The sequence below is a fragment of the Lissotriton vulgaris genome, chromosome 12, assembly GCF_964263255.1.
Source record: "Lissotriton vulgaris chromosome 12, aLisVul1.2, whole genome shotgun sequence".
In the NCBI taxonomy this organism is placed as follows: domain Eukaryota; kingdom Metazoa; phylum Chordata; class Amphibia; order Caudata; family Salamandridae; genus Lissotriton; species Lissotriton vulgaris.
The window spans coordinates 331,426,296-331,498,384 of NC_141700.1; positions in this window are offsets into that span (position 1 = coordinate 331,426,296).

Genomic DNA, 72,089 nt, shown 5'->3' on the forward strand with positions numbered 1-72,089 from the left:
TTGGGTTTTTGGGTAAAGGGGTATTTTTAGGGTTCAGGGTCAGTTTTGGGTTTTTGGGTAAAGGGGTATTTTTAGGGTTCAGGGTCAACAAATAAGATTTTAAAAAATTATTTTTATTATTTTCATTTATTATTTAATTATTATAATTTAATTTAAGTCGTTTTAAGTATATTTTAGTAATTAAAATGTAATATTAATTTAATTTAACACTGTTTTTAATAAAGTCGATTTTTTTTACATCTATATTTTTGTTAACGATATTTTGTACTCGATATTTTTGTACTTACCTGTTTGTAGATACAAACTCGATATTTTGACTGTCGATATTTTGTCCACGATATTTTGGCAAGTCGATATTTTGTCCCTCGATATTATTTCAGTGATCCGAAATAACAAGGCTTTGGACAGTAGTGCAACTCTCAAGCACAGAAAGTGACATCACCAATAAAAATAAAATAAACAACTGCACCTTGTGCCCTATATTATTCAATGGGTTTAACCTCAAAGTAAACTAGCTGCTCTGTTCTTCCAACAATGAGATTTACTACCTAGAGCTGACAGCTTTTATCATTTGTAAGCTTTTGTACTACGTTCTAATACAATTGTGTGGCTAGGTTATTGCACTGTGTTTTTGAAAAGTCTATTGGTCATTTGCAAAAGGTGTAAAATGCCACACCTATTAAATTGATGGGCACCAGACAGAATGAGATCATCTTTTGTAGTCTGCATTCATGTCCACAGTCAAATTCAGTTTACAACACTGTGCAGTATGCCTGGCATTTTTCAGAAGGGTCTCATTTCTTCTATGAAAAATATGACAAAAAAAAAACACTTTTATACAAGTTCAAGAAATTGGTGGCTGCACTTCCTGTCCGATGGGTCAAAGTAGACGTTTGCTCTTTCCGTGTGTAGGCTATCACTCTTTGAAACTCCTTAACTCTGTAGGAGGACATGTACCCTAACGACCAGAACTGCAGGTCTTGGAAGTGGGAGGCCAGAATCGAGTCCTGGCCTCTTATACTGTGATAAGTGCAGGTCACTTAATCTCCCTGTGCCTAAAGAATATCAGTGATAACATCTGGTTCTCATGTAAAGCACTCTAATGCCCTTGGACCATGTCTGTTGTATATACACAACTACAAAAAGTTGAGTAAAATAAAAATACACATCTCTAGAGACTAATCAACTCAAGGTGCGAAGTGAACCTGATTATCAAAATTACTATCGCTCCCTAGGATGCATTTTTCATTAGTAGTTAAACTATACAACAATGTTAGTGTTGATAATAGGTTGCAGTCCCGACCCACACCTTATCCAGCCTTGCAATGCCTTGTTGTTTAATAGCTTTTGTTATTTTTTGTGGAAAACTCTGACGACACTCCTTAAGGGGTTGGGCCAACACCTCCTCTTATATGGATTCTCGCAGTGTTGAGTCTCTAATTGTACTTTATTATTGTATAGACGACAGTCGCTACCAACAATTGTAAGATGTTCTTAAAGAAAATAAATTTATTATTATAGATAACAGTGTCGTGTTTTGAGACTTTTCCTATTTGTAACGTTATAATATATTCGTCACAAGATGTAACACATCTTGTGAAGCATAGTACTCAAAAGGATAAACAAAAAGTTGGAAGAATATGAAACACAGGCACTCTCTAGTGACACATTAGTCTGTTACCTTTTTTCAATCTAAGGTTGCAAATATCAGGTTCTTAATTATGTCCATAAAAATGTGACTGTACAAGGCAGCAACCCGCAGCGTAGTCACTGAAGTCACAAAACACTAATGCTGTCCTTTATAGTTGTACATTGAATGGTTTAAGAGAACTGTAATGTCATGGTAACGTGTAAGGCCATGAAAGCCGCGTAGCTATTGGACAACACCAGGGCACTTCTCAAACAAGAGTGCCATGCGACTCAGAAAAGACATAAAGCAGCATTGAAGGTGTTAATTCAGGACATTGCTACTTGCATAGTTTCATTCAACGCTGGAGGTCGCAAAGCCGTATAGCTATCTGGCAAGAGTTGTGCACTTCTCGGGAAAGAGTGCCGTGTGACTCTAAAAATGGCATAACATAACAGTTGAACAGATGAAATTATCGGTTGAAAACATTGTTACTCGAGTTGATTCATTCAACGCTGTGGGTTGTGAAGCATATATTTTGTCAGTATGGAAGGAATTGCAAAACATGTCACAATTGGGGTTGCGATTACACATCTAATAATAAAAATCAAAGTAACTCCATATCGTATACATTTGTTCTAATGCGCTCTCGGGTTAAGTGTCATAGCCCTACCTTATGAAGCAAAGGGACTGCGGTCATGCTCATATTCTTTTTCTTGATGCCGAGTTTGGCGTTCGTTATGGCCACCATTTTTACGTGGTCCTTGTAGGAGAGTAGGATCTGCTTACTATGATTACCCCCACTTTTTGCTGGTGTTTCACTGCTTTTCGACTCTAGGCTGGCTGGGGCCCTTCTATCCAGGACCCCAGCCTAGCTGCTTCCTCTCTAAAATGATTGCATGTACTTTAGGTACACTCCAGTTTGGTTACTGGGGTACCCTTGTGAGTCCCAAGTATATGGTACCTTAGGTACCAAGGGCTGCTGGTACCCCAGATGTCTACCAGGGTCTGCAGAATGTATTATGCCACCCCTGGGAAGCCTTCCAAAATGACACCACTGGACTGCTACTGCAGCATGGGTAAGGTGGTGCATGCACCCCTTACTAAGATATACGTTACCTATATCTACCTTTAATCACTGACACATATAAACCTATCAGTCACTCCTATGGCAGGCCTTTTCAATCCTGAAGGCAGAGTGCTTGGTTTTGTGTGAGAGGGTGCCCATGCATGAGCAGGACCCCTCTGCAGCGTTTGGAACTTATCCTCTGAGGCTGTTCTGTGATGCAGCCAGACCATTTACTCTTAAGTGCATTATAACCTTGCAGTAAATGTTAACTTTGGAATGGCTACAAGGAAACATGTTGTGTTTGGTGTCAAACACTTTGGAATCCTACCCCCCAGCCCCGCCAATCCTGGCAGCGGATGTAGAATTCCAGAGAGACATGTACACACTAGTCTTCCTGGTAATAGTTTAAAAGAGCCCTGTCATCACAAAATGGATGCTGCAGCCACTGACAGCCTCCTGCTGCTGACCGAAACTCCGGCAGTGGAGGCATGGACAATAAGTCCATGAGTAATTTTATTTGTACATGATTAATTAAAATCTTTACAAAACAATAAAAGCATTGCTAAAAATTGTTAAAAGTTCATTGTGCGCGGTTCCTCAGTATTACAAATGTGATTAATATCAATGTCTTAGTTGTCCATAAAATATTTAACAGCCTTCAAGTGCTCTTGTGTCTTGTTTCGACTAATTCAATAAACGTTACAATCTGACAATTTAATTTTGTATTAGCGGGGTTAAAACACAATTTGACAGCCTGCTTGCATGTTCGGACGCAGTGTGATTGGAAGAAGGGTCGTCATAAGTTGTGCCTCAAGTCTTTTAATTTAGGACAAATACACATCACATGGACGATGTTTTCCTTGTCAGCTTCACACAGACCGCACTGCTGCGAGAAGTTTTGAATTACCCACGGTGGCAAAAGTGGGAATTTAAAAAACTTTTCTTTTGTTTTTAGATTCATTCCAATGTTTAAATATGCTTGCGGTTGCATTCTTCCATGGTCACCGAGCATGATCCAACCAAGCCCTCTTTTTGCTAATGAGTCCTTATCCTCAATGGGGGAGATGATGCGTGCTGATTTTTTTGCAGCTTTTTTAAAAGACAAGAGGTCAGTTTGGGTGCCCCAAAGGTCAGAGAGACCCACAACTTGAAGTGAGTCAAGTAGATAATCTCTAGCTGAGGATTTACGATGTCGGAGCAGCTCTTCCCATACGTTGGAGATTAGAGAATCAAGCTCAGTGCTGCGAATCTTGTGCCAGCTGGTAACATACGCACTCCTCCTTCCACGGGTTTGTTTTAGAATCCCAAATTCTAACCGAATTTGTGCAGGCTAGACATATATTTTGGCAGGTTGAAGATAGCCCTGTATGAATTAGCTATTACTGTATCCAATACTGCGGCGTCTTTCCCTTGGAGGGATTCACTCCCATATGTGAGAGCTGGCTGTAGCTTTGAGCGCAAAACCTGGAGAAGAGGGTTAAGCGTTAGGTCGGGGAGTTTGGCCATTAGAGATTTTATGGCCAGGTAAGTCATGGTTCCCTTTCCTCGTAAAGAGTCCAACGAGTTCTTGGAGTCCAAAACTACCCCTAAATATTTTTAGGTGGTCACTAGGTCCAACCCTTCTCCGTTTATGTGGCAATTGATGTTCCTTTTTTTTGTAGTTCATTGCCATGACCTTTGAATTGTTAAAGTTTATTTGCAGGGCATTCTTTTCTGAAAAGGAGTAGGCTACAATTAGAAGGTGCTGGAGGCCTATCGGTGTCCAGCTTATCAGCAACAAGTCATCCGCATACAGCAGATTTGACAGTGGGATTTTCCCTAGTTTCGGAGTGTGGCAGAGGCATTTATCAAGTTCCCCTGGCAGGTTGGCAAGAAAGAAGTTGAATAAAATTTGTGCTAGCACGCAACCCTGTTTTAACCCTTTTGTTGTTGGAATGGGTTTAGAGAGGTGTGTGCCCGCTCCTAGTTTAACTTTAATCCAGGTGCTTGAGTGGAGTAAGATCAGCAAGTCTAGGAAATGTTTGGGTATTCCCCAGTTGTCCAATTTCTGCCAGAGTTTGTTGCGATCCCCATGGTCGAATGAAGCAGTGTAATCAATGAAGGAGAGAAAAAGGCGCTTTTTAATCTCTTTTGCTGCTTCCATTTGCAGGGTCTATGCCATGATGTTGGTTGTGGTCCCTAGGCCCCTGCAGAACCCTGTTTGGTTGACCGGAATTATGGAGTTTTCAGATGCCCATAACGTCAGATCCTCCAGTATGGTTCCTGCAAAATACTTAGGCTCCACATCTATGAGGGCAATAAGCCAATAATTATTTGGATTTTTCTTGTTGCCATGTTTGAAGATTGGGCTGATTATTGACCGGTGCCAGGATTCGGGCAGATTATGGGTGTTATTTCTGTTGTTGAATATCGGTGTTAGCGCTATGCTCCAGAATTCAGCGTCCTAATTGTACAGCATCGGTGGAATGCCGTTTGACCCAGGGGCTCCTGTCGGTCTTCCCCTGGCTATTTGCCTTTTGACATCGGCTGGCGTGGTGGCCAAATGTACAGACCCTATTTGGTGAGAAGAACTAGGGTCAGGCACTGTTTTTTCCATTCGAGGTGGTAGCGTGACTCCATTTGTGTGGATTTCTTGGGTCGTGGCCGTTATGCATTGATTGTCTGTTATTTCCCTCTGAGCTTCTTTGCAGAGCTTTTTTGTCATCGCTTCTTCAGGGCTGTCCTCAAGGTTGAAGTGCTTAAGTAGGTATTTTGTCCATACTTCCTCTGTTATGTTTGAGTTTAGGCCGAGTTGGCCTGGATTCTTTATTCTTTCAATCATTTGTCAGAACCTTGAGCTGTTTTTCCGTTTTGCTTCATAAAGAAGTTTCGGCCATAGCTCGTCATTTTTTAGTTTTTAGTTTTTCCATTTCATCAGTTTTAACAGTTTTTTCGCTCTCTGTAGGATTGTTTGCAAGTCGTGGTTCGCTGTATCCTTTCATATCTGTCTCAGTGTTTGGTTGTCGAAAGCTGGAGAAGATCTGGCTCCGTGAACGAACACCGGACAGCCACGCTGCTCACAAGAATGCCACCCGCAGACACCATCACCTCATCAGGTCCGCCAAAAGGACCTCCTTCAAAGACCGCCTAGACAACAATACGCACAACAGCAAAGAGCTGTTCAACATCGTGAAGGAACTCTCCAACTCCAGCTCCAACACCAACGACGTCCCACCCTCGCAAGACCTGTGCGACTCGCTGGCCACCTTCTTCCACCGCAAGATCACAGACATCCACGACAGTTTCAACACCACGACCGCCCGACAACCACTGAGACCTCCGCCCCCACGACCACCATCCGCACCAACCGCCTGCTCTACTGGACCAACATCAACAACGATGACACCATCAAAATCATGAACACCATCCACTCTGGATCTCTGTCAGATCCATGCCCACACCACATCTTCAACAAAGCCAGCACATCCATCGCACCCCATCTCAGGAAAGTCATCAACACCTCCTTTGAGACAGCAACCTTCCCGGAGAGCTGAAGGCACGCCGAGATCAACACCTTACTCAAGAAACACAAGGCGGACCCCAAGGACCTCAAGAACTTCTGGCTCATCTCCCTGCTCACGTTCCCAGGCAAAGGTCATTGAGAAGACCGTCAACGAACAACTGACCTGCTACCTCGAGGAGAACAACATCCTGGACCCTTCCCAGTCTGGGTTCCGCAGCAACCACAGCACCGAGACTGCCTTCATCGCCGCCACCGATGACATCAAGTCCCTGCTGGACAACGGAGAAACGGTGGCCCTCATCCTCCTGGACCTGTCAGCCGCCTTCGACACGGTCTGTCACCACACACTACGAACACGCCTCCACCACGCAGGGATCCAAGAGAAGGCCCTGGACTGGACCACCTCCTACCTCTCCAGCAGAACACAGAGCGTCTGCCTTCCACCCTTCCGCTCCGAAGCCACCGAGATCATCTGCGGCGTACCCCAGGGCTCATCCCTCAGCCCAACTCTGTTTAACATCTACATGGCACCGCTCGTCCACGTCGCCCATCGGCACAACCTCAAAATCCTCTCCTGCGCTGATGACACCCAGCTGATACTCTCCCTCACCAAGGACCCCCACACTGCCAAAACCAACCTTCACGAAGGAATGAAGGCCGTTGCTGAATGGATGAGGAACAGCCGACTGAAACTGAACTCGGACAAGATGGAGGTCCTCATCCTTGGATCCAACCCTTCCGCCTGGGCCGACTCCTGGTGGCTGACCGCACTGGGAACTGCTCCAACACCCACCGACCACGCACGCAAGCTAGGGGTCATCCTCGACTCCACCCTCTCCATGACTAAACAGTTAAATGCCATCTCCTCCTCCTGCTTCAACACCCTCCGCATGCTCCGTAGGATCTACAAGTGGATCCCCACTGAAATGAGAAGAACCATCATCAATGCCCTTGTCAGGAGCCTCGGCCAAACTCATGAGATGGCTCCAACGCATCCAGAACGCCTCTGCACTCCTGATCCTCGACATCCCTCGCCACAGCCACATCACACCCCACCTGAGAGACCTGCACTGGCTCCCGGTCAACTAGAGGATAACCTTCAAGCTCCTTACCCACGCACACAAGGCACTCCACAACACCGGACCAACGTACCTCAACAGACGACTCAGCTTCTACATCCCCACCCGCCAGCTCCGCTCCGCCAACCTCGCCCTAGCTACAGTCCCCCTCTTCGGAAGAGCGACCTCAGGTGGCTGATTGTTCTCCCACCTCACCGCAAACACCTGAAACACCCTCCCCATCCACCTACAGCAGACCCAAGACCTGCTGACCTTCAGAAAACTCCTCAAGACCTGGCTTTTCGGGCAGTAGCAGCATTCCCCACCCCAACGCCTTGAGACCCTCACGGGTGAGTAGTGCGCTTTACAAATGATTTGATTGATTTGTTTATTAACTGTTTTTGCATTTTCATTTTTGGGGTAAATTGTAATTTGGTTGATGTTTCCTGTCCTTGGCGTGACCTGTTTGGTGGGCCTTTGAGCAATTTCACACTGATGTCTAGAATAAAGTTTTGCCATACTTCTGTCAACTTTGTGGAACTTGCCGTCTGAGAAAAAAGAGTTTTCGCTGCAAGGCTTATGGAGTCGATGTTAGAGGGATTGCACCAAAGCCGCCTTAGATTTGAAGTCACTTCAATATCAATGCCTGTGTGGTTCAGTCTCCAGAAGTGAATTGACTTTTATTGTGGCTTCTTAGGGCAGGTGGTCACTAAGGTCGCTCGTCCCTATTTTGAACGCAGTTACCCCGACAAGCATATTTAGAGATGTGAATGTGTAGTCCAGATGTGAGGCTTGCTTATTGGAATGAAAGGTTGCGACCGGTGGATCGTCTTAATGTAGCGCCCATTCAAGGCTCTTAAGTTAAGATGTTCTAGTTGGCGAAGTAGATTTTTTGAGCAATTTGTAGATTTGTTGATTTTTGCTGAACCCTGTCTTAGGACTCCCCATGCAGCACTGAGTTCTTGGTTAAGGTCGTCCTCTGAATCCGAGCTAATAAGGAACATGTTAAAGTCCCCTGCCAGGATGAATAAATCGTAGTCCTCTTCGTCCATTATTAGTTCCAAGGCTTTTATCAGTTCGTTGCCAGCTTGTCATTTCTGTTTGGGGTGGATGTAAGTGTTGATTATTATTACATCTTGAGGCTGGTTATTTTACTGAAGTGAGATCTTTGTCACCTGTATTGCGCTTGGCAGGGGTATTTGAGATTCTATTGTCCTGGTCTCACCTATTGTTGCAATTGAGGCAAATATCATTAGGCCCCCTGATCTGCAGCCAAAGGTGGAACTTTTGCTTGCTGGAAGACAACAAGATGTGAACCCTTGTAACTCAATTTCTTTTTCCTCCCAAGTTTCTTGGAATAGTAGCAGGTCAAATGAGTTTAAATATTGTAAGAACTCAGGGTTGTTGATTTTCTAGCTAGGCCATTGATGTTCCAAGTGCATACACTAATTTGCCTGGTCTTTTCTAAGGGATAAACAGAGTTATTACCCCTTTGTCAATTTTTATGGTTGACTGTGTTGATAGTGCGTTGGATCGACTTCCAGTTCGGAGGGATGGTCGGCAAGGCGCAACCACTGTGCCTTGGTTCTTGTCCGAAGAAGAATGTTTTTGTGTCTTGGGGTGCCCTCTTGGAGAGGTGCTCCTTGCTCCTTTTAATGTTGAGTTGGTGTTTTTCCGTGCTGGGGGGGTAAGAAAGGTGTCAGATAGGGAGGTTGCTTTTCGAATCTCAGATTAATCCCCCATTGTTTGAACTTTGCTTCTTCCTTCAAAATGTTCCTGGCTGTCTCGGTGGAGTTCCAAGTTGCTTTAGTTGTTTCTAAGCATTGTGGATCATTGCTTGTCAGAAACTCTATTTGAAAGAGATCAGGGGAGCTTATGTTTCCTAGGCTTGTAATCGAGTGTAAAAGTCTTAATATGTTTCCCCTGTTAATTATGTCTTCCCTGCCTTGGGACGTGTATTTTGGAGTGAAGAGAATGATGGTCGGACTGTCCTGGTGGTGCTCTGTTGTTGGTTTTGTTGGTGGACCCTCGTGGTCAAGATCACAGGGCTGGGGGGAACGGCTTGGGCTGCCAGTGACTGGGCAGGTTAGTTGCGCCCTTTGATCGCTATCTCTCCCGAGATCTCTAGTATTGTTAGTTGAACCTCGTGTTGGTTGCTAGGGTGGCTCCGGGCTACTAATCTTGACATTGTCCTGGGTTTCTAGTGGTAGGATGTGTTCAGACATTATTGGGTCAGTGCTATGTGCAGGTTGGGTAGGTTTTGCTTCAGGAAGTCTCTGCTTGCTTTTACTAGGTCGAGGTTTCTGGGGGACGTCGCCGGGTGGTTTTATCAAATCTGCTAGGGGGGTGATGTTGAGGGATGCTGGAGGACTCTCTAGACCCACTTGGGAAGGTAGGAGTCGAGGTTGTTCCCTGTCTGTGTCTTTTTGACAGTGGGTGGTGGGTGATGGAGATGGATTTAGTTGCAATTCTATACGAGATCTTGCGTCAGTTAGAAGTCTGTTTCTTCCTTTTCTTTTTTTCTTTCTGCAGGTCTTGCAGGAGACCTGGGCACTAACTAATGCCGAATCAACTGCATTTGCATTGTGGTTCGTGAGTTCAGCTTCCTTGTCCTCTGACGGTGATGGTAGAGCTTCGCTACCCTCTGGGAGTGGATTGCTGGTTGCAATCTGTTCGACTGCAGGTTGAGTCTCTAACGTTGCTGGTGTTGCAGGCAATTCTATCTTGAGGTCTAAAATTTGTGGAGCTGCTGATTTTAGGTCGCATATGAGGTCTCCTAACATGAATGGTAAGGTTGATAATTTGTCTAAGATTGATTTGCAGGAGCATGATGGTGGTATTGTTTGGACCAGGTATGCTGCTTCTTGGCCCCTCCTAATGAGGCCATTTAGTTCTGATATCTTCCAGTCAATTCCTGAAATTAAGTCAGCCATTGTCTGTAGGGCTGAAAGCTGCAAGTCCATTTTGTGTGATTGGAATTCTAGGGCTGTGGCTGAGTCTTGCAAGGTATTTAGGATTGTTGTCCATACAGATTCCGGGAATTAATTCCTGCTTGAGTTACTTTTCTCCAATCTTGTGAAATTATTTGCTTCGCTGGGTAAATTTACATGAGCTGGTTTAAGGTTGTAGGAAGCAACTAGCTCTTCCCATTCCTGTGTGGCTATAAAGGTCATGTCATTGTTCATAGAGTGGGAATCATTGTATGGAAGTAAAGTACGACGCACAGAGGACATGTGTGCTGCCGATCTGCTATGTGATGGTATTTGTTCCCAGGCATCTACTTGAGTTGTTTGGAGTGTCTTACTTTGAGTAGGAAAGCTGGTAGTTGGCTGGGAGAATTCATTTTGCGTTTTTTCTTTCCAGCATTCCTGTTCATTAGTCATTGCGGGTTCTGTCTGTATAACTCGGATTGTTTTTGTTGAAATAGGGGAACTGATATACAATTGGGGGAAAATTGAATCTTGCCCATTTCCACTATTATGGATCTGAAACTTGGTTTTGGCTGATAAATCCAGGCTTTCTAGGTGTGGTATGCTAACTTTGCTTGGATGTGTCTCGACTCGACCGGCTAAGTTCGAGTGGATCGTTTTGTCGTGGACTTAACCGCCTTTGTTGGAGTCCGTTAATTGTCGTTGGTGAACCCTTTTCTGGAGTGTGGCAGGTCCAGATTGTCCCTGCTTTGGCTGTTGGCTCCTTTACCTGCTAAGTACGTGGGTTCTGCCACTTCTCTAGCTCCAGTTGATGTTAGTGCTACAGATGTTGTCTCATCAACGGGGTAGTTGTGAACCCCGGCAGGCCATATTGGGTCGGATGGATTGCTGTTGGTACGGCTGCAATGGGTTTTAATTGATAGAAGTGGTGTTTGCAGTCCTTTTATGTTCCCAGTCTTGGAATAAATGTGTGTTGTGAAAATTTGGATTTACTTCCTGAAGATTGGCTAAATGCAATGACATTGTTAGCTCAAGTTTCCTTTTCCTCGAGTTAGACTTAAAATTGGATTTTGGTTTAGGTAGGGGTTGCCTAGCTCTGCCTGATCGCATAGCTCCTGTGATTTGTTTTTATGGACAGGTGTTTTTTTCTCCAAATTAATTAATTTAAGTGTGTTTAATTTGGTATTTGAGGCTTAAGGAACCTCCCCTCTGTAAGACCCCTCTTGACAGGGTCTAGCTCAGGGTTTCTCCCTTGACAGGAACTAGCTCAGGGCTTCTTGCTTAGCCCGACAGGAACCCAGATTTTTGGTCCCTTGATATTGGATCTTGAGTATTAATAATGTGGTTGGCATTGATAGTGTGATTGCTGTCGGAACCCCAGTGCTTCATTAAAGTTTTGACGAGGCCTTGATCTCGTCCTGATCTGCTCTCTTGAGGAGGCCACTCTTGCCTCTAGTTTCCCGCCTCATCGTGTGCTGATCTCCAATGCTGACTCCAGTGCTGGCTCCAATGCTGCTTCTATACTGGCTCCAATGCTGGCTCCAGTGCTCTCTGCAGTTGTAGGGAAAACCCCCTCCACCTGTGCACTCTCTCCTTTCTTCAGCTACCTGCTACAATAAAGCTGTAGTGAAGCTTTGGTGTAAGCTTTTGGAGGTAGCTTTTGGGGGTAGCTCTTGCTCTCTTGCGCCCTTGTCTTTTTTGTCTCCTATCTTTAGTGTGGGTCTGCTCTCTGCCCTCTGCCTCTGCTCTCTGCCTTCTGCCTTTGCCTCTGCCTTCTGCCGCGTTCTCCTGATAGTGTCTTTTTCCATCTATTTTCCGTTTATTCTCTACGGTACTTGCAGACAGGCGAGCAGACAGACAAGCTAGTGGGCAGGAAAGCAGGCAGCTGGCCCACGGGCTCCTGTCGCGGCTGGGCCGAATGTAGGAAGTCCTCAGGTGATCAGGTGAAGTGGGGCTATGTACAGGATGAGCTGAAATGGAGGGGCCAGCCGTTTTTCCTGCAAGCCGCGACCTCCGACTCCCTAACCTTGAACAACTTGATGACAGCCGCGTCGGTGGTGTCCGCGGTGTTCTCCGTGCTCAGTCTCACCCCTGCTACGAACCCACTTCCTGCTCTCTGCTCTCGCCCTCTGGCCGCTAGAGCGGGACCGAGGCAGGAGAATGCTGGCTGGAGCGCGCTGGCGGGAGCGGGGGCGCAGGACAGTGACAGTGAGGAAAGCTGGGTGATTTCTTCAGGCTGCCGCCACCTGTGTGAGGATCTACTCACCACTACTAGGTGCTGGGTGCTGGAGAATGGACGCACCGGTGGTGGCGGTGGTGGAGGGTGGTGATGGAGCTGTGGCTCCCCCTCGCGGCCCACACGGACCTCGCAGCCTTTCTGCACCGCAGCCACCGCCACCACCGCTTTTCTCCACGTGGCGGCAGGGCAGGAAAGGGAAGGGAGACCGCACCTCACTAGGCTGCTTCTGTTCCACTCTTCACAGCGTCACCCCCGCTGCCACCACCACTGCTCCTCGTTGCCACAAGGCAAGGCAAGGCAGGCTAGCAGGCAAGGCAGGGGAAGGGAGACCGCACCACAGCTTCTGTCTCAGTGTCTCTGCTCTCACTCTTGCTTTGAAGATGCCACGAAAACATGGCTCTGTCACAGGAAGCCTCCCAATCAGACTTTAGTGTATTGGGGCTGGGTGGGTGCACTCTGAGAGTGCCTTGATGTCTGCACTGGGGGCATATTTGGTGTCCCTGTGCATAGTCCAGTTCAAATCAGTTGTAGGGGTGCTCACCCCCTGCTCTGGTGTGAAACTGGACAAAGGAAATGGGTGTAGCCACCCCTCTTTCCAAACTCTCCCATAGGTGTGTCCCTAGAGTAAGTCCAACCCCTTTCTTTAGTATAAGTAAGGAACCCCTGGCAATGGGACTTTAGATTACACCTGGACAAAATTCTGAAACTGAATCCTGGATCTTCGACGCTCTACTAAAGACTAGAAGACGGAAGAATCTCTCTTTGGGTTAAAGGGTGACTTCCCTGCTCAAGCAGGCACCAACAAAGCATTTGTCAGTCTGCATCTCCAAAGCTCCTGCCAGACTTCGAAGTATTTGCAGCCCAGGAAGAGGATTTCCAGACTTCTCGAATGCTGACCCAAGTCCCCAGCAAAGCTGAGACCCGCAGCCTTCATGAGTGACGTGGAATTGTAACACCTGGACACCATGCACATTTGCAAGAGCATTAACTTTGGGAGCTTTCCTGAAGTTGTGCTTTGGGTAACTTGTAGCTGAAGCCTCAAGCACCATCTGCACCAAAGATTGTGGGCCTACACTTCATGAGTGTTCTGTGAGCCTGCTTCTTTCATTTCCGCTCAAGGCTCCTTTGCGATACCTGGTCAGTTGACTGGTGGGTCCCCACGAAGGCCTTTCTGATTTTCCTTGGGCTTCCCTGGTTGCTACAGATGTGCCCTGACTCCCTACCAAGTGGTGAGTTGCTGGTCTGCACCGTAGCCTATCTCTGCTTTCTGCGTGGGTTGGTGTTTCCAAGGCTTTTTTGGGTCAAATACAGAAACCGACACAGCAGTACTCAGCATCCTTTGTGGGACAGCTTGATTCCAGATCCTGGTCTTCATGGCTGAAGAGTCAAGCTTTACCTTCTTCACCTGAAATCACCCGACATCTGTGGGCATTCATCTATCATGCCCCCGATCACTGGCTAGTGACCCAGACTCTGTCCCCTCTGCTTTCAGGTTTTTCCCATCTCCAAACCTTGCTTGGATCACACCGGACACTTTCCTCTATGACAGCAGCAGCACTTTGCAGCAGATCGCCTTTGAAAACGAAGCCCAAACCTGACACCAAAAGACACCTATGCACCCGGCTTCCCTGGTTGAGGTAACTCGAGTACTCCGGTGCTCCCGTGGGTGTTGGCCCCAAAACCCCTTAAGTCTAAAGGGGTTTGCTCAAAGTCCTCCTCTTTGTGTCCTTTATCTTTAAAATTCCAACCGCGACTTTCCCCTTAGAATTTAATGGTGATTTGCGGCTGTGTTCACACACTGCACGCGTCCCTGTGGGTCCCCTGTGTCACTACCTTGGGTAGTTCCTGGTGGCCCCAGCGGTTCTGAAAGCTCTAGGCCTTATGTCTATGTCAGTCGTGGTTCTTATACCACTTTAATAATACCTGGTTTGGAACACCCCTAGGGCTCAATGTATAGTGTGTTAATTTACTGTGTGATATTAAGTTTACTGAATGTACTTTTGCCTCTAGCCTCATAAAGAGACTTGAGGGATGTGTTTAGAATGAATACATATATTTTATATATATACCTGGTGTGGTTCTCCTTTCATTTGCTATTTGAAATGGTATGGGATGCACTCGCATTTCAACATATTTAAACCAAGAGTTTTTCTTTAGATGCGTGCTAGCTTGGTGAGGGTGTCTTGCCCAAATAACACCCTGGTAAACACAAATAGAGGGAATGAGGCGCATGTCGCCCCAATCAAACGCACTGCAAAATCTGCCGCGTTGGCAATCATTGTTGTATAATTAATCCGATTTTTGTTGTAATATTTTCGTGCAGTATCCATAATTTTAATCATTTCTTTTCAAGTGTAAGTCCCCATCAGGAAGTAAACGCCAATTTTCAAAATCTTCTATTGTTCAAACTGTGCTGCAATGGCCTCTTGTAGGAACAGGACAAAAGCGTAGTTCATCAGTGGCAGTGTTTATTCCAATAAAATGCAATGCATTTCAGGCATCACAGTGCCCTTCATCAGGGGTCACTATAAATAATCAAATAAAAGTAATTTTAAAATTCATACATTGTATATAACTCTGGTTCATAATAATCCATTAATTGATAGTATGCTGACGTACCCTTCATTTACTAACCCTCTGTATTACTACTCTAAGCATTGCCCAGTTAACCAAACAGTTAAAACCCCTACGTTGTCCTAATACAACCTGCTGTGTGATCACTCGTATTTAGGTAGTATTCTGTTCCTCACTTTCATCAAATTCGTCAAATTAAGCTTTATCTGAAGCGTTCTAAACTATTAAATCTTTCATTCCGGTGCTCCTACCTGCCACAAGTCTTTAGCAACCTTTCCTTCGTCTCACCGTTACAGGAAATCGAAGTGCGTTGCACGTTTGTTTGAGCTTTTAAATCTTTCACAGCTGGTACATTAATGAACCTCGCCCACCCTTACATTAACTTTCAAATGCTATGCATCAGAGTCAGTGCACTACAATTCACATAATGCTCAGTCTCGGCAGTCAACAAAAGTGGTGTTATTGCAAACCCTTAAACGTGTAACAAGCATATACAACAGTATTTCTCAGATGTTTTCTCCTAAATCAAGTAAAATAAACACAGACTTTTCAAATGAACATGAATGTTTGTTGCAACCTGGTGGGAAATCGTTATAATCTTTAACAAGGTAAATGCATGTTATAGGTGGGTGCTTTCCAATGGGCTGGGCAACGGTAAAGTATACTATTTGAAATGGTATGGGATGCACTCGCATTTCAACATATTTAAACCAAGAGTTTTTCTTTAGATGCGTGCTAGCTTGGTGAGGGTGCTTGCCCAAATAACACCCTGGTAAACACGAATAGAGGGAATGAAGCGCATGTCACCCCAAACAAACGCACTGCCAAATCTGCAGCGTTGGCAATCATTAACGTATAATTAATCTGATTTTTTTGTTATATTTTCGTGCAGTATCCAAAATTTTAATAATTTCTTTTCAAGTGTAAGTCCCCATCAGGAAGTAAACGCCAATTTTCAAAATCTTCTATTGTTCAAACTGTGCCGCAATGGCCTCTTGTAGGAACAGGACAAAAGCGTAGTTCATCAGTGGCAGTGTTTATTCCAATAAAACCCAATGCATTTCAGGCATCACAGTGCCCTTCGTCAGGGGTCACTACAAATAATCAAATAAAAGTAATTTTAAAATTCATACATTGTATATAACTCTGGTTCATAATAATCCATTAATTGATAGTATGCTGACGTACCCTTCATTTACTAACCCTCCGTATTACTACTCTAAGCATTGCCCAATTAACCAAACAGTTAAAACCCCTACGTTGTCCTAATACAACCCGCTGTGTGATCACTCGTATTTAGGTAGTATTCCGTTCCTCACTTTCATCAAATTCGTCAAATTAAGCTTTATCTGAAGCGTTCTAAACTATTAAATCTTTCATTCTGGTGCTCCTACCTGCCACAAGTCTTTAGAAACCTTTCCTTCGTCTCACCGTTACAGGAACTCGAAGTGCGTTGCACGTTTTTTGAGCTTTTAAATCTTTCACAGCTGGTACATTAATTAACCTCGCCCACCCTTACGTTAACTTTCAAATGCTATGCGTCAGAGTCAGTGCACTACAATTCACATAGTGCTCAGTCTCGGCAGTCAACAAAAGTGGTATTATTGCAAACCCTTAAACGTGTAACAAGCATATACAACAGTCATTCACAAGATTCACAAGATTATAGACTGATAAAACAAGCTGCTTTACATTCCTCCAAGACTTAGCCTAAAGGCTACTCTCCACAGATACCACTAGGATAGCTTTCTATAAAGGTTGTCTTTACCCTACAATCAATAAGGGTCGGTTGGACTGGTACATGGTACCCACTAGAATAGAGGACAGCATATGCCAGGTCAACTTCTCACAGTATGGGTATCATCCAATTTTAGTTTTCTAACAGTGTGTGTAGAAGGTTTTTAATGCTCTGTCACTGCTCCATTTTAAAAAATGCTGAGATAAAAATGACGCATGACTAAACTTTAATAATATTTTTGTGTTCAAGCGTACGTCTTGCTGATTCATAAAAAGTTAAGAATATAAGTTTGGGAAAACTAACAAACTCATATTAAGTTCCAGTTTGTCTTGGTCAGTATTATGTCAATAGTATTATATGCATTCATTGGGGGATACATTTCACCAAGCAAAAGTAATAATTATCGAGAGGAATTTGATAATCCTTTTATTAGCAAGGCCTTTTTTGTAATTTTAGGTAAGAGGTGCGGTATATACCCTGCAATTGAATGACTTAGCAAAGTCAATCATTTTTCTCTGGTTGTGGAAGCAGTGCTTAATTTGGGCCGGTGGTTTCCCGTGCTCGGCACAGGCACTTAAGTGTCAACACCGGCACTTATGACTTCTGCTTCATGGGGATGCTGTTTGTGTAACTTAGAGATATGCTGAACAACAGTTGTTTAATAAATCACTATACATTAACAAAAACTAATATCTGCTGTAGATGTCATTTTAATGACTTTGGAGTCTTGAATACTCTGAATTGTCACACTGGTAGCAGTGTGATGGGTAGTAGTTGTGTTGGTACTGCCATTGGCACCACCGGCAGAGGCAATGGGTGGTGGAAGCCGAGCTGGCCTCCTGGTGAGAACCTTGGCAATTATTTTTTAAGCACTGTTTGGAAGCCTACATAGATGACATTCAGAATATTTAATCAGCAAAACCAGAAACATGTTAATGACTGACTGTTAGAAATGGGGTTTCTGGTTGGCTGGGGTATGAACCTAAGCCAGGCAGATCCCACCACTCTAGTCAGGGCAAGTAAATTGCACACCAAAAATAATCTGTACTCACCCCCTTGGTAGCTTGGCAGGAGCAGTCAGGCTTATCCCAGAGGCCATGAAATAGTACTCATTATCCTATCAGTGAAAGGAAAAACGACATACATCAAGGCATGAAATGAAGAACGTAATGAATACAAAAAACACATATGCAGCATGTCGTGTGTAAAACACATAATCAACACAACATAGAATGCATTGCATCCACAATCCTACTCTTGGCACAAGAACATTTGGGCTTTAACCACAGGGCATAATAGCTCCTGTTGCTATGGTGATTGTTAAAATCAGCAGGATGATGAACTCCACTGATGTTTTACCCCATCCTGCTATGACCACAATAAACAGGTGCCCCCCAAGGTAAATGCCAATGTGGGGGGCACCCCCTGGTTACTTCTGCGGGCAGCCCTCACTCGGTTACCCCGAATAAAAAATGAGTAAGGCAGCTGCCTGTGTTCCCGAAGAGCAGCTGTGAACCAATGGTGTCTCCTAAACCCATGGGCTATGTTGCAGCATCTTCTAATTATGCAGCAAATTCCCCAAAGGTACACGCTGGGGTGCCACATGTCTGGGCCTCTTGGACTACTGGACATTACTGGAGAGAGGAAGGCCACCCGTTAACATGTGGAACAGCTCAACAATGCCGCTCTGGCAGGCAGTGAGTCCAGAGTCCTTCTGAGCCTCTCAGACCACTCCTAGTGCCGACACACTGTAAGATGCAAGGGGAAGTCCTTGCACGGCTACTCACCTTCCTTTTTTAGTGCCCAGCTATCAGCACCCCAGGGAGAACCTCCAACATGGCTCTTGGTCACTCCTCTCCACTGAGGCCGGGGAACCCTGCTCTCCTTGTGTTTTGTGGCAGAAGGGGCCTCTCTAAGGGGGTTCTCAGCAGCAGTGTGCAGTGCAGGGGGATGCTGCCCCAGCGTGGCACTAAAGTCTCTTGAGATTTCCGTTGTGGTTCCCCTTGTTTGAAGGATGGCGACCTCACATGACAACAGCGCTCAACATGCGCTGAAATAAACAAAGGTGTAGCAGTGCAGTGATCACCATGCATGTCTGAACCCGAATTCACTGGGCATGGGGAGAAAACACCAAAGAGCCTTCTATGGTGCTTGCCACGTGCTGCCCGTGAAAATACTGTGGCAAGACCGGGAGCACTTCAGCACTACTTCTACTGTAGTCCACACTGCAGCCGGATCCGCAGACCACCCGAGACCCACTTCAGAGGTGTACTACTGCAACTTTTATTGACCCTGGAGTAGCAAACAACCAGGAGGCAAACCAACCTGCCTTTAGAGATCATTAGGGGTTCAAAAGCAGGAATGCAGGCAGCAGGCTATTACACTGTTTTTCTCAGCAAAGTGGCAGCCTCTCTAGCAACCAAGCAGGGCAGCACAACAAAGCAAATCATTCCAGTGGTGATTTTACTGGCACAACTACAGTCTACTGGTGCTGTGCAGTCTCGAGCAAGTAGTGTCCAATTACAAGTCCATGAAGTGTCTAAGAATGTGGAGTCAGAGCCCCTGTACTTATCCTCAAAATGTCTTTGATCTAGAGGGAACTTCAAAAGAACTTTTAGAAGTGCACAACACCCGCATTCAATTCAGCTGTGGCTTCAAACGTACAGCAGGGGGTAAATCGGCCCTTTGTGTGAGGTCAGGGCACAGTCTATAAAATGTAAGACTGCCCAACCTTCCTCTCCCCCAGCCCAGGAATACCATCAGTATGCAGATGAATGCAGATGCAACCATGTCACACACAACCCTATCTGTCTGATGGATGTCTGGAAAGTCTGCACCAAGTGTAGCTGTCAACAAGGCCCAGACGTGGATTGGAGTCAGGCTGCAAAGCACAAAGAGTCATAAGTACAGAGAAATGCCCACTTTGTAAAAGTGTCATTTTTACAATAGTAATGGAAAATCCACCTACACCAATAAGCAGGTTTTAGCACCACTATTGCAAACATACCAAACATAGCAATGCTATGCCTTTCAGATCAGGAATTACCACTTAAGTCCCTACAAGGCAATTGTCAATGCTAGCCTTTGAGAGGAATAGGCCTCACAGCAGTAAGAAACCAAATAGGCTGCTTGTCTCTACCCGGACATGCCACACAATAAAGGCACATTTTCTAACTATTACCTACACAGCAGCCTGCCCATAAGGGTAACTACGGTTACTTTAGGGGTGACCTGTATGTAATAAAAGGGGAGTTTCAGGCTTGGCAAGTAACTTTAAATGCCAAATCAATGTGGCAGTAAACTGCACAAACAGGCCCTGCAGTGGGAGGTCTGAGACAGGTTTGTAAGGCTACTTCTGTGGGTTGTGCAATCAGCACTGCAGGCCCTCTAGTCAGACCCCCCAGGATATAGCGGCATGGAATAGCAAATTTAGCGGCACAAAAATGGAAATTTAGCGGCACAAATATTGAAATTTAGCGGCAATTTTACTGCATTTTATTTGGCCATTTTTCCTACAACAAACACAGATATCTTCATTTTTTGAGTTATTTAACAACATGAAGAGGTTAATCCAGTGCATATCGGCTTGGGGTATTTCGTACTGAGATAATGCTACTGACATAAACTCCCACCTCAAGGCTTTACAGGCCTTTAGCGATACACAATGAACCAGCAAATCGATACTGTCCCCGAACCGTATTCATTAGGCAGAATAAACGACAAATATTTTGGAAGGTATTGCGCCGAGGAACAAAATCACATTTGTCCTCATGTAACAGCCGTGGGAGCAGGGGAAGTAGTCTGCGCCATATGATCTTACTCAATATCTTGCATTCGGTGTTTAATAGTAATCGCAGTCTGCATGAGGGTCGACCTGTGGCTGGTTGTCTGGGTTTCAGCAGAGAGGTCACCCTTGCCTCTCTGGTACATGGTGGCTGCAAGCCTTCCTCCAAGGAGGAATTGTATAGCTTTTCTAACTTTGGCACCAATCGTGTTGCGTATGTAGAGTAAAACTCGATCGGCATCCCGTCTTAGCAAGCTCTTTAACAGCCCCACATAAGTCGCCTTCTAAAACTGATGTCCACTTGGATGTGTGGTGGGTTCAAATATGGGTAGGGATAAAGTAAAGCCCACTGGTGAATGACACATTTACGTTGAAAACGGTGTTCTCTTCTTCTCACTTAAACACTCCAAAACACTCTAATACTGGGCTTTCTTCCTCGGTCATCAATCAACCATCTCGACTCCACTATCTTCATCCTTCCTCACCTTTCTTACCTTTCTGTGTGCTGATGTAACCATAACCAAGTTTGCTCTCTGCTGAAGGGGCCCTCCTCTTGCCGCCCCCCATGCTGCTGAAGTCACCTTAAGCTTAAATAGCCACGCCTGGCTCCTGTGGGGCTTAACAATGAAAGGAGTGGGTGGGGTGGTCAGGTTCGGGTCAGGTAAACATCCAAGCTGCGAGCCACAGGCCCTCCTGCCTCCCTATGGCACCCGCTGACCGGAGGCCCTGTGCCCAATATGTGCACAGTGACATTACAAGCGCAATCAAAGAACAAGCTTTGAGCTGCTTTCACATTCCGCTTCACGGTGCACACTGAACAGCCTGAGGGAGGAATCCTTGCTGTAGCTGTGCCCTCACGAGTTGCCACCAGGCGCTGCGGCACTGATTGTACCCTAAGGCAGCCGCGGTCCATGTAGTGCCGATTTCGTGGGCACCTTTGTAAAAATCACGGATTTTTACAAAAGTGACGATTTCACTGGCACTTTTGTAAAAATCACGGCATTTTTACAAAAGTGCCAATTTTGCGGCAAACAGCGAAATTACGAAATCGCGCAAGCCTGGAGGGTTGTCTAGTAGCATTTCATTTACAGGCCCTGGGTATATGGGATACCACTGTAAAGGGGACTTAAAGTAAATTAAATATGCCAAACTAGCGTAAACCACTCATACAATGTTTACAGGAGTGAACACATTCACTTTATTATTGATTAACAGTGGTACAGGGCCAAGGGTCCTAAAGTCAACAAAAAAGGGTTTGATGCATAGGAAGAAGAAGGCAAAACATTTCTGGATAACCCTGCAAAAAAGGCCAGGTCCAACAGACTGACCCATAATTTTGTTTTTTTGTGTTTAATATTCAAATCATTTGTAGGGCTTGTTTAATATAGACTTGAGAAGGAAATCCAGGTCAATAAGATAATGTATATTGTCCATAGGAAAACGCATTACTGGCTTACTGCCATAAACAGCAATTGCTAGCATTAGAAATGGGTATATCAATGTGGTGCATATAAATCAGTAAATGTATATTTTTTGAGGCTGAATACCAACTTGGAGCACATCCTAAACTGTACGCACTAAATAATCCATTATAGGAAATGAAAATGGCATGACCCCTTCCACAACCAGGGAAAATGGATCTGACATGGGTATACCATTCGATGCGTTAATGTGCACTGTATGTCTTAACTAAAATAACAAAAAAAAACTTTGTAATAAAAGGGTTATCAAATCCCCTTGATAATAATACATTGAGGAAATGTAATCTCCAATGAGTGCCTAAAATACCATTGACATAATACTGACCAAAAACATACAGGAACTTAATACAAGTTTGTTAGTCTTCCAAAACCTATATTATTTGCCTTTTTATGAATCAGCAAGGATGTACACTTGTACACAAACATATTAATAAGGTTTATTCATGAATTATTGATCTCTCAGCACTTTTGAAAATGTCATCGCTACAGAGTGTTAGATTTGGGGGGCTCTAGTTGGCAGAGGTAGGTACCTTAGACCAAATAGGGACCCTTGAGTCTAGTCAGGGTAAGGGGCTACACTCCTAAAATAACCCCTGATCACTCCATTGGTAGCTTGGCACGAGCAGGCAAGCTTATCTCAGAGGCAGTGTGTAAAGGATTTGTGGAACATACAAATTAGAAATTACAAAGCGTACATTCACAATTAAAATTTCAACATCCCCTGGTTTTATAACCTTACAATCTTATATACACCGGGGGGAAAAAAGATGAATTGTACAGAAAATTGCGTTGACGCGTTTCGGTGGTTTGCGTATTATTATGTGCCACCTTTATCAAGACTATTGATTTGTTGTCTGTCGTGTTACTGGATCCTTATGGTTGTCCTGTTTGGTCAGGTGGGATTCCTTATTATGTAGGAGATAAAAATTCTTTCAGGATGTGAGGAGATATTCTTATTGGGCGGTAACTATCTGGAGGTTACTAATGATTCTCCTATCCGATAAGGATTAGAAAACTTTTCAAAGTCTGTAAATCTTCAGACACTTCTATGTCACTACTCTTTAGTTGTTCTTGACTTGTAGCGGGGATGAATATCAAGATCAATGGCGGTTGGCTTCAATGACCAGAACGGGTCTCTCTATAATGGTCAAAAAGAGATCTCGCAGTAGAAGGAATAATAGAGGCGCGGTGAGCTGCCTTTACTTTTGTGAGCGTTGGGGTAGTTTCTTAAAAAATTGTATTATCGTATCCCCTGCTACAGCAAAAGCGTCTGTTCGTATCGGGTCTTCGTTTTCAAATGATCTCTTTTTGACCATTATAGAGAGACCCGTTCTGGTCATTGAAGCCAACCGCCATTGATCTTGATATTCATCCCCGCTACAAGTCAAGAACAACTAAAGAGTAGTGACATAGAAGTGTCTGAAGATTTACAGACTTTGAAAAGTTTTCTAATCCTTATCGGATAGGAGAATCATTAGTAACCTCCAGATAGTTACCGCCCAATAAGAATATCTCCTCACATCCTGAAAGAATTTTTATCTCCTACATAATAAGGAATCCCACCTGACCAAACAGGACAACCATAAGGATCCAGGAACACGACAGACAACAAATCAATAGTCTTGATAAAGGTGGCACATAATAATACGCAAACCACCGAAACGCGTCGACGCAATTTTCTGTACAATTCATCTTTTTTTCCCCCCCGGTGTATATAAGATTATAAAACCAGGGGATGTTGAAATTTTAATTGTGAATGTACGCTTTGTAATTTCTAATTTGTATGTTTTACAATTGAGTTTTGTCTGTCCTTCATTTTTGTGCTGGTCACAAAATTATATAGTATTTTAATTGTTTTTTAACATTTTTCCAGTGTAATTGTAAATTGTCTTTTTATTGTTTCAATAAATTGTTATGTAACTTCATTTTTGATTAATTTCTTTAGTTAGTGTGTTTATATTAGATTGTGGTTATAGCTAATTCCAAGCTTCTCCTGTACACGACCCAAGGGAATCATTCTGTTTGATTTAGGTTTAACACCCCAATTCCCTTGTTTACTTCAAGGGGTTCCTCTCTCTTTTCATAATAAAGGATTTGTGAACACATACAGTAATCCAGTGACAACACTATAGATGGACACCACACAAGTTGTAGTATAAAAGCAAGTATTTTTATACAGTCTTATCACAAGACCACAAATGACAAAAATCCACAATACTGCACTTAAAAATGGTAGAAATAGCTTAGTTCTGTTTAGATGGAAAATGCGACACTTTATACTCAATGTACTTATACAACAAAAGTGTTGCAGGGAAGGTGATGCGTCAGTTCCTTATACGCAAGAACGGTGATGTGTCGGTTCCCTACCGCTGTGTAGGGGATGGTGATGTGTCGGTTCTTCTCTGCATGGAGAGGTGATGTGTCGATTTCTTACAGCGCTTCCATGGCGATGCAACATGCTTCTCCCGTGATATGACTGCATCTGCTGTGACGGTGACACTCTTCTCCGGTGATGCGAGGCGCTTCGCTGATGTGATGTGACAGCGGCGACACCCTTCTTCAGTGATGCGACAACAGCGACAGCGGCGGCGACATGCTTCTCCGGTGATGCGACTACGTCTGCTGCGAAGGTGACACTCTTCTACGGTGATGCGAGGTGCTTCTGTGTTGCAATGTGACAGCAGCAGCGGTGACACCCTTCTTCAGTGATGCAACAACATCGGCTGCGGCGGTGTCACGCTTGTTCTTCGAGAGTTGTGCTTCCAGCTCCTTGCGACATGCAGTCCCTCAGAAGGCCCAGCACAACCGCAGGCACCTCAAAAGAACTCAGGGGAGCTGGTTGGTGAAATCTGTTATCCCTTAGACTTCAGCAGGAAGCAAGCTCAGTTTCCAAGCCCTTGGAGATCCTTTACAAGTTGATGAAAGTAGCACAAAGTTCCTTTCTCCTTTCTTTGGCAGTCAGGCAATGACTGCATGCCAATCCCCCAAACAACACACAGCTTAGGGATAGTCTCCTCCTTCAGTTTCTCTCTGGTTCCTCTCCTCAGCAAAGGTTCTTCTTGTTCCCCAAAAGTGATCTAAAAACTTGGGGTCTGGGTCCTCATATTTACACTAGCAAATCCTTTGTCCTCTGAAGGCACAGGGTCCTGTACCCAGTCCAAACCAGTTCTGTGCATTCCTGGAGCTCTTTCTTGACATGACTCCTGCTTTCCTTTGACAGTGTGGGCCAGGGACAAAAGACGCACCACAGGAGGTGGAGCCAGCTTTGTGGAAGGCAGACACAGCTCTATTCAGGCCCCAGGTGCTCCCCTCCTCTCACTCTACATGCAGATGGTTCAATTCAGCCCTGTGCTGACTCACCCGGTCTGCTGGAATCCCTGAGCCCCTGTCACTCAAACTCCAGACATGGAATACACAACCTAGCAGTGGCAGGCTTGGATAGTTAGACAAGAAAATACCTACTTTCTAAAAGTGGTATTTTCAAACATAGAATGTTAAAACCAAGTTCACTAAAAGATGTTTTTTATCATTCTGAGTTCAGGCATCATAAACTCAAATTTTCACCTAGTTCCTTGAGTCAGTTAGGATTATAAGATGTTATAATCAAACTGCCCATTCTGGCCTATGGGGAACAGGTCGCCTTGCAATAGTGAAAAATGAAATGTCTGTAATTCACTATCAGGACATCCACACACATCAGGGCATGTCCTAACTTTTACCTACAATGCACCCTGCCCTTGGGCATACCATAAGAGTGACTCATATGCAGAGAAGGTAAGGTTTTAGGGACTGGCAAGTGGGTGCATTTGCCAGTCAACATGACAGTACCAAACTGCACACAGGCTCTGCAATGGCAGGCCTGAGACACACTTTAAAGGCTTCTTCTGTGGGTTGTACAACCAGTGCTGCAAGCCCACCAGCAGCATTTGATTTACAAACCCTGGGCACATGCAGTGCACTGTATAAGGGTTTCACAAGTAAACCAAACCAGCCAATCATGGAGTCACTAATCCATCATCAATTTACAATAGGGAGAGCATATGCACTTTAGCACTGACCAGTAGTGGTAAAGTGCCCAGAGTCATAAAACCAACAAAAACAGGTCAGACAAAATACGGGAGGAAGGCAAAAAGTCCAGAGATTGCCATGCAAAGAGGGCCAAGTCCCACATAGAGCATTAAAAAGCTTCTACCTGCACTGTCAGGAAACTAAAATAGGACTATACCCACATACAGACCACTTATAAATGGTGGCAAAAACAAACACTGAATTTGGCATCAAGAAAAAGAGCACAAGCAGGACCACAGTGACTTCACTAAGTAAGGTAGGACCATAAGGCTTAACCTAAGTGCACCTTAGAACACATTTATATGTTTGTTTATGGAGTTAATTAATAGTCGTGTAATAGCAACCCCAGCTCTGAAATTTTATTGCAAATTCGATGATACTGAGAAAATGTACTCCTCCCTACCCAGTGTTGAATGAACCGTCTCCAGTAACAATGTTTTTAGCTAATAACTAGAAAGTGTAGGGGGGATTATCATACATTTACCACTCCATGCATGAAACACTAACAAACTGTGCTATTGCCTGCCTGTGAATACTTAGTTATGGAGATTTATAGCAATAACAAGATGGAATGCAAACTCCACATGATCTACCACACCCCAGGAGACAACCTACCTAAAAGCCCATCTCCTTCATCTCAGATAAGTATACCAACCATAACTTCCTCAGGGATTTTGACTTACGTTGGAATGACTTTGACAACCCTAAGCTGAACACTTTCAAGACCTTCTACAAGCATTTCAAACTTACCCAGTCATGCAATGGCCCAAAACACAATTGAGGCTCCACCCTCAATCTAATCATATCTAAGAACAAAACCATTCAACTTGAATCCATAACCCCATGTGACTGGTCAGATCAGTACCTATTCTCCTGCCTCATCCTAGAGAAGGTGTTGATTAGAAAGGTCCAACCTCCTAAACCCAGACAATCATCAAGAAACTTGAGAAACATTATCTCTTCTGATCTAACCTCTACTATCAACAACACCCTTCCACATCTGGATGAACACTACATAAACTCAATGGCAAATATACTGGATTTGATTGATCCTAAACAGCTAAAACGACATTCCAAACCAACTGACACTCCAAACCCTGCTTCAACAGCAGCCTTATCAGCAGCCTTAATGAGGATAGATGCAAATTAAGGCTTCCTGAAACATCATTGAGAAGCTCTCCCTCCATCGCACACCTCAAACACCTAAGGTCAACAAGAAGCTCCTACAATAAACATATCCAAAGTTCCAAAACAGAATACTTTAGGGCGCAACTAGACAATGCCAAAATCAGGCACAAGAAACTATTTGAAATCTTCAAAAAAAAGTTTGCAACCCTAACCATTACACAGCTGACACTGGATCATTGCCAAGTGCCGTGGATTTCTCAGCCTATTTCATTTGAAAGACAAAGAGGATTGACTCTAATCTGCATCTTACCTAACAGCCTCTGCCAATCCAGGCCCAGCCTAGGCTCCTGCCTGTACAGCACCAGGTCAGTTCCCCTCCCTTTGGCTACACCACTAAATACAATGTCACCGGGAGTACTTTTAAAATCCCAGATTAAATTGCTCTACTCAAACTATTAACAACAATAAAACTCCTCAACTAAGTTCATCAAACAGTTGAGCCCCTCCATACTCCCTCCCTGGACAGATTGCCAATGTATCTCTCTCTCAGGGACTGTTTCCTAACTACTTAAGTATAGGACAGGTCAACCCTATTCCATAAAAAGCAAATGCACTCCTATCTGACCTCAATAATTACTGCCCAATCACCAACATCCCAACACTAGCAAAGCTATTAGAGAAATGCATACACCTATACCTTTTCAACCACATTGAGCAATTTCAAATCCTTGATCATCACCAATCTGGATTCCAAACTGGTCATAGCACTGAACCAGCTCTAACACACATTGTCGATGATGCTCTGGGAATGATAGACCAGAACGAACCCTGCCCACTTATATCAGTTGATCTCTACTCTGCTTTCGATGCAGTCAAACCTGATAATATGATTGACCTTCTTGAGAAGAGGATGTGACTAGCTGGTCCTGTGTTAAACTGGTTTGCCTCCTTCCTTCATAATAGAGCACAAAGAATCAAAGTCAATCATACACTATCTGACACCATACCAGTCATGATCTGAGTACCTCAAGGATCCCCACTCTCACCTACCATATTCTACTTGCTTATGGAACCTCTTACCAAACTGCTCAAGCTCTCGAACATTCACTACCACATGTGTGCAGATGATGCACAATTCTATCTGAAAATTTCTTCACATGAAGACATCAAACTGCTCAACTGCAGCCTACTGAAAACACAATGGCTGACCCGCAATCACCTCATGTTAAACACAGTAAAAATAGAATTCCTACTGATCCCACCTCACAATATCTCTGTCCCCATAGAAGAACGTCTGAAACATCTCACTGCTCTTAACTTCATCCCTAATGTGATCGATTCCACTGGATCTCTTGGTATAACACTGGACAAACACCTGGATATGCAGGATCATATCAGTGCCACCACCAGGGTAGCAAATTAGCAACTAAATATACTGTGGAAAATTAAACCTTTCTTACCCCCTGCTGAATTTCAGCTAGCTGTCCATTCCCTGGTCATCTCCCGTTTAGACTATGGTAGCACCACTCTGTCAGACGTAAGGTTCCAAGAGGTTCAACCACATTACCCCCGACCTCAACCACCTAAAATGGCTCCCATTTAAAGCTAGAATTAAGTTGAGGATAGCTTGAATGACTCATATGGCCATTAGGTCTGGGCGGAGTTGGTGAGTTTCCACTCCACAGTGCTCTGTGAAGTGGAAAAAAAACTCAGCCACACTCTGCGGAGTTCTGCAAGAAGCAGAGGGAGGTGTCACGCTGCTCATGCCCAGTTTTGTAGCCAAGATTTTCACGTAGAGCAAGAAGAGGACAGCTTAATTCTTCTGCTCGAGTAGAATTTCTACTACAGCATCAGCTTCCTAAGCGCGAGATGCAGGTTTCTCAACGCAAGCAGTAGCGACCTACCACGACCGCACGCGTTGAGAAATCTCACAAGAACAGGTCTAGCATTGGATTTTCCTCACTTGCGCTTGTGAACTTAACGTTGGCAAGCCGTGAGAGAGGAAAAACTCTGTGCTGCTTTGCCGAGTTTTTTGGGAACTCTGTGCATAGCGTGGAGTGGGAAAATCTCTGCAAACTCCACAAGCTGAGTGGAATTTTACACACAGGCCTAAAGGTAGTATCAGGTAGAAGCCCCTCCACAAAAAGGCTCTAATGCCCTGCTGGTGAACCCACAGAACTTCAAGAAAAAGAAGACATTACAACATGCTCCTTCTCCGGTTTAGTCCCAAGAATATAGAGTGCACTGCTCCCAGAAATGCGGGCAAACTCCTCTTCTACCTTCTTTCAAAAAAGGAGTAAGAAAGCCTCTATTGAATGGATTCTTCCACTATTTATCTTTTGTCACTCATCTTGATCTTTGTCACGTGGACTTACCTGGATCATTGATCCACCAAGCTGTTGCTGTTTACTGCATCTGTTTCTGCATTTTGCATTGGTCCCTACATTTCCTTCCTTGCATTTTGCCTGTTATGTATGACCTGACTGCTATATAGACAGTGCTCTGCTGTGGTTTACTGTATCTGTTTCTGTGTTTTGCATTGCTCCCTACATTTCCTTCTTACCTTTTTCTTTGCATGTTGCTGTTATGTATGACCTGACTGCTATGTGTACAGGCCTCTGATACCCGGAAGTGTCATGTTTTTCCTTAATAAAGCTCCACAAATAAATAGATACATGAAGGAATAAATAAATGAATTAACTGTTGTATTGTGCTGCTTTGGAATCACATGGCACTCTTTCTGCATGCTAATGCTTTCGCCTAGCAGTTGACTGACATCTCCATGGTGTCCAGTTGGTGACCAAGGCAGGGTACTACAATCTTACCCACCTGGTAAATGGGGTTAGATCATCCAGAAGAGGGTTTCTTGGCATACCATACATTCATACCCTAGACACATAGGTTCGGGTCTGCATCATAAGAGTATACTAGATTGTTATATTACTGTACATGTATGCATATATACGCTTCCTGAACAAGATGGTAGAACTCTTTGTTTTGTTCACTGTTTTGACACTCTGTACAACTTTTGTTTCCATCTGTCTATTAATCATTGCAGGACATATCATCTATACAAGAATCACTACAGTTCATTGAATATTGAAAAACGTCCCTTCATGTAGTCTTTGTATATTTCTCTGAGCGAAAGAGAGCATAAGTGATTGAGTGAAAAGTCCTAGGTCTGTCACAACGATTCCTGAGATAACAGGGCTGTCACGTTGAGTATTTGCCAGAACTGTTCACTCCCTGGATAAGTTTAGGGGGCCTAACGGTGGCAGTGCGAGTTAGCTGGTCCATGGGACAACATATCCTGCAGGGAATGCATGGAATCAGGGCATGGAACCAGGCCCCAGCAGCTCCACCGGCTGCTCTGCCAGTTCCCATCCTATGTTTTGTTTTTACATTTGGCCCCTGTGACCACCCATAAAAGTCCAGAGGGTCTAGGTAGTCTTATCCTTCATTATTTTCTTTTTTCAGGACTCAGAGGACTCAGAGACTGAGGTCCCTGCAACATTTCTCTTCATGTTGGGGCCAGCCAATCAGCACATGGGACTCATGGGAGTGAGGTGGCCTAAGGGGAAAAAGACCCCTTGGCCAATCCCATTACTCTATTATATGAATTTGTGTGCCTGTGGGAATCCCACAAATCCAACTGCACAGATCTCAATACATTTTCTACCTTAATTTTTTGAAAACTACTGAACAGATTAACACCAAACCACATTAAGCTCACTTGTGTGTAAAGAGCTAGCTTTCTGCCAAATTTGATGTAATTCCTTTCAGCTGCTTTGGCTGTTTCTCTGTTCAGAAATAAGTATGGAAATTACATGGGGAAATTGCATTTTGGGACTGTACTTATTGCGACCCTCGCTTGACGGATCACCACAATACTTTCCAGGAAAGCGTTTAGGTGGATGAACTTTAAAAAATAAGTTATACGATGATTCGCCAAACGCCTCTAAAGTTATGAAAACAATATGTTTTACCTGACATGTTCACCTAAATATAATGTCCTTTTACCCTTCGTTTTTTTAATTGAATTTCTAAGGTTTTTTTAAAATGTAAAGTAAGATATTATAATTACTAACTATAGCATCTCTTTATCCTTTAGTTTTTTTCAGTGAATTTCTAGGGTTTTTTAACATAAAATAAAATGTCCATCGTTGTGTGTGCCATGGGATTGGCTTCAAGGCAAACAATGAGGCATCCAACCAATTTCTTTTCAAAATGTGTAGTTCCACGGATCGGGCGAATTTCTCTAGATGATGCACGGATCTCTTTATGGATCATGTCATGAATGATGTAATATGTGACATCATCAGCAGTGATTGCGGGCACGTGAGTTATAGTTAGTACAACTAACTATAACGGAGGAATTTCCATGTTTTGTATTAGTGAAATGTCCAGCTAACTATAACACCCCTAAAACCTATGTTTTTTCAGTGAATTTCTGAGGTTTTTTAACCGCATCGCTGCTGCAGCGATTTTTGCGCTGTGCGGCTTTTTTAAAATAACCGCGTTACATGACGAGCTCAGCTCGTCATCAGCACACGCCGCCCGTGGGTGATGACGAGCTGAGCTCGTCATCAGCATCGAAAGGGTTAAATGCTAATTCCTAACTATAACAGGCCTGAAACCTATGTTTTTTTCAGTGAATTTCAAAGGTTTTGTAAATGCTAATTCCTAACTATAACATTTCTGAAACCTATGTTTTTTTCAGTGAATTCCAAAGGTTTTTTCAATGATAATTTTCAAATGTATTATTTGTTATATTTATTTTTTTCATATTGATTTAGTATGTTTTTTTAAACTATTTATTTTTAGATATTTCGTTTTTGGTAATTACATTATATATTTTAAATATTAATTTAATTTTTATTTTTTTTAAATATGGAAATTCTAAGATTTTTTTATTTTATATTTTGTAAACATATTTATATTATTGTTTTTTTTTTTTTTAAATGTGGGGAGTCGCACACCCAAAGCTTACCTTTCTCGAACAAAGCGCGGAACCTAGCCGCCATTTTAGGATTGTTGTGCAGGATCCGTATAGGGTGTGCGATGGGTGCGTATTTTCCTTTGCGATTGCTATGCGACAATTACGCGACTTCTGGCACATACATGACACATACGTATTACGTTACGTGACCCTCGCGCGCTTCCGCGAGACGTCATATACGTTTTGGACGCGGGGGGTGCACAACTCCCGCGAACATTTTTAATGTCTAAAACACATATATATATATATATATATATATATATATATATATATATATATATATATATATATATATATATATATATATATATATATATATATATATATATATATATTTAATATAAATATTAAGTCAGGACATTATCTGAGCTAATCATAAAATTATATTCTTTTAGTTTTCATAGTTATATTACTTTTAATTGCAATTTCGCAAAGTCACGTAGGGTGCGAGCTGCATGTGCGTACCCTACGCGGATCCCATATTGACCAGAAAAAAGAGATTTGATTGGTTCATAACACTTCCTATTCTAACTATTGAAGGACCCCACCCATTTCAATCATTCTTCTTAGATCTTCTTTGGAGCACAACTCTACTAGGAAGAACCTGATTTTTTTCTCTTTGGAGACCTGATTTTCATTTTTATTAAAGAACAATCCAACAATGAGGAATTTCTACCAGAGCCTGCACGTCCTGAGAGATACAGTTCCATCGTATGGAAATTTTTTACATTTCCTGCAGAACAAAAAAAAGTGAACGCAACCAAAGTCGCTTATAAAATATGCAAAGTCGTACTCCCACGTGGAGATCGGAATAAAAAGTATTCTTGCGGGACCGCAAGAATGCTTAAACATTTAAAAAGTTTACATCTTGTCAATCTATCACGTGAGGAGTGCCGAAGACTCAGAGAAAATCCACCACCAGCACCATCAGTAGCAAGCACTTAGGGGACATCTCCATCAACTCAACATCTGGACATACGTCCACAATTGGCCAGTGCAAAAATACACTGCATTAAGTGTAATTAGCTGCTGTGCTATGGAGAGCAGTCTGTGGACTTGGTTTGCCGGGATTTAGAAAATCATCGGTGTTAGTTTTTTTTTCCCCCAGAAGTTCATTGTTTTATTGCTCCAGTTCTTTTTTTTCTTTAACCCCTCCCATGCTCATGACGAGCTCAGCTCATCATGAGCCACGGTGGCTGTGTGCTAACGGCCGCAACGCTCAAACACGGGGCTAATTCCCCTGCTGTGCTTAACGTACTACAGAAACAGGTGTGGCCGTGACGAGCTCAGCTCGTCATGAGCACACGGCCACCGTGGCTCATGCCGAGCTGAGCTCATCATGAGCACCGGGGCGCTGTGCGCGCCCCCCACAAAAAAAATGTTCAGAAAAACACAAAAAAAAATTTACCAAAAAAAAGTTTTTTTCAGAACTAATTTCTCTGGTTAAAAAAAGAGCTATATTTGTATAATAGTGTGTGAAAGTTTGGTTGAATGTATGCGTACTAAATAATTGACTGAAAGAATGCATTTGTGGTGTTTGGTCAATGTATAAGTGCAGAACTATAAGGAAGTGCTGCAGCATGACACTGTAAGCTCTTTAGCTGCAGCGTGATGTGGTACTTCCGAAGCACAGGCATGCAACATATGTACATAAATATGTTGCAAGTCTGTGCTTCCCTCTGCACTGCTGCTTAAACTGCAGCCATGTGGTGACACAGGTACCCTTGCACCATGGTGGAAGGATGTCAGTGTTGTGTGGAGTTTGTTTTTGTGCTAAAAGACACACCTTTCTGCACAAAACCAATCAGTGAAGGCATTTTTCTCCTTATATTTATGCTGTGCATGTTAGCATATATTCAAAGACAAAAAATGAGGAGAAATTAAGATAATTATCCTTGTTGTGCTTTGCTACACCAATTGGAGGATTTTGCAGCATTCACACACATGTCCAGATTTATAATTTCTGATAAAGCTGGAGATGTGTCTTGTTCTAAGAGTGTTCTGTGCAAACACGCACAGTAACACCTATGGAACGCCTATTCAACACAAAGTGGTATGTATGATGAGGTCGTATTTATATGGAAAACAAAAGGTACACATACTGCCTTTTCTTCTCTTTGTAAATATAAAGGAGTGTCTTGCGCTCAAACTATGGTACAAAAAAGTGACATATTGTTTGTACACAATGCTTCTAAATTTGCCCCATAAGTGCTTAGGAATTGGCAGACTGTTACAATAACAACATGTTGCTAGTTAATTGTTTGAAACATTGCATGAGAGTGATAGGAGGTAAGCTTAGACTTATGTCTGCAAAGATGCTCAAAGAAAAATGATTGAAATAATTGTGGTTCTTCACTAGGTACAATAGGAAATATTATGGACCAATCAAAACTTTTTTTTTCAGGTCACACAATATCCGTGACAGTGAGATTCCAAAACTATATTGGTATAAACTGGGTGTTTTCAAGACTATATTAATACTTTGTAGCTTCTTGCAAATGTGTTTGCATAGTATATAAAAAAATTATTTTGTACTAGGATTACTAGTCAGACCAATCCTTAACTATACGAGTAATGAGTACAGTAATTTCAGGACTGCAAACAGAAAAGAAGATTATAAGTACTTACGTTTTAGCAAACTAATAGGACATGTTTATAGATTAGTGAAGGGAAGGGATGGGGCCTGATGTGACATGTGTTAACACACTCTGTGAAGTGTTTAAATTAAGGAGTTTTATCTCTTTTAATCCTGAAAGTACCTCGACCCTTCTAGCCCACCAGGTCTCTCTATTAAATGCCATATAGGTGCGTTGCAGAGAGGTACTCTTAAGCTGTATCCTATTTTATACCTCTCTGCAATGCAACTTTCCGGCACTTTCTGCACATATCTGGTGGGTTAGTTGGCCCCCAGTGACACTCAGTATTATGTTAACTTTATCCTGTAACTTAAAACGCCCACAGAGCATCTTTCCACTCATATCTACTCCGTCCATCTCCCCTTTCTTCACTTGTGTGCAAACACAGGCCATTGTGTATTTCAATACTTACTATATGTAGCTGAAACGGCCACTATCGGAATGCAAGAGCGGTAACAGGGTGTTTGCTGGAGTGTATGGATACCGACTGGGGAATTGTAGGCCTGAAACAGAAGTCAAAAGTTGTTTAGATCACTACATGCATAGTGCATAGGAGTCTAAGCAGTCCATGTCCTAAGGCCTAGCTCGTTGTATGAGTACATAGATACTGACTGAATGATTAGAGTACTACAAAGAGATACGCTGGGCACATTTATAATTGGTTGAATTTTACTTTAGTGAATGGATTAGTACATGGTACTGAAAGAGTGACTATGGGATTGCAAGAGCAGTAACAGGATGTTTGCTGAACTGCATGGATACTGACTGGGGAATTTTAAGCCTGAAACACGAGTAAAAAGGTGGGCAGACAACTACATGCATAGTGCATAGGAGTTTAAAGCAGTCCATGCCCTAAGGCCTGGCTTACTGCATGAGTACATGCATTCTGACTGAATGATCAGACTACTACAAGGAGAGACACTGGGTAAACTTATAATTGGTTGAGTTTTTCTTCAGTGAAGGGATTACTATATATAGCTGAAAGGGTCACTATGGGATTGCAAGAGCAGTGACAGGGTGTTTGCTGGAGTGTATAGATACTGACTTGGGAATTGTAGGCTTGAAACACAAGTGAAAAGGTGGTTAGACCACTACATGCACAGGAATTTAAAGCAGTCTGTGTCCTAAGGCCTGGCTCACTGCATGAGTACATAGATACTAACAGAATGATTAGAGTACAAGGAGATACACTGGGTGAATTAATAATTAGTTGAGTTTTACTTTAGTGAATGGATTAGTACATGGTACTGAAAGAGTCACTATGGGATTGCAAAAGCAGACACAGGGTGTTTGCTGGAGTGTATGGACACTGACTGGGGAATTGTAGGCCTGAAACACAAGTGAAAATGTGGTTAGACCACTATAAGCATAGTGCATAGGAGTTTAAAGCAGTCCATGTCCTAAGTCCTGGCTCGCTGCATGAGTACATAGATACTGACTTTATGATTACAGTACTATAAGAAGAGACAATGGGTGGATTCATAATTGGTTGAGTTTTACTTCAGTGAATAGATTAGTACATGAGCTGAAAGGGTCATTATATAATTGCGAGAGTAGTGACAGGGTGTTTGTTGGACTGTATGGATAGTGACTGGGACATTGTAGGCCTGCAACACAAGTGTGAAGGTGGTAGTGCATACGAGTTTGAAGCAGTCCATTCCCTAAAGCCTGGCTCACTGCATACTAACAGTTTTTGTTAACCAATAAGAAACATGTTTTTATAAAACAAAAACATGCAGCCTACTTTTAAGACTAGAATGTTGTCAAACAGCCAATCATTTCTTTTCTTTTTTCAAAGCTGCATCCTATCCACCATTTTAGAAAAATCACAGTTCTCAAACTGCCACTTCACATACAGACACCTTCTGAGTGCATCCAGACCTCCCTTCAAGATGCTTAGAGTGTGGATTGTTGGACACAGCTATTTTTTTTGGAGCCAAAGGTATACAGAAAACAAAGGCATTGACAAAGACCTAGCTTTACCAAAAGTGGCATCAATTGATGCCATTGGTTAAATCCTTTTTGCACCTCCAACCCCCTGACCTCATAATTGTGCACTCTGGTGGCAATGACCTAGGCACTTTGACTGGGGTAGGGCTGGAATGCTTATGAACGACACCTTTAGAGAATTTATGTCACTTTTCCCCCAAAGTGCCTTAGTTTATCCTAACATATGCCAAAGGCAAAAATGGAACGGGTCCAATTCATTTTGTCCACAGATTAAGAAAGCTAAGAAAAATGTCAATAAATCTGTTTCCTCTTTTCTCCGAGATTATAGGATGGGGTCCATTTACCACAACAATCTGCATTTCAATATGGATGGCATCTATAGGAGAGATGGTGTACATTTTACAGATGAGGGTAACAGATCTTCCTCATCAACTTTAGACTCTGCATAAGTACTTACTTGTTGGTACCAAAATCGCTCAATAAACACAAAGGCCCTTTTTTGAGCCACCCAAGATCTAAACACATAGGCTAGATATATATCCTAAAAATATTACTTTTATTTTGCTGGGAGTCGCGCACCCAACACGGCAGAATCATGCACCCAACGCGTAGAAGTCGTGCACCAAACGCATTACAATCGCGCACCCTACACATTAGGAGTCATGTATCCAACGCATGCACACCAGGGGGCGGTGCTGAGCACTGCGCTGGGTGCGCAACTCATAATTTTACCGTAAAAAAATAGCACCTATCATTAATTTCTATTATCCCCGGGGACCCCCTCCCCCAGGGCCTATATGTAATGTTGGGTACCTTGGGGGGAGCCCCAATGCTCCACGGTCCCAGCCGGCTCCCGTCGTCCTTTGGGAGCCAGCATTGCTTTTCCACATTGGGAGCTGCTAACATGCAGCATCCCTTGTGGAAAAGCAATATTGTTTGGATTTTGAAAGAGAGAACAGGTTTCCCTGCTCTCTCTTTCAAATTCCAAACCAAGTTTGCTATGACAGGGCGGGAGCCTTGGCTCCCGCCCTGCCATAGCAAACAGCAGTGTCCCGGGGGTGGGCACCCCGAGACACTGCAGGAGCCGGCCCTGGGGTGTGGCGGTCCCTAGGGCCCACAACAGCCCCAGGAGGGGTGGCACGCGGTCCCCCTCCCACAATACACAAAGCCCCAGGGGTGGTGCTCCCTGGGGCTGGGGGGGATGCTGAGCACCCCCACCCATGAATTTTGCTGGGGGGCCTTTGAGCCCCCCACCATATATTTTGTAGCCCCTGGGGATGACAGTCCTCAGGGCTGGGGGGCCCCTCTGGGACCCCCATAAATGTAATATTTTTACCCCGGGATTTGCCCCCCCCCCCCGGGGGCTAATTAGTAAGCCTGCGCTTCGTTTTATTATTACTTTTTTTTACAGCAGGATCTGGGCACCCTGCGCGCATTTTGCCGTTTAAAAATGTGGTCCCTAGGGGTCCTTGTGGGACCCCCTAAGCAGATCTAGAGGGTCAGGGTATTTCTACCTTGCCCCCTTTATATGTTTTGCACACTTGTTCCACTGACTTTTGCAGCCTCGTTTCTACCGAGGCACAAAATGGCTGCCAACATTTCCTGGTTTCGAATGTTGACAACCACTTAACAGACAATTAGCATTCAGCGTGTGCTCGGCATGGTGCGCTCAGGGTTCCTCAGGATACGTGGAACCTGCGCGGCCATGTATATATATGTGATTTTATTTTTGATTTTCTCAGGAACTACTGTACGGATTTACACCATTTAAGCAAAAGGCACGAGTCTGAACCAAGGACTACCTCTTTGGCAAATTTGGTGTAGTTCCGTTCAGCAGGTCGGGCTGTTGCCACGATGAATGGTTCCTTTGGAAAATTGCATGGGGAAAACTACTTTTGGGACCCCCCTTTTTTCTCAGCCCCCGCTTAAGGTGATTTTACCATGTGAAAAAGCCTTCTGCTGGGATATCATGTTTGAAAGAAAACTATTATCTCATGCTTTTCCCACAGTGGTTTCGAAGGGGATCTATAAGCAAAACTGAAAGCATATTCTGTAAATTCACATTATCTTTCTCAGTCATGTGAGAATGAAGTCTGACATTCTCAGTAAAATATGTACATCCAACAAGGACAGAGACTGTCAGTTGATTCCTTTGTGTTCTACTGCAGCTTCCCAGAGTGTTCTAAAGAACAACTAGAGCGCTAACGGTTCTACTTATTACAAAGGTATGGCACACCTGAAGCCATCTTGATTGGAATAAAGTGGTAACTCTTAAAACATTTAATTTAAAAAGAAACAAAATGAGGGGGTATATTTTGCCATAGAAAGTATGATTAGTGCTGCAGAAAGAAAAATTAGGGCACATTTAGACTTCTCAAATCCTCTTCTATTTCATTAAAATAATTCTGACATGCAGACTGAAACATGCACTTTGAATACCAGCAGCAGACTTCCCTGGTGAGCAGTAGCTTTACTACAGTGATCTAATGAGCAACGAGAGTGCTAACATTCAGAATCTATGGCAAATGTGTGACATATCTGAATGATGGAACCAAAGTAAACAAGCTCTGAAAATGCAATAGATCTCGCCCTCGTTTAAGTTAAAGGAATTCTGTTTGTAATGAGGTGGCTTTTTAGCTTTGCTTTTATTAGTGTTTTTCAAACTTTCATGTAAATAACAAGCTTATGTATGCATATATGTATATGTATGCATGCATTTATATTTGTATTTATATAGATATGCAGATTATATATGTTTATGTATGTATGTATATATATATACACATACATATATGTAAATGCATATGCATATATATACATATATATATGTGTATATGTGTGCATGTAGAGTAGGCATGGGCGGATTTTACGGATTGGCAATCCGCGAATTTGCGGATTTGCGAATTTGCGGATTGCGAAAATCCGCAAAATCCGCGACTCCTCGCGGATTTTTTTTTTTTATGTTCGCACGGGTTTCTGCAAGTTCGCGAGGGTTTTGTACAATTTCGCAAATTGCGAAATTGTACAAAACGCTAGCGACCTTGCGGAAACCCGTGCGAACACAATGTGCCCAGTAGGGTATGTACCTCTTGTGTGTATAAAAGGTCAGAGAAAGATCAGTTCAGCAGATGAAGAGAAAGAAGCTCCTGGTCACAGGAACAGCACGGGTATTGCGCTCGTGAAAGTCAAGGATGCAAAGCCTATCCAGCATCACAGCTGATTTTCCAAGGTAGATTTGGGAAGAAGGCACACCTGTCCAGCCTCGACGACGCTCACGATTGTTTTTGGGCTAATGAATGAGTCACTGAATTTGAGCATCAACTAGTTCGAGCGACCATGTGTGTGTTACTATGCAATCGCCCCGAAGGGCGCAGGGGTCCCTTGAGTGAGCTGTGAGCTGTAACTATTTTACAATGGCGCCAGCAAGCTGCCAGCGCCGTTGTAAAATAGTTACAAAGTTAGCTTGCACAGGAAGCACTTAGATAAAATAAATCAGCACCTGCTTCGTTTTATCTAGTGGTTCCTGTGCAAGCTAACTTTGTAACTATTTTACAACGGCGCTGGCAGCTTGCTGGCGCCATTGTAAAATAGTTCCATGAGTGGGGGTTCAACTTTTGAACCCGTTACGTCCGCGGGTTTTTTTTGCGGATTTTGCGGGAAATCCGCAAAATTTGCGGATTGCGGATTTCCCAAAAGTCCGCAAAATCCGCGGGCGTAACGGATTTCCCGCTCACCCCTAGTGTAGAGAGAGGTAGAGAGGTAGAGCTGTGGAGGTAGAGGTGTAGAGGTAGAGAGGTAGAGGTAGAGAGGTAGAGGTAGAGAGGTAGAGACTACTAAAGAGAGAAGTAGAGAGAGGTAGAGAGGTAGAGAGTAGAGAGTGAGTAATAGAGAGTAGAGAGTGAGTGGTAGAGAGTAGTAGAGAGTGAGTAGAGTGAGTAGTGGAGAGTGAGTAGTAGAGAGTAGTAGAGAGTGAGTAGTAGAGAGTAGTAGAGAGTGAGTAGTAGAGAGTGAGTAGCAGAGAGAGAGAATAGTAGAGAGTAGTATAGAGTGAGTAGTAGAGTGAGTAGTAGAGAGTAGTAGAGAGAGAGTAGTAGAGTGAGTAGTAGAGAGTAGTAAAGAGTGAGTAGTAGAGTGAGTAGTAGAGTGAGTAGTGGAGAGTGAGTAGTAGAGAGTAGTAGAGAGTGAGTAGTAGAGAGTAGTAGAGAGAGAGTAGTAGAGAGTGAGTAGTAGAGAGTAGTAGAGAGTGAGAAGTTGAGAGTGAGTAGTAGAGAGTGAGTAGTAAAGAGTGAGTAGTAGAGAGTAGTAGAGAGTGAGTAGTAGAGAGTAGAGAATAGTAGAGAGTGAGTAGTAGAGATTAGTAGATAGTGAGTATTAGGGAGTGAGTAGTAGAGAGAGAGTAGTAGAGAGTAGTAGAGTAGTAGAGAATGAGTAGTAGAGAGTGAGTATTAGAGAGTAGTGGAGTAGTAGAGAGTAGTGGAGAATATTCCAAAGTTTGGCACAGCACCACTTGCACAACAAGTCCAATCAAATCATATCACTTAGAGTCCTTATTGAAGCGCTGAATCTTGGTGTATATTCAAATGCTTTTATTTTCCTTAAGTTTATGTACCACAGCCAGCCGACGCGTTTCGTTCTGTACAACAGAACTTCTTCAGGGCGTTCTTATCTTCTTCAAGTTATGTCGGTATCCTGTTGTCATATAACTAGATATTTTTTCCAAATGTTAGAGGAGTCGTAAGTACATTCTTATTCAAAGTGACTAGGTATCAATTTTACCCCCACAATTCGGGCAGACTTGAGTAATTTGTAGCATCCTCAAAGTCAGTCTTTCAAATTTCCAAAGTATTGGACAAGATAATCCAAATCCAAATGTTGCTCACGAAAAGTCATTTTCGTGAGTCATCAGTGATGTCCTTTGAGATGTCATCAGTGATGTCATCAGTGATGTCACAGACCATGTCATGAATGATGTAATATGTGATATCATCAGCAGTGGATTGCGGGTGCGCGAGTTATAGTAAGTAAAACTAACTATAACGGGGGAATTTCAATGGTTTTGTATGAGTAAAATCTCCAGCTAACTATAACTGGTGTGAAACCTATCGTTTTTTCAGTGAATATATATATATATATATATATATATATATATATATATATATATATATATATATATATATATATATATATATATATATATATATATATATATATGTATGGATGTATTTCTTTATGTGTATGAATAAAGTAGCAAAGTGCATAATGATTAATAATGAGAATATAATATTTACAATATTAGAATCAAGAGTAGGAGAGAAGTGCTAAAACTGTATGCACGTTCTGAAAGGAAAATTAGCCTTCACATCCCCTTTAAAAGACATTTCCTGTTCTCGCCTATTTTCTGCAGCTGCTTGAACGACACACACTGCAATCAGTACCCAGCAGAAGAGTGAATGTGCTGACAGTTTGGGCTCGCTGCTGCTAATGCTGATTGGCTGATAGCAATGTTCCCTTTTCTAATGCGATAAATTGAACTTCTTGCTGTGCTCACACGTTTTCTAAAAACTGTTTCTTTGCAATTGCCACTGATAAAAGACAAGCCGAGCACATAACCAGCAAAACATATTAGCCCACCTGAGCAGTGATTGCCTAGTGCGAACAAACTGTCGATAGGCGATAAATCAGATTTATCAAAATACGAATTTTTTGTTGTAAAGCAGTGTGCCATTTGGAAAGTAGGTCATATACTTGAATACTGCAAGCTCCCGCAATTCTCTTGTGAATGCCACAATACATGTGAGCAGTTTTGTGTTATCTTTAACCGAGGACATCAGCTCAAGCTATTCAGAAACGCATACCTATTTCGGAATTCACTAACGAGGGGGACATAGCAAGGCGAGGTACTTTGTTTTATTTGCTCTGGCAACCGACGCGACTCAGTTGCTACTGACTCGGAATAAAGTTCGTAATTTAAATGCTTGTTTGTCAAAGTCAATTCAATGCTCAATGGACTAATGAACTTACGAAGGGATCTTTGTTTACTGCTTCGATTCCCGACATTCCACTGCAGCTTGTCATCCTTCCCAGGTCAATAAAACGGTATGACTAAGTTGCACAATAAACATCCATCATCTCTTAGTAGTACCGATTTCCACTAGTGTTCCGTCTTAATGGACGGGCATGGAACACAGAAGGGCCATGCATCTGATGAACAAAAAAATACTCAACCTGCAGGACATGAGGTAACTCGGCGCGTCACTTCCTGTACTACAGAAAGGTTAGCACACAATGACGAAGTAATGGTTCGCGTGCCACTCTGTATATCCGTGCATCTGCTTCCCAGTACTTTAGGGGGGGGGGGGGGGGGTTCTATGAAGTCCCCCTGATGGTTGGTGAATCATTTACTTGCCTCTCGTGGAGGCCTTCCGCAATTTACATTCGAGGCCACGACCCAGGGTGCCAGAGTGGAATAACTAACAGCATATCTCCTATTACACTTACAGAGTCTCGAGTCTAGTAGAAGAGCACCACTGCCTGGCTTTGGAGGGGATACTGACCCCTCAATGGAGGAGTATAGTCTTTGACTGCACCCGCCATCGGGCATCCATCAGGGTTCTGTTAGAGACTCTAAGCCCCCTGCTGTAGAGCATCCTGATGAAATTACTTGCAGTATGGCACCCCCTGTGATACACCACATGTCCCTGTACGGTCTTTCTGTTCATGCACCTGTAACATAGAACGGGTACATGAGCAAAAAAAGTACTTTATTTAAATGATGGAACACCCACTTTTTCAGTGTGCTAACATTTCTCTTTCACAGAGGGTCTTATAAAAGTTCCTTTTTCTGTACTACTAAAGGGCCTTGGAGCACTATTTTTGAGTAGCATATTCTATGGTTTCTTCTTATGAACAGATCAAATTTTTAGGCTGGGTTCTACGGGCATAGTTTTCAAATTTTAAGCACTGAAAATCTACTACTTTAGCATTCGTCTAACACGCACACACACAAACGCATACACACACCCACATGCATACGCACATACACTTGGGAACTTGGTAGGGGTTGAACCTACTAATTTAATAGGATAAGGCACATTCCTTTTAGGTACAGACCAGTTCAATGAGAAATATTCACAGTCCTTTCTGCCCTCTTGCCCTAAAACTCCAACTTGCATGCTCCAAGTTCACATGTGGATAATGTGTAAGACAGCACACTGCTCATAGCCCTGAACAGTACAAGTAAAGAGGCTTCCTCGATCTGACCTTGCCATACTTCATCGCTGGTTCTCTGGGCTTTCTGTAAGTCCGCTTTCTTGGGTTTTTAGGTCATCATAAGCCCCTTCTTTTTGTAGAAGGTATTCTTCTCCACAACTGTAAAGCTCTCTAGCATAGCTAGACCTGCCTCTATATTCCCATAAACATTCCAAGCATTTGATCAAAAGTAGCTTGGATCAAAAAGAACAAAATAATGACACTCAAAATGTTACAAACACGACTATGATATCAAACATTTTTTACATATGTTGACATCACCATTGAAGTAATTCTGATCATTTCCAAAATTCTAGATTAAAAGGATGCAGCTTAAAATCAACCAAATAACCATGAGTTGTCTACTCCTACAGTGCCAAGCAGATTAAAAATTAAACATTGAAATTATCATGAGGAGAACCACTTTAGCATACGAAAAATTCAAGCTTGAGTTTCTCAATCCCATAATTTGTAAGCAATGGGATAAGCCACTGCTTAAAATACTTTTTAGGTAAGGGGCAGTAAAAAAAGAACTGAACGTCGGATTCCTCCATCAGGGCTTGATCCATCACCGTTAAACAGGTTCTGAGCTGGGATGGTGCAGTGAGCTAAATAACGGTGATGGATCAAGCCCTGATCTTTGGACTGGGTAAGAGTGGTCTGCTTAATTCAGACACTCTGTTCATCACCACCCCCTATTCTGAATCGTTTTTGGCCACTATAGGTGTGGCAGGGTATACTCAGACATGAGTCCCTTGCTCACTGCACCATCAGGATTCAAGCAAGCTGGGCCGACAACGGCTGAAATGCCAGAAACTGGTCCCAGGTAGCTTGTCTCCTTTCTGGTGAAGAATTGGCTTGGTAGTTTAGTCTGCCCTGTTCCCATGATGCACTGGGCCAGGGACAGACTGATTTGCATATAGCCAGGTTCTGAGCTGGGATGGTGCAGTGAGCTAAATAACGGTGATGGATCAAGCCCTGGTCTTTGGACTGGGTAAGAGTGGTCTGCTTAATTCAGACACTCTGTTCATCACCACCCCCTATTCTGAATCATTATCCATAATGGCAACATTTAGTTTAGTTGTAGCAATGCACATAGGTTGAGAGAATTTAGACATAGGCCCTGCTTGGCCCAAAGGCTTCTTAACATACACCCAGTCCCCCACATTCCAAAGTTGTCTTTTGGTGCCTTGTTTGACATTATATTGGTTTTCGTACTTGGTTGGTGGAGTGCAATTTTGTCTCTGGCCTGGGTCATGGGTAATTCCGCCTTTCATTCCGTCCCGTTGTAGGTTTCATTTAAATGATCCATGTGTGGTTAGCAGTCATATAGTTAGTTTTGAATGCCGTTAAGTTTACATTAAATTATAAAAATGCACACACATTGTTTGTATTTAATTGCTCGAGGCCAAGTGAGAATCATTTACACATTTAGAGAGCTATTTCAACTACTTTGTTGACATGCAATGCAAAGGTTTTGGAGCTATAACTGTCCTGACAAATGGCTTTAGTGTCTGAAAAGGGTTCAATATACTCACCCCTAACTCCCCAGGGCACCGTAGCCTAATAATCTCCACGTAACCTAATATGAAATTTTAACAGTATATCAAGCAATCTCAAATCATACACAGTTTTCCATAGTTAGTCCTGTGCAATATTTATATCATCAACATCCATATAAAGAGATGTTCTATGTATTGCAGCATACGCTTTGTTCTTTTCAAATATGCCTAAAATCCGGTCAACCATGACAACTTTTCTTCTCATACTCGTCTGTAGATCAGATAGAATGTTGTCCTCCTTAAATTATTGTTTAATACATCATATTTTCTGCAATCTATAAAACGAAATGGTTTAGAATTGGCCAGGCCGCTCATAAGTCCCATTTTATATGCCAGAACGAATTCAGCTCCCTTCCAAGAAGTGGTATCAGTGCACCAGGGGGAACGCTGGAACACCATGGCCAGAGCCACGCGTGCCGGGACACCACAAGCGTAACTACGATTGCCCAAATAATGCGTCTGCCTTAACCATGCATATACGTGGTTAAGGCACATGCGCTCTAGTGTTCAGGAAGGGCAGGGACTCTGAGAGAAGCGTCGGAACAGGAAGCTCCAGACAGGTAAGAGTGGCTGGGGTCGGGTCTGGGGGTAGCTTTCGGGGGAGAGGTCACTTTCAGGGGGTTGGTTGTACTTTTGAGAAGGGAGTAGGTTTTTAAGGTTCAGGGCGGGGGTCAGGTGGCTGGGTACTTTAAGGAGGGGACAGGCTTTTAGGGTTCAGGGGAGGGGGTTGGGGAAGTTTTAAGGGCAGGGTTTGGGGGAGCTTTTTAAAAATGGGATGGCTTTAGGGCTCAGGGGGACCAGAGTAGTTTTTTTAAAATGGGGCAGTTCTTTAGACCTCTGGGCAGCATAAGGGGTTGGGGTAGTTTTAGGGACAGTGCAGGGGGTGGGGGTCAGGGTAGTGTATGTTAAGGGCAGGGTGTTAGGCCGCAGTGCAGGGGGAAGGACAGGGGTAGTTTTCAGGGGAGGATTGAGCCAGTGAGGGAGGGGTAGGTGGAGGTTTGGTAATTTACGGCTAAGGGCGGAGGATGGGGGTTGGAGTAGTGGTAAAGTTAACCACACATACCCCCTTACCACTGATGCCTTTACAACAACATAGTGTGGTAAAGGAATGCGTAGTTAAGACACATTTGTGGTTCGGGATGCATGGTTGAGACACACATGGTTTAACCATGCGTGTCTCTAACATAGACCCATGCACCAGATGTAATAAAATTAAAAAGGAGGATGAAAAAGAGGCTCCGCATCAAGGGTTACAAGAGGAAACGATCTGCAGGTATCCCCTGATAAATTGGTAAAATTAACAGCTGGCAAAATAATGCCATGTACTTGTACAGGGGCAGTGGTAATACATGCCCATCAGTGTCGTTTTGGTGAATCACCTGCAATAGAAGAATTCACGGCCGGTGTAATGTTAAACTCACATATGACATTTGCGCAGAGTGAAGATTCATATATTAACTGTGGTTTTTGAAGAACCATGCATATCCCACTGCATGCAAGTTAAAAAAAGATGTGTCAATTGCAGACAGTCGCCTCAACGAGCACTGACAGACAAGTATGAACATTACCCCAGTACAAGTACTTGCCATTATTTTGCCAACTATTAATTTTACCGATTTACCAGGGAGGTATTGTTCTGATACCCTGATGAAAGGCCTTAGAGTAGGACTGACACATTTTAATCTCTTGTTAAGCCCCCTGGTTACCGTTCTATTAAGTACTCCCTCAAATACGGTTGAGCCCACCCTGTCCTTTAGGAGTCAGGGTGAACTCGATCATGAAGTATGACACTAGTAGAGTGTGTGATGCTTATATATTAAAGAGGAATTTTTTACTTCCCTGCACTAGTCATGCAGAGCTAGCATACCCACGAGGGGTGACCCACCCCTCCACACCGTGTCCCATGCATATTAGACAATAACACCCATGACCCCAGGTGGTATACTTTTTGGTTAAAGAAATACCACTGAAACAGTTTTACCAGGGATTTTAAGTGGGAACATCACCTTGCAAACATTAAAATGAACACGATGCAGTCAATTATGACGAAGGGTAAAACCGAGGAAAAGTGATGCATCTACCTATATGTGTCACCTTGTAAACATAAAGCAAAGAAAGCACCACCGCTGTGTAAAAATAAATAGTGCTGCAGTGTCGCAAGCTCCTTGTAAATATGCCACCAGGTCTTAAGGGATATGGACCTTTTACCTCCTGGTTTACTGGTCAAGGTCCAGATCTTTCTAGCTCATCTCATGGGCAGCAGGTTTTTATTTACCTCCAGAGGTAGCCACTTTTTCTCTAAGGCACTCTTATGCTCTGCTGTCTTCTTCTCTATAGCTGCTTTCTTTACTTCCACAGTCAGTTTCTGTTTTGGTAGCAGCCGGTTCAATGCCCTCTCATCCTGCCTGTCTTCTACATGTGATTGGGTCAGGATGGCAGTGAACATATGGCTCAAAGCCAAAGATACTGCAGGTGACTTCATTCCTATGGGCACCTCTTTGCAGCCAAGTCATATTCCTCTTCTGTCTCCTACCCCTCCTCTACTTCATCTTCTGCCTTTGGGGAGTGGCTGCATCAGGTGGATGCTCTCCCAGGTTCAGAGGGCTGTCTAATAGTCCAAACTCCGGGGGGAGTGACCCATGACCCTGCGCGCAGGTCAGGCCTCTCCCCACACCGCACAGCACCACCAGTGCGCCCGTGTCTCTCCCCCCGCTGCTGCCGCTAGTTCACCGCTCCCCCATGACTACTGTGCACTGTTGCTCCTGTGTGCCCCATTGCTGTTAACTACTGTTTTTATTTGCTGGTTTTGTTGTATTGTCTGCTGTAGCCTTTTTTCCCACTGTTGCTCCTGTGTTGTTTATTTTTGCGCTCCCTTTTTCCTTCTGTACCCCTCCCTGATTGCCGTCCCTGCCACTGCTTCCCTGTGGCCCACCCCCTCACCCGCCCATTGGCCGCCCCGTTCCTGCCTCCCAGCTGCTCCTCCCTCCCACTTTCCACTAATATGGACGCCGCTGAGCCAAAGGCAAGCCCGTCTGCGCCCGTCCGTGCCCGGACCCTGCCCAGCACCAGAACCCCTGGTCCCCACGGCCACCACAACACCAGACTTCGCTACAACGCCAGCACCCTCGATGCACTCAACGCCGGTCGAGACCACAGCTGCTTCCAGGTCATCAAGAAATGCACCCATGGTCCTTTCTCCTGCCACAAATGCAGCTTCACCTCTGACAGAACCGCCAAACCACCAACAAGGACCGGATTCAACCACCTCCGCTGCATTCTCCTGAACACCCGCTCCGCACGCAAACAGGCTGTCGAACTATGGGTCCTGCTCGACACATCCGCCCCAGATGTTGCCTTTCTGACAGAGACCTGGTGGAACAACTCCTCAGCACCCGACATCGCTATAGCCATCCCGGATCGCTACAAGATCTCCCACAGAGACCTCACCAATGGAGTTGGAGGAGGAATCGCCATCATCCACAAATCCACCCTCAAGGTCTCCATCCACTCAGACGACACCCTCAACACCGCCGAGCACCTGCACTTCCAGATTCACACAGATTACAATACCACCTATAGAGGTTCCTTGATCTAAAGACCCCCCGGATCCCGACCACAGTTCAGCGACTCCATTGCCAACCTCGTCAGTACTCACGCACCCGCCTCCATGTACTACATCCTCTTCGGGGACCTGAACTTCCACCTCGAGAACAACGACACCAACTCCGCCACCCTGATTGACAACCTCACAAACCTCGGCCTGAGACAACTTGTCTCTGCACCCACCCATGCCGCCGGCCACACACTTGACCCCATCTTCTCTGCAAGCCCCCACATCTCCTTCAACCACACCACCAAACTCCACTGGACTGACCACCGCTGCATCCACTTCACCTACAGGAAGCCCACCACGCACCACCGCACCCAAGAGATGCCCCGCCGCTGCTGGAGCAAAGTCACCAAAGACCAGCTAACCACAACCCTCGCACAGAACCAACCCACCAACCCCACCGACCCCGACACCGCTGCACGCAACCTCAGACAATGGATCGACAACTGCGCCAACACCCTCGCCCTGCTCAAGAAACCCTCCAACAGCCACACCAGCAAGAAAGCCAACTGGTTCACCGAAGAACTCCAGGACTCCAAACAAGCATGCCAGAAACTGTAGAAGAAATGGCTCCATGAACGAACACCGGACAGCTACACGACCCACAAGACCGCCACCCGCAGACACCACCACCTCATCAGATCCGCCAAAAGATCCTCATTCAGAGATCGCCTAGACAACAACACACACAACAGCAAAGAGCTCTTCAACATCGTGAAGGAATTCTCCAACCCCAGCTCTAACACCAACGACATCCCACCCTCACAAGACCTGTGTGACTCGCTGGCCACCTTCTCTCACTGCAAGATCGCCGACATACACAACAGCTTCAACGTTACGACCACCCTGACAAGAACAGATTTCATCTACCCGCGTCCACCACTTGCACCAACCACCTGCTCTCCTGGACCAATATCAGCAATGACAACACCCACATGATCATGAACTCCATCCACTCAGGATCACCATCAGAACCATGCCCACACCACATCTTCAACAAAGCTGACACAGCCATCGCACCCCAACTCTGGAAAGTGATCGACATCTCCTTTGAGACAGCAACCTTCCCGGAAATCTGGAAGCACGCCGAGATCAACGCCCTGCTCAAGAAGCCTAAGGATGACCCCAAGGACCTCAAGAACTTCCGGACCATCTCCCTGCTCCCGTTCCCGGCGAAGGTCATCGAGGAAACCGCCAACAAACAACTGACCAACTACCTCGAGGAGAACATCCTGGACCCATCCTAATCCGGGTTCTGAAGCAACCACAGCACCAATACCACTCTCATTGCCGCCACCGACGACATCAGGATCCTGCTAGACAACGGAGAAACAGCAGCCCTCATCCTCCTGGACCTATCAGCCGCCATTGACACAGTCTGCCACCGCACACTACAAACACGCCTCCACGAAGCCGGGATTCAAGAGAAGGCCCTGGACTGGACCATTTCCTTCCTCTCCGGCAGAACACAAAGCGTCCTCCTCCCCTCCTTCCGCTCCAAAGCCACCGAGATCTTCTGCGGCGTACCCCAGTGTTCATCCCTCAGCCCGACGATGTTCAACATCTACATGGCTCCTCTCGCCCATGTCGCCAGACAACACGACCTCAACATCATCTCTTATGCTGACCACACCCAGCTGATCCTCTCCCTCACCAAAGACCCTCAGACCGCCAAGACCAACCTCCACGAAGGAATGAAGGCTGTCGCAGAATGGATGAGGAACAGCCGACTGAAGCTGAAATCGGACAAGACCGAGGTCCTCAACCTCAGATCCACCCCCTCAGCCTGGGATGACACCTGGTGGCCGACCACAATGGGAACAGCACCAACACCCACCGACCATGCACGCAACCTAGAAATCATCCACGACTCCACCCTCTCCATGACTAAGCAGGTCAGCTCTGTCTCCTCCTCCTGCTTCAACACCCTCCGCATGCTCCGCAGGATCTACAAGTGGATCCCCACGGAAACGAGAAGAACGGTCACCCAGGCCCTCGTCAGTAGCAGGTTGGACTATGGAAACGCACTCTACGCAGGAATTCCAGCCAAACTCCTGATGTGGCTTCAACGCATCCAGAACGCCTCAGCACGTCTGATTCTCAACACCCCCGCTGCAGCCACATCACTCCCCACCTGAGACACCTGCACTGGCTCCCCGTCAACAAGAGGATCACCTTCAAACTCCTCACCCATGCACACAAGGCACTCCACGACACCGGACAAGCATACCTCAACAGATGACTCACCTTCTACACCACCCACCAGCTCCGCTCTGCCGATCCTCGCCGTGGTACCCCACATCCAACAAGCGACCTGCAGCAGCAGATCCTTCTCTTTCCTCGCCAACAAGACCTGGAACACCCTCCTCACCCACCTACGGCAGACCCAAGACCTACTCACATTCAGAAGGCTCCTCAAGACCTGGCTCATCGAGCCGTAGTGGCAACCCCCTCATCCCCAGCGCCTTGAGACCCGCACGGGTAAGTATTGCTCTTTACAAATACTGTGATTGATTGATTGATTGAATTTAGTGGACCCTTTTCTTTATGTTAGCCCCCTCCCCTTGCAGAGATTTTCACACTTCGGAGCTCTCAAATGTTGTTGAGATCCATCCTTATGCTTGCAAAATATTGCAGAAAAAAGAGTTATGAAAGGAATAGAATTAACAAAAATCTGAATAAATGGGCAATTAAAAATGAAGGAGAATTTTGAAGTCAGATTATCGCAAGGGACTTTTGATTTTACACACTTCCCAGAGTGGCACAGCAAAAATATAATGACTGGATCCCACCACTGAGCACTGAAGTAAGAAAAGGGAGTATTAGTTGAGGGGGATGAGAAACATGCACAGTTTTCTCACCAATAATTTCATTGCAGATGTTGAAGTGATACTATCAATATTGTCATAGAAGATGTCATGAGTGATGTGATATGTGGGGTGTTTAGCAATGCACGGTGAGGGTGCAGGCTATAGTTACCCTAAGGCATGAGTTATAGTTACTTGAGAACTATCAGTATAATTGCTGAATTTCTGAGCTTTTTTAGTTTAAAACATTATGTTGTTAATAAACACTTCACCTAACTATAACCTCTCTTTAACCTTTGGTTTTCTCAGTGAATTTCTAGCTTTTTTTCATGTAAAGTAATATTTTATTACCATACATAAAGCTAACCCTTGGTGCATGCAGCAAATGGGGGCATTCGGGTCCCAGGGACCACATCTGCTGGGTTCAAAATATATATATTATGGGGAGGAGCATGCAGTCCTAAACCCTGACCCTTAATTGGCCCTGGGGACCACATTCCATTGGGCCTGTTCCAATAAAAAGGGAAGAGGGCCACATGGCTCCCCTGCCTAAACATCAACAGGAGCAGGGGACCCAATCCCCGAGGGCAAAATACAATTTAGCGGGGGAGGAGGGCATGCAGGCCCCCTCCTTGAGCATCAATAGGCTCCCAGGGATCCCATACCCTCAGGCAAAATACAATACACAAGGGCAGGGGACCCCTCCATGTGTCTTTTTGGGCTCCCGGTGACCCCATTCTCTGGGGCAAAATATAATGAAAAAAGGGGGTCCTCAGCCCCCATCCCTGAGCCATATTAGGCCCCAGAACCCCATCCCCAGGGCCAAAACAATTTAAGAAAGGGAAAGGGTTGTGCAATCCCTCCTCCCTGAGCTTTCTTGAACCCCAGAGACCCCATCCCAGGGCCAAAATGTAAGGGGAGTAGTGTGCAGCCCCCTGAACCTTCATAGGCCCTGGGGACCCCATACTCCAGTGAGAGAGAAACTCTGTTTATTTAGACCATAGTCTTTAAACAATGAGGTCGAAATAGAAATGCATCACATCAATATCAAAAACCGTACAAAATTGATAAAATCAGGCTGTTACTCTCCATGCCGCTTCCTATATGTTATACAAATTTAAAAATGGCATTCTATGGGTAGCACAGACATAAAATCGTTAAAAAGAATTTTAAAGCACATGCTATACATAATAAAACTGGTAGTTATTACATTTATAAGCGAGGCAATTTCTATATGTTTCTCATTACAGTACTATCTAATATCTTATGGGCTTGCAATCCCTCGTATCTTACCATTTCCTTATTTCTGGGAATGGGATGCGAGTACGTTCATCAATTTGATTTCTTTTGCTGATTCTGCGCTAAGCGATTCACCCCTTTCAGATAGTTCCCAAGTGCAATTGCTATATCCATATTTTCCATTCCTATCAGTAGGTTCGTTGCTTGTACACGTTGTCTTATGCCATATTTTATAAATAAAGGTCGTAAGAACCGTTTTCTCACTTCTAGGCATGTCAAGCAGTCAAGTAGTATATGCAACTTTTCACATTTGACCCCCAGGCCACATTTACATGTACCATCTGGATATAACATTTTTGCCTTAACTCTCCCCTCCAATAGCCAAGGAATGGTGCCAATTCGGATTTTCAGTATCTCCCATCTAAATCCGTAATTTGGCAGGGTTTCTAAGTACGGGTAACCTGTCTCATTTTCCCAAGATTCTATCATATTTACCACTGATTTTTTGTTTCTTAGATATCCTATATCCAGCCTTCTGGAGTACTCCCTTCCTTGTGCGCTGAGTGCCCTCTTCGTGAACTCCACATATAGGGAATTTTGGTTTACTCCTATTTTTAGATTCCCAATTATTTCCTTTTTTTTTCTTTTTGCGTCTAATGCCCATCTTAGGTTACTATGGCAGATTTGCTCACTACACCAATGTGAGACCTTTTCCCCTTCCCCCTGGGATTGACGTTTCCAGAATCTTACCATCGCCATTTTGGCCTGAATATTCCATCCGATCATATCTGTTTCCAGTCTAATTGCCTGTATCATTGATGACTTTGGCAGTGACAGTAATGTTTTCAGGGTGTTACCTTCCTCCCAATCCCAGCCTCCCTTTCCGCTTAGAAGGAGCACCTCTAGACCATACAGTACTTGGGGAGGTACCATGGCCTCATATGCTTTTAGTATCGGTTTATGTGACATATCACCATAGTTTTTATTGAATTTTTTCAGGCCACATATGGAGGAAAATGCTTTTGTGTTTTGGTGTTCCTAATGTATGTCCCATTTTAAAGAAGATTCAAACCAAAGACCAAGATATTTATATTCTTTTACCGATTCTAATTTTATTTTATCTAGGTACCAGCTAAAACTCTTGGTCCCTTTTCCGAAGCGCATGATCTTTGTTTTTTTCCATGTTCACTATCAGCAATTTATCCTTACAGTAATCATGGAATGCGTTTAATTTTCTGTGTAGCCCGAGCTCTGTCAGATCAGTAATCACAAGGTCATCTGCATACAACAAGCATGAGACCTTTCTACTATTCATTCTCGGGCTTGCGCTTCTTTCCACCTCTAGTGCTGCTGGCAGGTCTGCTAGAAATATTGAAAAGAGGAGAGGGGCTAAGACGCAGCCCTCTCTCAGCCCATTCCCTATTTCAATTTTCCTTGTCAGTGCCCCATGTGTGTCTTTAATGACTTGGGCCCAGTTCCCTCTATGTAATTCTTTCAGGATTTCAAGTAAGCACACCGAGATTTCATATTTAATCAGGCACTCCCATAGTTTCCCCCGATCTACCGAATCAAAGGCTGCCCGGAAGTCGACGAAACGGCAAAACAGGTTCCCCTTTTGTTCTATCGACTTCCGGGCCTGGGCCCACAGGGCATAATAGTGATCCACGGTGGAGTTCCCTTCTTTAAAACCCCCCTGTTCCACAGGGATAATTGAGTTCTCATCTACCCAATCCTTTAATTTGCCAAGCACTATTTTAGCAAATATTTTCTCCCCGATGTCCAGTAGATTGATTAATCTATAATTATTTGGGTTGTTCATCTCCCCTTTCTTATGTATTGGCCTTATTATAGCCCCATTCCAGTTAACGGGGAGTTTTCCCAGTGTCTAGAATGACTTCAAACATATTTGCAAAACATTCCAACCACCAATCTACAGGAGTTTTAATTATTTGAGCCGGGAGGTTATCTGGGCCTGCCGCCCTCGTGAGATTCAAACCCTTTATTGTCTTTTTAACCTCTTGGGCAGAAAAACCGAGTTTTATATCTGCTACTAGACCGCTCCAATCTGTGTATAGATTTTCTTCCCGGTCTTTCCCTGGGCTATACAGATCCTGTAAATACTCCTCCCATGCTACCTCTTCTACTATGCAGTACATTTTCCCTGGCGGCGATCTGCTGCTGAGTGGACTAACTCCCAGAAGTGGCGTAAGTTCTTAGTTTCAATTGCCTCGAGTAATTTTTGCCAGCAACCCTCTTTAAATTCCCTTTTTTACCTTCTGATAAGCATGTTATATTCTCTTTTTTGGCCCAACTAGGGTGTTTACACAATCTTGGTCTCTTTTTTTCTGAATGCGGCGGGTCATTCGCCTAACTTCCCTTTTTTTCTCCTGGCATTCCCTTGTAAACCAGCCAGTCGGTTTCTCTGTCTTCAGGCTTTTCACTTTGTTTTTATTTTTGCCTCTATTTATATTTTTTAGTCCTTTACTAAGAGTTTGGACCACCTCCTCAATTTTTCCTACGTATCATTTGAGGTTTCGACCCCTTGCTGCCTTCAGGTCGAGGTTCTATTGTAATTTTATTAAACTGACAACATATTCTTCCGTGAGCCTAGTTGTGCGGCGTCTGGGATAGTCCACCTCTTGTTTCATAGCCTTTGGGTCAGATTCGAAGTGCACATCCGGGATCTCCAAGGCTACCACATTATGGTCACTTCCTTCTCTAATCTCAATTCTGAATCCCGAGATTTATCTGAAATTCCAAGGTGTGGTAAAGGCATAATCTATGGGGCAGATTTGAGAGCCTGGTTTAAATGTTTTTTTGGCGGGGCAGTCTAGCTCGCATCTTCCATTTAAACAGAACAGGTTTTTAGTTCCCAGGAGATTTCCCAACTGCGTATCTTTAGCACTAAATGTACATTCAGGGAAAGTTGCTTGTGGGATTTCATAGGCATCCATTATGTCTTGAAACCAATGATCTACATTCTCGGGGTGAAGTTTGTGATTAAAATCGCCCACCAGAATTATCATATCCCTGCAGTAATTTTCACAGAGGTAATCTATATCCTCCTTGAAGAGAGCCATTTCCTCTGCATATTGCTCTGTGGTGGCCCATTGCATGTACACATTTATCATTAAAATGTTATCCATTTTTATACACCCTGACAGTATTATGCTACATGCCAACAACCATTTGCATTTCACATTCATTTCAGTTACTCTCTTCATGATCTTAGTCCATACCAGAATCATAATTCCACCAGCCGATCGCCCGAATCTACATTTCTTTGCAGGTCGATTTAGCTGGTAGAAGCCATCAAAAAACGGGGTCTTGCCACATAGCCAAGTCTCCTGGATACACATAATTTCTGTATTTTCTCCCAGTTCCCTTATATTGTTTTCTTTCAGGTAATTTCCTAGGCCATTTATATTCCAGGAGATTATCCTTATGCTATGTGGCATACCTTTTCCCTATTCGATATCGTCTAGCCATGCTTCCTCCCCGCTATCTTTAGCATGTATCGATGAGGGTCCTGCCTGGTCAGACTCCTTACTCCAGTTTCCCCACCCATGTACCAACTCTGAGTTGTTTGCAACTATTTTTATGTTTCCTAGCGGCATTTCCTGTTCGTCCTCCTGATCACATATCCTAACCTGTCTCTTTCCTAGCCCTGCGTGGCATTTTAGAAAGTTGTTTCCCTGCCATCCCTTTCCTTCTACTTCTACTAAAACTTTATTCTCTTTTAGTAGGCGGATACCTTCCTTTTGTAACTTGTTTGCTGCCTTCTCAATCGTGTCTTTTACCAGGTTTGAGTACAGCATGATTCTAGTGATCTCCTTATCTTCTCTATTTTGTATGAAACCCACTTCCCTAATGTCGCTCGTTTCTATCGCTTTCAGCTTCTGGCATTTGGAAAAGCCTTGTAGGAGTTGTGATCTATTCAGGTGCCGCCTCTTACCTACCTTTTTTCCCCCTAACCTTTGGGGGATTTGTTCAAGGTATAGCCTCATATTGTCATTTTCACCTTTCCTTGCCCTGATGGGTACTGGGGGTTCCTTCGTATCGACCTTTTCTGACTGGATAAAGGGTCTGTTTACTCTCACCTCCCGTGTTACCCAAGCCTCTAAATTTCCTCCCAGTTGCTTCCGCCCCCCCCCCCCCATTAGCTGGCCTATGTGTTTGTTGTCGACTGTCTTCTTCTGGGGTTTGGGATTATTATGTGAGCCTACGCCTTTTCCCTGGCATTTTGTGTTGTTCGATTTTGGGATACTCATCTGCTGGTAGGGACCCTTTATTTCCTTTCCTGTGATCCTATCATCCTCTTCCGCCATCACTACCTCCACCGAGGAGGGGCTCACCTTCCTTACTGGTTTACTTCCTGCACCTCTTAATCTGTTTATTGCCCTACGTCTTGTCTGCTCTGCCCTTCTTATTATCCTCATTGGCCACTTAGAAATATATATCTGGTGGACCTCATTGGGTTGTTTGTCGGTTTGAGGCGAAGCCTCCCTCCGTGGGGCAGGATCAGGGTTAGGGATTTTACCTGCCATACTTAGTGTATGCTCATTTCCCTTTGGGTATTTTATAGTTTCTCCCTGTGCCTGATTTTGGGGCTCCGGGTCAGGGATTTGTCTCATCATTTTTGGCATATGTGATTTAATCCCCCGCAGCTCCCCCTCTATATTAGCAAGATATGTTTTCTGAGTTTTTAGAATAGAGTTATTAGACAAGGAGGCCTCTAAGAGGCCTTGCAAGGTTCGTTGTAACATTAACATTAGGTCCAGCATTGATGTAGCTGACAGTGATGAAAAATCACGATTAGGTTCGAGGTTTGAATCAGATGTTTTGTCCAGTTCGGCGCAGTGTCTTGAACTGGTGTTTCCGAGTTCCGATGGGCATTTATTTTGACTCCTATTCTGGCTTGACCTTTTACTCAGAGAGGCTTCTGTTCCTTTCTCCGTTCCTACCCAAGGGATTGGGCTGTCCAATGGTATCGGGCTGTCCAAGGATCCTCCCTCCAGATCATAGGAGAAGGATAAACGTGGTGAAGATGACAGCCATGGCGAGATTAAGCCCCCCTGATCTAATAGTAGCTTTAGCGATTGATTGGCCAAATTGAGGGAGTTGGACACGTGTATCTCCAGGGGTAGGGATGCACCTGCCTTCTTCTCCCCCTCTTGACTTCCATTTAGGGATGCCACTTTGCTTGTTGTAGTGTTCTTGTCTTTTGCAGGTGTAAACATCTTTTTAAAATGCTTCCCCATGAACTCCTTTATTGAGTTTGACGCTGCACTACTAGGGTTTTGTCCACCACCATGGGTCTTTTGGCTCCTTTCCTTTTAGCTTTCGGTGTTATTTCAAAGCATTCAATGCTCTCTTCCAAGTTGCCCGGGCTTGTCACATTTATAGCGTTTGCTGTGTTAGGTCTTGATCTCAAGTTGTGTACCATCAATTTTTTCCCTTTTTTTGTGGCCATGATTGACTTTCTCCCGGCGCTGTTAGAGCTCGCCTGGGCTTGGTCTCCCTTGTAACCCCTGATGAGTTCTATTACAACCTTTCCCTATAACAGTTAATTAGGAAAAAGTCTACTGAGCCAAAAAGTCTTTTTATGCTCTCTGCTACCTTAGACGTGCCCTTTAAAATATCTTTACTTAAGTTTGCAGCAGTCCAGTCATCTTATGTTGTTCATATGACTCTCCAGGGTTAAAGATAAAGGTGAAAATGCAGGTAAAATGTGAGGATGTGTTCTGCCCTTTAACCCCCTCGCCGTTCCCCCACTTACCTCTGTGTAACTGTGAGATCAAGCTTTACGCCCATGCCATGCCCCACGTCTGGTGATTTACGTCTCTTTCTTTCTCGACGTGTCTGACTCCCTTTGAGCCCCTAGCTTCCAGGTTGCTTTTTTTCCCTTTTGGACGTACTACTGTTTTCTCCTGCAATTCACAAAGCTGCTCGCGCACTTGCTCGCGGTGCTTCGCGGCACTCACGGCAGCCGCGGGAATGCGGTTTCCTTGTCTCCTTGTTTCCCTCTCCCTCTCCCTCAGCTCTGCTCACGGCGTGTGACGTCAGGCGGGGAGAGGGCGGTACTACGGGACAGTCGTTTCCGGCACGGGCGTTTCCGAGATCTGACGCGGACAGGCAGGCGGGCATTGTGATCCGTCACAGAACACCTTTATCACCAAATACCTCTACCCACCCCTAAATTCTAAAAATACCCTCACCACTCTATACCCCTACCGACCCCCGTCTTATAGCTCCTACATCCTATGTAGGAACTGAGCATTTTTTGGACAACATAAATGTTGGGATGGTGCCAGACTTATTCTATAACACCCTCAGGATATGTTGGCCTATTGTCCTTCTAGCTAACAGTGCAACCATAATTACCCCTAAACCTGCGAAGGTAACAACTGAATTGGTCAACCTCAGAATATGCCAAACCTGACTCCCCAAGGGATCATGGTAACAGATCTAAAAACTTTTCGCCCAGTTACTCGTGTATACGTAGAGAGAGACACAAGAAATACACAAAGAGGTCTTTCTATATTTAATGAACCATTGTAATTCTTTTGTAAAATATATGCGCTGCAAGTATTAATAGAGAACAGTGAAAAGGATAAATATTTCCACCATTGTGCTTAAGCAGTACAACAATATATATGTGTGTGTGTGTGTGTGTGTGTACGGTGTCTAGGGTACTCTTACTGTGCACTCCCCAACCTAGTTACCTAGGGCGAGTGATCTGCCAAAATCTCTTACTGGATTATATCACTCCCCATACCTTTGGGTGAATGTGTTCAGGTCCCCGTCTTGGTCACAAGTTGGCCATCACTCCTTGCAGAGGTTCAACAGGATTCAGCTGGGCTGAGACTCTGACAAGCAGCAACTTTGCAGTGACAGAAGAATGTTCCTTTGATTTGAAAACACAGAAATGTGTGTGTCTATATAACAATAGCATCTATGCCATAGCCTCAGCCAAGCTGTCATTGTTTATCCTCTTGTGGTAGCTAAGTAGCCTTGCACATGAACAGCAAACAATAACATTTGCACAATAGACGTTTAGGCCTTGTCCTAAATGTTCAAGGTGTCATGATAGTGTGCCTAAAAAATAGAAATGTCAGCAATACGGTTTCAGAGAAACTAATCCTGCACTGTCGCACAAGCAAATGTGTGTCAAAAGTAATCGTGTAGAAAAGGAGGCAACTTAAGAAATGTGTGAATGTAAAATGGCAGCGTTTCTTCCCCAGACTAACCCGGCCTTGTGACACCCACTCCTCTGATGTAAGTCTGCTAAAGCTATCCAAAACTTATAAAAAGCAATCCCTAGCAACGCTACATGATATATAAATATATATATATATATATATATATATATATATATATATATATATATATATATATATATATATATATGTGTGTGTGTGTGTGTGTGTGTGTATATATATATATATATATATATATATATATATATATATATTTATATTGTAATCCACATGGTGGCTCACTCAGAAATGCACACGAGCCTTAACGAGGTTACCAGCCTTTATTTCAGGTATGGACATGTAGCACAAGCAGGTAGTAATGCAGCTTCCCCCTGTTTCTGAAGCGTTTCGAGTTTCCTCTTCTTCATGGGACATAGAGGTAGTTTGTGCATGCTGCGGGGCGACTCCCTTTATTTCACAGAGTCCCGCCCTTGATGAAGCAATACTGGGGCTTGTGGGGGTTGTAGTGCCAAAATGTCCGCAAAGCAATACTGCACGTTTATTCCTGCGGTTTAAGTCCTGGTTGGACCCCTGCTCGATGGCATGTCCTCAATCCTGCATGTTGGCTCCACAATCAGTACGATATATGCGTGCCTGTGGCTCTCTTGTGATTCTGGGATGGTGCAGCTTCTGGTGGATGAGCGTCCGCCGCAATATTGTAATCCACATGGTAGCTCACTCAGAAACGCACACGAGCCTTCACGAGGTTACCAGCCTTTATTTTGTTGGGGTTCAGGGGGGCGGGTGCCTTCTGTCTAGACCCTCGTTCACTGGATTTAGCGAATTGTGCCAAGTGCATGTACGAATTTATGGACGCTCCCTTGGGCTCGCTTTAAAAGGACTTGCCCGCAGGAAACCGGTGCTTGGTTTCTTTGATTGCCGTGTGATTTCCAGTTCCTGTTTCCCTACCTTGTTCCTTCTCTATTGCGGTCCACGACTGTGGCCCTTTAGAGGGCTGGTTTTTGGCTCCTCTTTTCCTACGAACTTTGTTTTCCTGACCTCTGGGGTTTTTTATTGAACCATTAGTGGGGACCTGTTTTGTTATTGGAGATGCTAAGGGATACGTGGCTGCGTTTCCCTGGAGAGCTGGGTGTCCCATTTTCCTCTTTTTGTAGTCTGACCATCTTGTTGTGTATCCTGTGGGTGGTTTCACGAAGGAGCTGAATAACAGATGTTTTTTGTGCTACCTTCGTGCTTTTTAGATATAGGGGTTTATTGGGTGTCTTCTTAGTCCTTGGACACCTTTTTTCCCCTATCCCTTCCCAATCCTTTTTTTTGTTTCTTGTTGATTCCACCCCCGTTGTTATTCTCGGTGTTTCCCGAGGGGGCGTGGTTGTTCTGGGTTGACGGAAGACAGATCCAATACGAAAGCAGGCGATTGTTTCCTGTTTTGTTTGAGCTACTCCCGAGTTGTGACTGGGGTAAGTGGGGAGGTCGGTGGGTTCGTGTGTGTACTTGGCACTGGCTAGGTAGTAGGGTGTGTCTAACCTTGTCCCCCTTTTCTTTTTTAGAGATCTCGACTGGGGTCAAGCAGTTCACTACCAGGGTATCTGAAGAGACACGCTGTATTCCCCAAGACCTTGTGTTTCCCTGTTTTGTTTACCCACCCTCTCCCGGTGTTGTGTTCTCCATCACCCGGAATATATCTGGGGGTGTTGGGGTGTCACGGCGAGGGTAGGGGATTGGGACTTTCTTCACTCCTGCAGTTTTTGGCTGGTTGGCAGGCGGAACAGAAAACCAAGCCCACAAATTGATACACCGCCCGAGTGAAGAATGGTTGAAGAGGCAGCAGGAGGGGCGTCTTCTATGCATGATCTCATGCAGGCCTTTGCAATTATGCAGGGTAAGGTCCAATCCCTTAGACAAGAGAACCATGAGTTACGGGTGGCATTGAGTGAGGTTAGCGCTAAGGAAAACACCAAGAGGAGACGGACATCCTCATTAATATGCAACTTTACTTTCATAGTCAGAAGCTTTCCCAAACCATAGCGAATGAAGGGAAACGACTTACCATTTCATGGTGAGCCTTCATGTTGTAGGTCATTGAAATCAGTGCCACATCAGCAGCTGTGCTGAAGCAGAGTAGACAGGCACTTGATGCTGTCTCTTGAAGAGCATGGATGTGTGCTCGCACCTTTGTTTTGTTGTGTTTGATCTTTGCTACAAATGAACCTTGACTTTTTAAGGATGTCGCTGCAGCCCAGTATACACTTTGGTTTTGGATGGTACAAGTTGCAGTTCAGGATACAATTAGTTATATTTATCCTCTGCATAATGTTTACTGACACACCACTGTTGATGATGAAAGGTTTCAAACAAACATTCAGTTTCAGAGTAATTTTTGGACAATGTTTGAATGACCTTGGTGCTTCGACTGACATTTTTCTCCACATGCAGCCTGATCATGACACTCATGTTTCACAGGTTTTGTCTAAGTTGTTGGAACACATTTTATTTGTCAAGTTGGATAAGTGCACGTTTGGTGCGACACATGTTGAGTTTTTGGGTTTCTTGATTTCGGCGGATGGTATAAAAATGGATCCCAGAAAAATCGAAGCCATTATCACCTGGCCCATTCGAGCATGTGTCAAGGATATACAGGTACTTCTTGGTTTTGCCAATTTCTATAGGCATTTTATTAGCCATTTTTCGGAAATAGTATCGCCTATGACTTCTTTGTTGAAGACGGGAGTGGTGTTTGATTGGACGCTTGCAGCACAGTCAGCGTTGGAATGCTTGATTGGGCAATTTACATCTGCACCAGTGTTAATGCATCCTGATCTGGCCCTCCTGTTTTATGTTGAGGCGGATGCGTCTCAGTTGGCAGTTGGGGGTGTGCTGTCTCAGCGTGATAGCGTGACAGGGTTGATGCATCCAATTGTGTTTTTCTCGAAAAAGCTGTTACCTGCTGAGCAGAATTACACCGTGGCCGAGAGGGAGCTATTGGCCATAAAGCTGTCTTTTGAAGAATGACGTCACTATCTTTGGGGGGCCCGACACCCTATTACGATCTATACTGATCATAAGAACTTGGAGTTTTTCCGTTCTGCCAGGGCTTTGACTCCCAGGCAGATGAGATGGGTGTTGTTTTTCAACGAATACGATTTTACCATCACGTATAGGCCAGCCGCCCAACAGGGGAAGTCTGATGCTTTATCTCGGATTTATGTGGATCCGTCACAGGGAGGGTGGGTAGAAGAGACCCAATTCATGATACCATGAGAAAAGATCATTGGTTGTGCCTCCATGGATGACTTTTTGGTTAAAGTGCAGGACGAAATGAGACAATTGGATCTCTCTCCGTGGTTGTCGGAACCAGGGTTTATGATAAGGTATGGGTTGTTATATCAGGCTTACAAGCTGTTTGTGCCCCCTGAGTTGCGTACGCTGGTTCTTACCTATTGTCATTCTTCGTATTTGGTTGGGCATCCTGGGGTTAATAAGACCAAGGAGATGTGTTTGCGTTGGTTCTGGTGGAAGTCCTTAGCCCACGATGTGCAGGTATTTGTGGCTTCATGCCCGGTGTGTGCTGTTAGTAAGTCCTCGCACATGTCCCCGTCTGGGTTGTTACATCCTTTGCCAGTGCCTCCCTCCCCCTGGCATACGATCAGTATGGATTTTGTGACCGATCTGCCGCCTGATTCAGGGTCTACGACCATATTGGTCGTAGTGGATTTATTCACTAAGACAGCGCATTTATTTCCCTTGCTTAAGTTGCCCACGTCTACGGAATTGGCTGATGTATTCATGGCACAAGTGATAAAATTACATGGGGTGCCTACTGCCATCGTTTCATACAGAGGGGCACAGTTTGTATCACACTTTTGGACTGCTCTGTGCCTGTCTCTAAAGATGGAGGTACGGTTGTCATCAGCCTACCATCCACAAAGCGACGGGCAAACGGAACGTACCAACCAAACGATGGAACAGTATTTGTGATGTTTGTTGGCGTCACTGACGGGCAGTTGGGTACATGCCCTTCCTGTGGCTGAGTTTGCCTATAATAATAGGATGCACTCAGCATTAGGTACGTCGCCGTTTTACTGTTCTATAGGGATCCATCCCAAAACTATCCCCATTCAACCATCTGAGAGGGTGCCTGCAGTGGACTCCCTTAGTAGGGATTTGATTGACATCTGGAAGAAGGCTCAACAGCAGTTGTTTGAGTCTAAGAGGGCCATGAAGGCACAGGCAGATAGGCATAGACGGCCAGCTCTCCTATATGCAGTGGGTGATAGGGTTTGGCTCGCAACGAAAAATCTGAGATTGCCGGGATCGAGGAAATTACAGCCTCGGTTTGTGGGTCCCTTTCTTGTCCAGAAGGTGGTGAATCCTGTTGTGATTAGGCTGACCTTACCGGATGATTATTGTATCCATCCGGTGTTTCACACATCTATATTGAAGCCTTATGTCACCACCACTCAAGAGTTGCCGCCTCCTCCTCCTCTTGTGATTGATGATAACGAGGAGTAGAGGTTAATGCTGTATTGCACTCCAGGAGGAGAAGGGGACGGTTGTATTACCTTAAAGACTGGAAGGGGTATGCCCCCGAGGATCGCTCCTGGGAACCAGCGAGTCAGGTGCATGCCGCCCGGTTGGTGCGTCTGTTTCATGGCCAGCACCCTGGGAAGCCTAGGCCGGTGGGAAGGCTTTTGGGGGTGGGTACTGTGGGCTTCAGGGGGGGCGGGTGCCTTCTGTCTAGACCCCCATTCACTGGATTTAGCGAATTGTGCCAAGTGCATGTACGAATTTATGGACGCTCCCTTGGGCTCGCTTTAAAAGGGCTTGCCCGCAGGAAACCAGTGCTTGGTTTCTGTGATGGTCCCTTGCCGTGTGATTTCCAGTTCCTGTTTCCCTACCTTGTTCCTTCTCTATTGCGGTCCACGACTGTGGGCCTTTAGAGGGCTGGTTTTTGGCTCCTCTTTTCCTATGAACTTTGTTTTCCTGACCTCTGGGGTTTTTATTGAACCATTAGTGGGGACCTTTTTTGTTATTGGCGACGCTAAGGGAAACGCGGCTGCGTTTCCCTGGAGAGCTGGGCGTCCCATTTTCCTCTTTTTGTAGTCTAACCATCTTGTTGTGTATCCTGTGGGTGGTTTCACGAAGGAGCTGAATAATGGCCGTTTTTTGTGCTACCTTTGTTCTTTTTAGATATAGGGGTTTATTGGGTGTCTTCTTAGTCCTTGGACACCTTTTTTCCCCTATTCCTTCCCAATCCTTTTTTTTGTTTCTTGTTGATTCCACCCCCGTTGTTATTCTCGGTGTTTCCCAAGGGAGCGAGGTTGGTCTGGGTTGAAGGAAGACAGGTCCAATACGAAAGCAGGCGATTGTTTCCTGTTTCGTTTGAGCTACTCCCGAGTTGTGACTGGGGTAAGCGGGGAGGTCGGTGGGTTCGTGTGTATACTTGGCACTGGCTAGGTAGTAGGGTGTGTCTAACCTTGTCCCCCCTTTTTTTTAGAGAGATCTCGACTGGGGTCAAGAAGTTCGCTACCAGGGGATCTGAAGAGACACGCTGTATTCCCCAAAACCTTGTGTTTCCCTGTTTTGTTTACCCATCCTCTCCCGGTGTCGTGTTCTCCATCACCCGGAATATATCTGGGGGTGTTGGGGTGTCACGGCGAGGGTAGGGGATTAAGACTTTCTTCACTCCTGCAGTGTTTGGCTGGTTGGCAGGCGGAACATATTTCAGGTATGGACATGTAGCACAAGCAGGTAGTAATGCAGCTTCCCCCCGTTTCCGACACGTTTCGAGTTTCCTCTTCTTCATGGGACATAGAGGAAGTTTGTGCATACTGTGGGGCGACTCCCTTTATTTCACAGAGTCCTGCCCTTTATGAGGCAATACTGGGGCTTGTGGGAGTTGTAGTGCCGAAATGCCCGCAAAGCAATACTGCACGTTTATTCCTGCGGTTTAAGTCCTGGGTGGACCCCTGCTCGATGGCATGTCCTCAATCCTGCATGTTGGCTCCACAATCAGTACGATATATGCGTGCCTGTCGCTCCCTTGTGGTTCTGGGATGGTGCAGCGTCTGGCGGATGAGCGTCCGCCGCAATATTGTAATCCACATGGTAGCTCACTCAGAAACGCACACGAGCCTTCACGAAGTTACCAGCCTTTATTTCAGGTATGGACATGTAGCACAAGCAGGTAGTCCCGCCCTTTATGAGGCAATACTGGGGCTTGTGGGAGTTGTAGTGCCGAAATGCCCGCAAAGCAATACTGCACGTTTATTCCTGCGGTTTAAGTCCTGGGTGGACCCCTGCTCGATGGCATGTCCTCAATCCTGCATGTTGGCTCCACAATCAGTACGATATATGTGTGCCTGTCGCTCCCTTGTGGTTCTGGGATGGTGCAGCGTCTGGCGGATGAGCGTCCGCCTCAATATTGTAATCCACATGGTAGCTCACTCAGAAACGCACACGAGCCTTCACGAGGTTACCAGCCTTTATTTCAGGTAGGGACATGTAGCACAAGCAGGTAGTAATGCAGCTTCCCCTGTTTCGGACGCGTTTCGAGTTTCCTCTTCTTCATGGGACATAGAGGAAGTTTGTGCATGCTACGGGGCGACTCCCTTTATTTCACAGAGTCCTGCCCTTGATGAGGCAACACTGGACGCTCATCCGCCAGAAGACATAAAAGACACCACCGACCTCCTGAGACATCTCCAAGAACTAGCATGGCAGGACTCTTACATGCTGATAACAATGAATGTACTGTCCTTGTATACGAACATTGAGAATAATATTGGTCTTCTAGCCTATGGTTTCTTTTTGAGAGAACGTAACATACAGTATATTCAACATAATCAGATTCTGATGCATATGATTGAGATGTGTTTAACACAAAATGTATTTTTGTTTGGTGAAGAGAGCTACCAACAAATAAAAGGTTGGGCAATGAGGTTCTTCTTTAGCCCTGCTTACGCATGTTTTGTAATGGGGTGGTGGGAACTAGCTTGCCACCCCAACAACATTAAGTATGTAAACAAGTCCACCAAATGGCTATGTTACATAGACGATCTGATTGTATGCTGCGGAGTTTCAGGAGTATTTAAATATTCTAAACCCAACAGATGCGAAAATCAGATTTACTTATACCATCAGCAAAGAAAGGGTAGTATTTTTGGATACTGAAATCTATGTACATAATAATGAATTGCAAACCACCTTACATCAAAAGGAGACATCCACAAAGGTAACGTTACATGCTGGGAGCTTTCATAAGACCTCAATCATTGAAAATATCCCATATGGGGATTTTTTAGAGTCCGCAGAATATGTTCATAGGAATCTGAGTGGCAAGAACATAGCAAAAAAAACAGCATCCAGATTTAAACATCATGGTTACAAAGATCATATCATCAAAAAGGGATGGATAAGAGCGACTCAAAAAACCAGACAGGACACACTAAAGATAAAATCAAAACCACAAACAACTGAACAACCAACCAAAGAACCAGTAAGATTGATTATGGATTATTCCTGTGAATCAAAACAAATTGCCCAAGTATTGCAAAAAAATTGTAAATTGCTACAACTTGATCCAAGTGCAGGAAAAATAATCGGAAATCATCCAAATATAACTTTCCGAAAAGTGCTGAATCTTAAGGACAAACTAGTCCACAGCCACCATCAAACCTTGGACAAATCAAAAGGAATACAATGGTTGAAAATGAAGGGTTTCAGAAAATTTCATAATTATAAGGTGCGCCAGATTGCCAAAAACATAAATCAAGTGAAATTACCTAATAACAAAACATAGCAAATCAGGGATCCGATAACTTGCAAAAGCCAATTTATGGTTTATGTGATAGAGTGTCCGTGCGCCATAAAATACATAAGGAGCACAATATGCAAACTTAAGAGGAGGATCGTGGAGCATGTACGTGCAACGCTGCAATGCAATAGCTAAACACATGGAGTTTGAACATGAAGGAGATTGTAAATTATTGACTATCTATGCAACTGTATAATAAAAACACAAAGATTAGTTATAGCAGTTGAATCGGAAGAAATCCCCCCCTGATAGTCGCCCAAGGGTTCATTAATTAGAAATGAACCCAATGGAAAATATGGAACTGGTTTTAATAGTAGAGACAATTGTAAATACGCCGGGAAGTAATCAAGCAGAAGCCCACTGGAGGGCGTAATCTTGAAAAAGTTCAGTTAAAATTGTGGTAATATCTTATTAGGCAGAAGGCATGCCAAGATTACAAAATTAAAAGAATTAATAACGCAAGAAGCATGTATAAAAATGTGGTTAAACATTGGGTGTAAATCATCCAATCCTTTGATAGGCGGGTAATATCAGAACAACAGCGGCTATTTCCGTTTTTGGCTTTGAGCTTATGTCCTATCAAAGGATTGGATGATTTACACCCGATGTTTAACCAAATTTCCAACATTGAGTATTGCAAACAGGACCCGGGTAATGAAATAACCGGGTTGCTAAAATAAACACCAAAACATTCCGAAGAAAAGTCCCCCAAGGGTTTTAAAAGGAAGGTGCAGGCTGAATACAATAAAATCAGCTAGACATATCAGGCGGTATAAAAATTTGAGACAGGGAGACACAATAAATACGGTTCACTTTTACTAATAATAACGAAAGCTCCCGGTTTTCCATTTAAACTGATTTTTACATATAAATACAGACGGAAAACTTTTTTGTTTCAGTCTGATTTATATATGAAAATGGGAAAATGCTAACAAAACAAATGCTCCTCCTGCCTCTGTGCTCCTCTGTAAAATCCGAGTCAGAGGTGCACAAGGGTGGCCAAAAGAAACTGGAACTGCTGCCCTGAAAGTGCTCCAGAGACGGGAGAACTGGGAGCGCCATGTCAGCAGAGACACTCCAGCACCCCTCACGGCGGGAGTTGACACAAGATAATGGCTGGAGCAGTGCAAGCAGCCTAAGTCCATCCTTGGCCTGCACTGCCTCGTTTCATATGCAAGCGCCTGTACACAGTGGAAACCCCCATACCTCCAGCTAAACTGCATCTTCGGAACTTCTCACCCGCAACAGAACTGAGTGTAATACAAAACAATAGAAGGTTTTCTCCAAATATGTGTTTCACACTGTACTTTACAAGGTTTAAGGGCTTTTACATAGATTGGATACATTTACATGATTTAAAAATAATTAATCTTATTGTGGGGTGTAGTCAAAAAGCTGTTTTATTTGCTGGTTTCTGTTGCTTACACCCATTATGCACTCGTTGAGTCGGACACACCGCGTGAGTGGATGTGTGTAAAGCATGCAGTGAACCTAGCCATCTATGAATGAGGGCCTCGCCAGTATGCCTTAGTGCCACTACAATGTGTCACTTTATGCCCTATGATAAATCGTGCCCACTCACCAGCAAGTGTAACAAGTTTATCCGTGCATATAGGTAGAGCCTGCAGTCCTTTGGATACATTCACAACTTCCACCCCTCTACTGAGCTTTGCAACTCCACGCCCTATTTACCACACATTCACATTTACAGTTTGCCCTATGAGGGCACTCCCTCGGCAGCCTCTCCAGAGAGGCCATGGATTAAATGGGCATTAACTGTGGGTAGGTTTGATGATTACAACTAATGGGCCGATTCTAATTCAGGAAAAAATGCTCAGTATAGCCGTTTGGAGCATTTTTCCCGTATGAATTGTACCCTGCAACGTCCCCCGTACGTACGATGAAGTACGATTCATACCAGGAGCCGTACTCCGTACGAGTTGTACAGAGACCGTACGACTCTAATCTCCATACGATTCTCCCTCGGAACCCGCTGTACGCGACATCTGTACAGTTCGCGGCTGGTTTTTACGACCCAGCAAGTACGATACGTGTCGGGTACCGTATGACCCTTTTTCTACGGGAGCTGAAAGTAGCCGTAAAAGCAGAGTTCGCGCCGAAACAGGTACGGAACGGCCCCCCCGGGTACAGTGCGTACCCCCCATGATCGCAGGGGTACGCACCATACCCCTGCAATTATGGGGTGGACGAGCCATACCCCATGTACGATGGGTGTACGAGCCGAACCCAATGTACGATGGGTGTATGAGCCGTACCCCATGTACGATGGGTACACCCATCGTACATGGGGTACGGCTCGTACACCCCATGATCGCAGGGGTACGGTTGTACGGACAGTACGGTATGTATGTATTTGTGTGCTTTTCCGTATGACTCGCCCTTACCTGACGTGGACCGCCTGAATCGGGTCCTCATACTCTGGTCCGGATCGTACTCGTCGGGTCGTACGGCATGTATACGAGTCGTACGGTTCACGGTTTCAGCCTTGCAATACGTACGGATCGCGACGATTCGGACAGATTCAAGGAATACGGATCGTACTACGCGACTCGGACGGACGGGTACGATTCGTAAGGAGAGGGCTCCGGATACAAATCGTACGGACGGTTTTTTCCCCGAATCGGAATCAACCCCTTAGTGTCTAAAAAAGATGCCAGCGCTGTTGTGCATGGTTTTAATTCCTTGTGATGTCTATTTGGTTGCTTTCACCAGCAACACTCACACACATTAGATTCACCCAGGGCAGCTAAGTGTGTGAGCTGTCTTGTCATTTAGGGCACCTCAGTTGATTTCAGGGTGACTGCGTTAATTTGAGGGTGACATAGTTAGTCTCACTTCCGAAGGGTTCATCCAGTGAGTGATGTCACAATTTCAAAAAACCCAGATGACATCATCAGACAAAGCAACATTCCAGCTCCCTGGCGCATACTGGAGGTACCTAGTGGGCTAGTTGGCCCCCAGGGGACCTCAGGATTGAAGAGGAATTAATTCCAAAACTTAAAACGCGCAACAGGGCATGTTTGCACACATGTTACCTCAGGCCCTGCCCCCTTCCATCACCATTGTGCAAACACTCCTTGTGGGTCCTTGGGGGCTAAGAAGCTCACCAGGTACCTCCAGTATGCGCTAGGGAGCTGCGTTGCTGAGAGGTGTTCAGAGGCCACGCCCCTTTTTACACCTTTCTGCATTGCAGCTCTGTGGTGCTTAATGGAGGTACCTACTGGGCTAGTTGGACCCTAGAGACCCTCAGGATTCAAGGGGACTTAATCTGTCAACTTAAAACAGACACAGGGCGATTTTACACAGGGGCGAAAGGAGGGGACGTGGCCTGAGGTGACGTGTGCAAACACGCCCTGTGGCATGTTTTAGGTTGGGAAAATAATTCCTCTTCAATCCTGAGGACCCATGGGGGATAACTAGTCCACCAGGTGCTTCCAGTAAGTGCAACTGTGCTGCGTTGCAGAGAGGTGGCCAAGGCCGTGCCCCTTATTACACCTCTCTGCAAGGCAGCTCTGTGGTGCCTATTGGAGGTACCTAGCGGGCTACCTGGACCCCAGGGACCCTCAGGATTCAAGGGGACTTAATATTCCAAATTAAAACTGACAAAGGGTAAATTTACACAGTGGTGAAGGGAGGGGATGGTGTATGAAAGTGGCTCTATATATAGTGGACCAAAGTTAAATCAGTCGAACGACGAATTCCAATTTACTCATCTGTTATCTGGAAAGACCTCAGTGCTACATCTTTGAGTCCAGTATTGATGCTGAAAGTTAATTCTAAACA